General features: G+C 41.2%; 1 protein-coding gene across 1 annotated transcript; it reads left to right on the plus strand.

Moving 5' to 3' along the window:
* Positions 1-1,306: 1,306 nt before the first annotated feature.
* LOC134337226 (RNA-binding protein MEX3B-like) lies at positions 1,307-33,721 on the plus strand. Its single transcript, XM_063032062.1, has 2 exons — positions 1,307-2,011; positions 31,858-33,721. The coding sequence occupies exons 1-2, from the start codon at positions 1,516-1,518 to the stop codon at positions 33,117-33,119; spliced, it is 1,758 nt and encodes a 585-aa protein (XP_062888132.1). The 5' UTR covers positions 1,307-1,515; the 3' UTR covers positions 33,120-33,721.
* Positions 33,722-67,720: the final 33,999 nt, after the last annotated feature.

Consider the following 67,720-nt stretch of genomic DNA (forward strand, 5'->3'; position numbering starts at 1 on the left):
GTATCCTGCATCTGCAGTCTCTTGTGTCTCCTCTCTGATGAAACATGAACTTGGGTCTCACTTCAAGACGCCGCATGACCTGTTGAGTCACAACCAGCATGTTTTTGATTTTACCTCAGGCTTCCATTATCTGCAGTTTCTGCTCACTGATGAAACAGGAGCTTTGTTCTTTCTCCACAGATGTGGCCCAATCTTCTGACTCTTCCCAGCAAGTTTCCGATTTTATCTCAGACTTTCAGTATTTACAGTTTCTTGCGGAAATAGGAGCTGGGCTCTCCATCCCTAGATGCTGACCATGCTACTAAGTCCTTCCAGCAATATTTCAGGCCTTCAGCACCTGTGGTCTCTTATATCCCTTCTGATGAAACATGACTTAGTTCTCTCACCAGACACTGCCCCCCTAATGAAACATGAAGTTGGTTCTACCTCCCCAGATACTGTCCAAGCTACTAAGAACTTCTAGCAAGACTCTCTGATTATATCTCATACCTTAAGTTCTACATTTTTTTGTGTCCCCACGTGTTAACTTGGTTCTCTCTTGGCAGACAAAGCAATGAAACTGATTTTTATCTCAAACACTGCCAAGGCTACTGTGTCGTTCCAGCAAGAACCTGATTTTATCTCAAACCCTCATAATCTGTGGTTCCTTGTCTGACAAAACATTAACTTGGTTCTTTCTCCACGGACCCTTTGTGATCTGTTGTCTCTCCAGCAATTCTCCTGATTTTATCTCAGGCCTTTAGCTTCTTTGTGTGTACTCTTTCTGACCAAACTTTAATTTGGTTCTCTCTCACAGGCACTGCCCGACCTGCCGTCTCTACCGTAATGCGTCTGATTTTATCTCAGACTTCCAGCATCTGCAGAGTTTTGCAATCTGCCTTCCCCAAAATCCCGACTCATCCCTCAGCACCACATGGATTACTCCGGTTTCATCGGAAGCCCCGCTCCTCCGAGATGTGGCGGCGGGGTAGAGAGAAGTTCCACCGTTCCCGGGCTCGGGGTTAGTGGTAGTGCGGACACCGGGTGGCTCCAGTTCTCCTCGGTGTTGGACTCCGTGTGTGCGCCTCCGCCCTGACCCCTGACCCGGCGGCGGATGGCCGGTTCCCATTGTTGTGCGGGCGGCGACGTCACTGAGCGCCTCTCCCGGTCTGACGGAGGGAGTGAGGCGAGGGAGCGTGTGTGAGTGAGTGAGGGAGGGAGAGAGAGTGTGTGTGTGTGAGAGAGAGAGAGAGAGAGAAAGAGAGGGAGCGGCCGGTGTGAGGGGAAAGGAAGCGAGGGAGGGGCGGGGGGAGGAGGAGAGCGCGAGAGCCCGCCTGCCCGGCCGGCCGGCCGCGCACGCGCGCGTGGAAGAGGGAGAGAAGAAGCGCGGCCGAGACAAAGGAAAGGCGGCGGGCGCGTGAAGAGGGGGAGGAGCAGCGGCGGCGGTGGCGCCGGCGCGAGTCGAACCTCGGGCACTCTGAGACCGAACGCGCGCGGCAGGAGGAGGAGGAGGAGGGCGGCAGTGGCGGCCGCGGCATGCCCGGCTCGATGTTCGCGGAGATGGAGTCTGTCAGTGACTCTGGTGGCAACGAGGGCGAAGGAGAAGGAGGAGGAGGGGGCACAGTGTCGGGCGTGAGCGGCGGCGGTGGTGGTGGTGGAGCCCCCGATGCCGCTGCCGGCACGGAAGAGGATCAGAAATCGCTGCGGCTCGCCTTGGATCACCTCTCCATCTTGGGTCTGGGAGAGGAAGGAGATGGTCTGCTGGGCGAGGGAGGAGGAGGTGGTGGTAGTGGAGGAGCAGGAGTCGGCGGTGTCGTGATGGTCGGGGAAGAGAACGACGAGGATGAGGCGGAGGATGAAGGCGGCGTGAACGGGCTGGCCGTCTCGCTGTTCCACCCGCCGCTGGTGCCGCCGCCGCCCACGCCGCTCTTCACCGTGCCCGGGGACCCCGGGCGCAGGAAGAGTGTGAACATGACCGAGTGTGTGCCGGTGCCCAGCTCCGAACATGTGGCTGAGATCGTGGGGAGGCAAGGTAACCACAGCCGGATGAGGAAGCGGCGCCTCTTCCTCTTTTAAATTCTTTTTTTTAAGTTTATTCCCCCCCCCCCACCAGCCTCCTCCATCAAGTCCTTTCAAAGTGTGAAATAATTTCGCCAGCAAATCATAGCTGGATATGTGCGGGGATTGGAAAAATTAAAATTCATTCAAATTCTCAAACAGGCAGATCAGAGGTTAAACAAAAAGTAATGCAAATATGAAGCACTTTCTAATTCATTGGATATTGTATGTGTGTGTGTTTATGGGTAATTAGAGTGGGAAGAGCAAAATAGTCGTTTTCTTTAACCAAATCATTGCTCCAAAAAAATTACTTATTTTGTGAATCCTAAATCTTTCAGATTGCTGAGATCCTGTGACTATTATGCATCAGGATTGACAGATTGTTTATGGTAACGCTTTCTGCATCATTGGAAGATGTTGAGTGTCTAGTTTGGATTTAATGCAGTTGCTTTGTGTGTGGGTGGGGTGGTGCGAAGGGGCAAAAATAACTTATTTGTGCATAACAGAAATGGATGAAATACTGTGGTTGACAGGATTGGATTGTCTCAATAATTTAATTTTCATTGGGCCTGTCTGTCTTTGCTGTTTCAGTTTGTTAACAAAATACGATTTATTTAAAATATTCAGAGGAAAATTGGTTTGGAAGAGGGTAGTTGCTTGATTCTTTTATATACCTGAAAAACATATAGGCATACACACAGGATATCCTGAATTCAGCCCACTGTGATTGTCATGTAACACGGCTGAAAAATTTTCAAACTCTCAATTTTTTTCCTTGTTTTATAATAAAAGGAGAAGTAGAAAGTGCTCATGTTGTATTTAAAGGTGACAATTTCTTTTCTATTAGGTAATTTGGGCAAATTCTTTAGTGTTTCATTGTTCTCTTTGTTAAGGAATCAAACCATGCTCTGATTTATATGCTGACATCATAGGCTGTCGGGTTTGGTCTTGGGAGTCTGGGATTGATTTCTGCTTTTGTTTCCAGAACACCAGATATTGCCATATTTGAGATAGATTTTATTCCAAAATTCTGCCAGATAGAAAATTTTTTGATTAAAGCACTTAGCGTGTACTTGATTTTTAAACCAAAACCAGTACCTTCAAAGAAAGGAATCCTGCTGAATTCATGTTCAGTTTTGAATATCTCAAATGTGCATGCATTCATTTGTACTTGAATGCATGTTTTAGTATAGTATCTTTCAGTTTGTAGGGATAAATCAAATCCATTTGGTACTGTGGGTAGTGAAAACCTTCGTTAATATTTTAAAACTTCATTAAAATAATTTAGGGGTGGACTTTGCTTTCAATGTAGGAATAGCTAAGGCATCTAAACTAGATTTTGTGGAAAATATTTGATTAAACAAAAGTTCTTATGACTTTACATTTCTGAGGAATGATGCACATCTTGTTTGTGATCTATGCAAGTTTTAAAAACAGCACTCAGAATTATAATTTCTATATATTCAGTTTTAAGTGCAATTTAATTGGTTGCTTTCTTGTACACGCTAATTTTTTTCTCTTTTAAAATTCTTTTTTAATATGGTTGAAATGTATGCAGGAAAATAAATTGATGTTCATTGTTGATCCTCTATTGTGAGGGTTGCAGTCTGTCTGATTGTGGAGTGCAGTCATATCCAAACAGGGACACCAAAAGGTTCACGGTGATTATCAAAAGTGGGAACCATAAATAATATTGGCCCTTGGGCTTACAGGTTATGTATGCCATGTAAATGGTTGATTTCTGGGTAAAATATGTTAAAATACTTTAAGATGGCATGTATTTGTACACTGAGTTATTCACAGAGCCTGGATTTTTGACTTCAGTTCATTGTCACTTTGAACTTTAAATTGAAGTGTGGAAGTTACTCTTTCTTGCACCTCCAGCTGTGACTAAAGTTAGATGAAATGGTTCGTGCCTTTCTCCCAGATTATACATCTCTGAGTATTGCCTTTATTTTAGCACTGATGTAATGGAATTGGCTGAGCAGATATATTCAGCTATATTAAAGAGATCTGGGTATGTCTGTAATGTACCACTTTTCTGCTGATACTTCAGGAAACTGCTCATAAAGCTATGCATTAGAAACTATATGCACCACATGTTTTCATTGCCCCTGTAGCCGCGCGCGCACACACTCCCAACCATGTCTGTTCCTGTTATTTTCTAATACTTTTTCAACCTTTCAGCTTGTTACATTTTATTAAGCAGTAACTTCAGCTAGCGGTTGTTTGGCATGGAGTCAACAAGGTTAGGACTTCATAATAGGAATGGAGCTATACAAACACTTCCAGGCAGTGATAGTGTTATTCGTACAATTTTGGTATCAGCTAGACCGCAGTTGATTTCTAAGCAAAGAGAGCCTTGGAAGAAGGAGAGAGCTTGCCAACCGAGGCAAAACTTTTGGTATATTGTTGGGTTATGAATTTAAAAGTTCTCCTCTTACAGAAAGTACTGTTGAGTGGAGTATGGTTTTGAGCTTCCTAAATACAGCTGCAGTTGGTTCTACATTTGCATGCACTTTCAGCAGAGGAGAAAATGACCACAAATACTTTCCTAAATACTTCTGGCCTCTCTTTTAGTTTTTATTTCTTCCTCTGAAAGTGACACCATGTTCGTGTATACCATCTGAAGAAGCCTAATCCATATGCAAGTCAAACAGTGAATTGATATTAGAAGCCATTTTATGAGGGGCAGAACAAAGATGATAGTGAGAGTTGATTCCATCTTGTCCAATTGCCTGTATACATGCCTTTTCTATCGATGTTCAGTGACCAGCAATAACCTGGTATTTTCTACCTTTAATCCAGGGATGATGCTTACAGAAGCCAGTGCTTTTCTTTCCTCCCCACAAAGTGAAGGAATAATGACATTAAGCATCTGTTATTTTGTTGAAATGTCAATGTTGACTATTGCAACAAGAATGGATAGTAAACTATTCAGGTGAAGCAACCAGCTTTGATTTTATTTGTAGGGGTTCCCAACCTGGGGTCCATGAACCCCCTGCTTAATGGTATTGGTCCGTGGCATAAAATAGGTTGGGAACCCCTGAACTAAAGTATAATTGTCTGCCTTAGTATTATGAATTAAAATTAGTAACAAGCAATAATGAAGCACTAAGTTAATCTCTTCATAAATCTTTGGATTAAACTTGCTCCGTCTTTGGGAAATAAAACTATTAGAAGTAGGAGCGGAATTGGTCCATTTGGCCCATTGAATCTGCTCTGCCATTCTATCATGGCTGATTTATTATCCCTCTCAACCTGCCTTCTCCCTGTAACATTTGACACCCATTTTTTGTAATCAAAAACCTGTCAACCTCCACTTGAGTGTACCCAATGACTTGGCCTCCACAGCTGCCTGTGACAAATTCCACAGAACCGCCACCCTCTGGCTAAAGAAATTCTTCCTCATCTCTGCTCTAAAAGGTGGATAGAATTAAGTGCCCGAAGATGTGAATGAAATTAAAGGTTGGTGCAGTGATTCATCAATTATCCAGTTTCCCCTCAGTTCCTGGTTCGATCCTGACCCCGGGTGCTTTCAGTATGGAGTTTACAGATTCTTCCCTTGATTATGTGGGCTTCTACCAAGTGCTATGATTTTCTTTCAAGGCCCAAAATGTGCTGGTAGATTAATCAACTGTTGTAAATTGCCCCTCTAATGTAGGGAACTCACAAATGAACCAAAGGAGATTTGATAGACTGAGTAAGTTGTAGAGTAAGGGGTAATCAGATTGTTCTACTATTAACCAGATTGGATTTAGTGAGCTGCACATCACTTACCCTGGGAGAGGCAATCCATATTTACAATTGTACAAAATTGAAAATGCTGGACATATTCAAATGGTTCAGCAGCATTTGTGCTAAGACAAATTGAGTTCTATTACAACTTGCAGCTTATTTTAGACTTCCAGCATTTGCAATTTTTTTGATTTTTCAATTTGCACATGTAGGCCAGTCTAGAGTGAGGCTGCGTGTTGAAATCGTGACAAACTGTAACATTGAAAATAGAAATCTGTTTGCTGTAATTCTACTCATAACTTAAAATCTTTTTCTTGTTGATACTACACGGCATCGGCATTGATATTGTAATATAGTAATAGAGATCAAGTTGTCTAATTAACTTGTGAAGTACCAGCTTTGACTAAATTAAACTAAGCAGCTTTTCCCTAAAATTAGCAGCAAACATATTTAGGTTTTAAGGAGTTCAACATCGCTGCATCTAAGCACACAAGCTAATTAAATTACTAACTTAAGGGTACTGACTTTGCAGAAGATATTAATGTTTGGAGGGCAAGGGTCTGTTGTATTCATAGATCCTTGGGTTAATTGTACCAAAACTATGTATTATAGTTCACAATGACTTGGGATAGAATACTGTTCTTCCATGTCAATTTAACCTAAAGTGAGCAAGTTGTGTTAAGTGTCCACCTGAGCTTTAGGTGATTTAAAATCACTTAAAGCATGAAACAGAATTATGTACTCTATAAATGAATTGACAGTCAGGCTTGTATTTTACGTTTTAGTTCAGGCAGTTTCTAGAATGAGTTCCATTTTTTTTATGGACACCCATAAGTCGGTTCTTTATATAAATTGGTAAAAAATTCTCTATGGTAACTATGCCTCCACAATATTGTCATGAATGACATTCAGATTCATTTATTTGTCACATGTATATCGAAACATTGTGAAATGCATCATTTGCATTAACAACCAACACTGGCATAATGCAAAACAGCCACACTGGGATGAGAAAGAATTACTACTAGGGATGGACAGCTGTTTGAAGGAAATAATGCATGTGTGTATGTGGGATTTTTGAATTTTTCATTTGTCTGTAGGGATGTCCATATATCATGCGTTTTTAACCCGGGAACAGCTTGTGAGTTTAGGAGGGAAAATTGGGCATTAAACATGTGTTGAGTCTACTCTGCACAGCCCTCTACTACATCTGATATTTTGTTTGCTTGAATTCCAATATCTAATTGCAATTTAATATTTTTGGTAGTTTTCTAATTAAATTTATAAAGGATTTTGTTATTGTAATATTTAATTGTTTAAAGTTTCATGTCTTGATGTATTCAAGATTGTTTTATGTGATTTCCAGTGCACGTGTATAGGAGAACAAAATAATTGTTTCTCTGGATCTGATGCAGCCCCGTCTCACCAATATAAAAACTAATGTCAATATAATTTATTTTACTTTTCAGATGGGTTAGAGGAAATTCCTTTTTTTAGAAAGCTTGATTTGTATGAGGTGTTGGTGGGGTGGGAGGTACCTTTTGCAATCATCCAAATTAACAGGCAGGTTATGTTTCTAATTCCATTTTGATTGTTGCAGTAGACAATAAATTGTCAAAATTATGTACTAGAGAAATAACAGCTATTGCCACTTTCTTCCAATGTTCCAAGTAGTCATCAATATTTATTTAGTTTCTCTGTTAATGTGTCCTGGTTTTGTTAAGTACGCAAACTCTATTTAAGTAGGCTGTTGAACCTTGAGGATCCTTATTGTCAACTCCAGTTCTGTCATTCAAATTCAATTAACAAAACCATAAGCTGTTAACAAAATCCTTCCATTCATTGACATCATCCTTTCAACACTGCCTGGTATCCTTTGGTTTATATTTGACATCATTAAACTTTTTCATGTCCCAACTACAATTAAGACAATTGTTTAATTAAAATGAACATTTTTTTCTCTAAAGCATGGTAATTAAAAAAAATTGTGAAACAGTGGCTGTCAGAAAAATACAGTGAAAAAGTGTACTTAATGTAAGCTGACATTTTAAAGTTCTGTTGTAGCAATATCCTGCCTTGATTTTGCTGGTAAGAGTGAACATTTAGGGCACATTGTAGAAACCTTATTCTTGCTAACCAAATTTCGACAACTATTTCCCAGCACCAGCTTTTATGCAGTTGCACTGGCACAGGAGCTTATTGAGATTTCCCTGTAGTGATGCTAGAATCTGCAATTGGATCCTGCACCATGATGTAATTTCATTAAAGATGAATCTCTTCACAAGTTCTGCAAGCAAATAACTGAGTTTTGAAACTGTAACTTGCAAAGCATAGCGGTTAGTGCGATGCTATTACAACTCAGGGTTAGAGTTTGGCGTTCAATCCTGGCGTCCTCTGTGAGAAGTTTGTACTTCCTCCTCATGGAATGCATGGGGTTCCTCAGGTGCTCAATCTCCTTCCACAGTCCAAAGACATTAGTAGCTTAATTGGTTGTGTAAATGTCCTGTGATTAGGCTAGTGTTTTAAAAAGAAATTGTGGTTGCTGGTAATGCACTTGAAGGGCTGGAATGGCCTGTATTTCTAAATTAAAATAAACATTTTATATCACTGTAAATATTATAAAATAATTTTCTCAAGATATTAAAAGGCATGAGACAAAAGCTTTTATGGTTAAATTGGGAAACTAAAGTAAAGCTAATTTAGAGGTTAAGACCAAATTGAGGGGGAAATAAAGCTGGCAGGAAATATTTGAAGTCATATTTGTGTAAATATATCCCACCAACAAAAGAAAACCAAACCAAACCTAACTGAAATGAGTAAATATAAGGAAGTATAGAACTTTGCAAGTGTCGTGAATAAAGCTCACAGAACTTGGAATGAGCGTAATGAGAGAATACAAAGGTACCAGAAAAATAGATTTTAAAATGACAAAGTAGAGCTGGAAAATCATTATGGAATGTGTATAGTTACAGAGTTGGAAAGGTCAGTTGGAGTTAGCATGTACATTCAGGATAAATTCAGAGGAATCACTTGTGAGGAGGCAATAGTATCAAGTTTCAATATTTGGTGTGGAGATTGATCACATGGACATGACACATAGGTGAAATTAGGAAGATTATAACATTTGGTATTGAGTTTGTGGTTTGTATGCGTTGCCTCCACTCATTTAAACATATCTTTGGATGAGTCAGTTGAGGTAGCATTATCTATTTAATAATAAGAAAATGTTGAACAGTCTATCAGTTGGCTAATAGTAAGCAATTACAGATGCTGTAAATATGAAATAGAATAAAATGCTAGAAATGCTCACATGGCTAGGTAACATCTGTAGAAAGTAAAACAGTTAATATTTTGAGTTGATTACATTTCATCAGATGACAGTGAGTCAGGCAGTAACTGTCTGATTAAACCAGGCCTCATAGGTCTTCTGTGTACTGTAATCATTCATATTCCAGTGAACATCTACAAGAAGTAACGTTCCTTCAGCATTTTGTATGTTAATCTAGAAGGGGCATCCTGATATGTATTGCAAAATGTTGCATGCCACTGCACGTGACTTGTATCTTCTTTCTGTAATCCCTCAGATGCATGGAGGGTCCTGGAATTAAAACTGTAGACTTGCCCATGTTAATCCATCGAAATCGCTTGGTATGTACACCATACATTTCAATCTGAGCAATTGTGTGTTTTATGAGATGGAAAAGGCAAAACTGGGGAGAGCCAGTAAAAGACAGTTGCCGATAAACAGCTCCTACTACTGGTAAAGTTCAAGGGCTAGTCATATAAGATAGAGTTTTAAGAAGCTACAGAAACGTGAGAGTGGTTTCGGTAATGAATGAAAAGAAGCAGGAAGGGTGGGTAATGATGCCATGAGCTAATTGGGCCAAATGATTTTGATTTTTGTATTGTGTAATCTATACACTTTTCCAAACTCAAAAAAAATTACTCAGACCAGTGCATTTTGGCCCAAATTAGCCAAGGTTTCATGGAAATAGTTAAAAAGGTTTTTTTTTAAAAAAAGGAGAAACTACTGTTTAACTAAGTAAAAAATTATGTATTTAAATGAAATACAGAATAAATAGAACATTAATAAAACTGCTACAGTACTATAAACTAGTTAATAGTTATCAAGAGGAATTCATTTAGCATAATGTTGATGTGTTCTTTTGACTGTAAATGAACAAAATCAATGCAGACACTTAGTACAGATACTGGACTTCCTTCAAACAGTGTTTTCGATGATTGCTGATGCCTTAAAAGTCTTTGTAGTTTCTAACTGCGTAGTGAAATCACTCTTGGCGGTTTTTGGCATTTCCAAATCTGAATGCAGCAAGCAAAACAGTTCTGAATTGTCTTGCTGTTTATTACTCGCCAACTTTCAGTGACAAAAATCATTGCTTTTTTGACCACAAACACACAAGTGATGCTATTTAAAAACTGTTCATTCTAAGCACAGTGTCGTATATAACATCCACACGGTGTGCATGCGGCTGACACAAGTTAGAAAATGTTTGGCAACAAATGTCTGCCCCAGTTAAGTGGCGTAATGTCCCAAATAAACTAAGGGAATACTGCTATTTTCTTGATTGATTTTTGTTCATTAAAAGTCAAATGAGTAAATTAATTTGTGTACAATATATTTATTATTGGAGATAAAGGTATAATGTCATTTAAAAGTGCTTGATGTATTTATTGAGTATTAACAAGTTAATCTGCTAAATTCTGTAAAGTGGTTTATTATTATCACATGTACTGAGGTACAGTGCAAAACTTGTCTTCTAATAGTGGTGTGGAAATTGTCCTTGAGCCTGGTGGTATGTGCTTTTAGGCTTCTGTATCTTCATCCTGATGGGGGGGCTGGGTGGGGAGGAGGGGGAGAAGAGAGAATGTCAGGGTGAATTGGGTCTTTGATTATGTTCACTGCTTTACCAAGGCAGCGAGAAGTATAGACATGCAGTTATGGTGGTATCATCTGTAAACTTGTAGATGGAGTTTGATCAGAATCTGGCCTTGCCGTGTGATTGTATAGGGAGTAGAGTAGGGGGCTGAGGGTGCAGCCTTGTGGGGCGTAAGTGTTGAGAATAATAGTGGTAGAGGTGTTGGTCAGAAAGTAAAGGATCCAGTTGCAAAGGGGGGTGTTTGAGTTTGGAGATGCTTGCTTGCAATTATAGTATTGTTATCAATGCCGCTGCCTGACTTCATCCCATAGCCCGTCAGAGCACGTTAACCCACCACCCACAGCAATCGGTCTGGGACTTTTGAATGTGTCACTTGGCCCTGATGGCTTTATGAAGGTGGTATCTTGATTTCTTGTAAATATCAATGTTAACTAATTGAAATGCCACAGTAGAGGGTGGATTTCCTAGTTCATCTATGGATTCTAGTTTGGATTGACTCCTTTACGATACAGTCTTCAACACTCTTGTTGATAAAGTCCATGATGGTGGTGATACGACACTCATTCAGGCTCAGTGCTGAGTCTTTGAACACGAACCAGTCTATTGACTCAAAGCAATTGCATAGAAGCTCCTCTGTTTCCTTAGACCAGCACAGTATAGCATTCCATACCAGATCCTCGCACTTCAGCTTTTGTTCAGAGAAGGAACTCGCCCTGGTGATGTGATCTACCTAAATGTGGGTGGGGTTGGCTCATTGGGCATGTATGATCAAGGGTGTTTGGGTTGTTGGTGAGGCAGGATACATGCTGCTTGTATTTATATAATGCAGTCTTGAAGTTAGCCTGATTGAAGTCTCTGGCAGTGATGAAGAGGGCCTCAGTATCCCATTTCATGGCTGTAGACCAGGGCATGTAGCTCATTGAGTGTAGGTGTGAAGCCTTGGGTTGGTATGTAGACTGCCATCAGGATGCCGAAGTGAACTCCTGTGGCAGCTATTAAGGACATCATTCCACCATTGGATATTTCATGCTGAGGTGCGCAGGAACACACCTGGGCTGTCATGTCTGAGCACTGTGTGGTGCTAGGAAGCAGGCCCCTTCACCTCTGACTTTGCCCGAGGATGCTGTATAGTCCATCTGATAGTTTAAGAAGCCCTTAGGTTGTATGCAACGGTCAAGTGGAGTAGATACAAGCCACAGTTCAGTGAGGCATAGCACACAGTAGTCCTTTAGTTCACTTTGTTAGGTTGTTCTCAGTCTTAGTTCATCAGCATTCTCAATGGTCTGGAGGTTAACTCGTATGCTAGGAGAGGGGACTTGAATTCAGATTGTTTCAGTCTCACCTGCATTCCAGCCCTCTTGCCACACTACTGAGGTAAGTGCTTATGTCTGGTCAGTCCTGGAGTGGAACCACCTGTACTAGATGATGACTACAGGTGTCCCCCGCTTTTTGAATGTTCGATTTACGAAACCCAGCTGTTACAAAAGACCTACATTAGTTCCCTGTTTTCACTAACAGAAGGTGTTTTCACTGTTAGGAAAAAGGCAGCACGTGCCCCGAGCAGCCGCTCCTCCCCCAGATTCAGAACGGCATTCTCGCTGGCATTGCTTAAACACGTGCCTGTGAGCAGTCGTTAGCAAGATGAGTTCTGAGGTATCGGGAAAGCCTAAAAGAGCTCGTAAGTGTGTTACACTTAGCATAAAACTAGACATAATTAAGCATTTCGATCGTGGTAAATGAAGTAAGGACGAAGTGAGTTTGGCTTGTGGAAGTTGATGAAGATAATGTTGAGGTTTTGGCATCCCATGACAAAGAACTGATAGATGAAGAGCTGATGCAGTTGGAAGAGGAAAGGATAACAACCGAAACCTCAGTGCCCCACCACCCCAAACCCTGGGCCGCGGACAGATACCGATTCGCGGAGAATGCAGCGGTAGCCGGGAGGCACCCAGCACACCTTTAAGAAAAGAGCCGAAATAAACAAGCTAATTAATTAGGTGCCGCCCGGCATGTAAATGTCGGCCCAGATCAGAAGTGATTGCCAATTTCAATTGCTCTATGTAATTGACAATTGCCTCTGACCTGGGCTGACATTTACGTGTCGGGTGGCACCTAACTAATTAGCTTGTTTATTTCAGCTTTTTTCTTAAAGATGTGCTGGATGCATCCTGGCTACCACTGTACCCTTGTGTGCTTCGCGGATCGGTATCGGTTCGCTGCCCGGAGGGTGGGGGCCACGGCACCACCCAAACTCCGACTCAGCCTAACTCACCATCATCAGTGTGCTCGGCGCTGTCCCAATTCCGGTAAGTGAAACTACACTGTACATACATTATTTCTACTTTATATAGGCTTTGTGTATTTTTATGTTATTTGGTATGATTTGGCATCCGTTAGTCTTGAGAGACCATGGATCTGCACCTGGAAAGTTTTCACTCTCCAGGGCACAGGCCTGGGCAAGGTTGTATGGAAGACCAGCAGTTGCCCATGCTGCAAGTCTCCCCTCTCCATGGCACCAACGTTGTCCAAGGGAAGGGTATTAGGACCCATACAGCTTGGCACCAGTGTTGTCGCAGAGCAATGTGTGATTAAGTGCCTTGTTCAAGGACACAACACGTTCCCTCGGCTGGGGCTCAAACTCACGACGTTCAGGTCGCTAGTCCAATGCCTTAACCACTTGGCCATGTGCCCACACTATGATTTGGCAGCTTCATAGTTTAAAGGTTACTGGAGAGTGCTTGCGTGAGATTTTCTGCCGACGGCGCTTGCGTGAGATTTTTGCTACGGAGAACAGTGCAGGCAATCATAGAGAAGTATTTCTAATTTATATAGGCTGTGTATTTATCATATCATTCCTGCTTTTACTATATGTAACTGTTATTTTATGTCATGTGTTATTTGGCATGATTTGGTAGGTTATTTTGGGTCTGCGAGCGCTCACAAATTTTTCCCATATAAATAAATGGTCATTGCTTCTTCGCTTTACGACATTCCGGCTTACAAACTGTTTCATAGGAACGCTCTACCTTCGGGTGGCGGGGGAAATCTGTATATAACACGTGGAGTAGAATGCATTCTTCTGGCCTGTAAGGTAAATTGTCCTTCACATACAGTTGTGAAAGTCCTGGAAAGAGGTCCAGTAAAATCACCTTTGACTAAATCAAAAGAACTCTACTGAATGTAAGAGTGATAATGCTCCAGATTAAATATACTTCAAACTGTGGTTACATTTTTCTTGTAATGGAAGTTAATTGTTTTGGGATTCTTTTGTCACCCTCCTGTCTCCCAATTCATTTAACCTGAAAGATACTCCGGTAACTAGAAATAGTGAACAAAATGTTTCCAAGTGGCAGGATATTTTTGAGATGATTACTGCACTTTTAAAATGTGGAATGCATTTAAAGTTCACGAGGGCCAACAGCTACAAATAAATGGCACTTGATCATATGAAAACAATTAAGTTTTGTCATCTTAAGATCTAAGTTTATCAACATTTCTTGTGTATTTGAGGAAAAAGTACATTTGGATTCAACATCAAGAAGGCACAAAATTGATGTAGTTTTGGAAAATGTGGAATTGTGATGTTTCACCCTTTTGCTTAGTTTTGTTCTGATACTTATAATAAATTTTTGACCAGAGACATTAATTCTTTTCTCTTTCACAGAAGCTACCTGATCTGCTCAATGTTTCCAACATTTTCTTTTTTTCTTATTTCCAGCATCTTTCACTTTAAAATTCATAACTATTCTGAACAGGGAAGGTAGTAACATTTGAATATTGTTGCCTAAACTTATTTTCTTGTGCTGCCCTTAATCTTTCATTTAATACAAGCTCAACCAAGAAATGTTTGCATAAGTTGTAAAAAATCTTTTAAGAAAACCTGTTTCGGAGGGGGACTTCCGGGTCATCAAGGGAATGGCGGCGTAAGGAAAAGGTCTCTCGACAAAAAAGAAGGTAAACTGCCCCAAAATCGAATTTAGACAAATACTTAATATTGCATAACTATATTAATAAAAGGGGCAAGGATGATGTCTAAGAGCAAAAATAAAAAGTCCGCTTCGAAGGCTGATAAACATAAAGAGATGCAGCAAGGCGAAGGGCCTAGCTCTCCCACGGCAAGCCAGGACGGAGATAATGAGGGGGAATCGGTGACTCTGTCTTTGATTCTCGGAGAGATTCGCGAGTTCCGACAAGATAACAGCAAACAGCTGGAAGATATTAAAGGAGAAATAGTAAAAACTAACTCGCGGATAGATGAAGCCGAAGCGAGGATTGTTGGAATTGAAGAGAAGCTACAAAATGCAGAGGAGGTGATAACAGAAATGCTGAAGCTACAAGACCAACTCCAGTGGAAACTAATAGATCAAGAAGGCCGCTCGAGAAGGGAAAATGTGAGGATCTACGGAGTTCCCGAAGGAACCGAAGGTAAACCCGGATTGATGATTCCCTTTGTGGAGAAGCTGCTTAGAGAGAACCTTGATATACCGGCCGCAAAAGACCTACAGATAGAAAGGGCTCACCGCGCGTTGGCACCACAGCCTCCGGCAGGCGCCCAGCCCAGATCGATTCTGATCAGATTTCTCAGTTACAGAACGAAGGAAGAGGTGCTTAAAAGAGCATGGCAAAAGAAAGGTTTCATGTGGAACAACTGTAAAATCAGTTTAGACCACGACTACGCACCGGGGATTCTTGCCAGACGGAAGGAATATACGGAAACACGGAAAGTCCTGAAGGAAAACAACATCAGATTCCAGACCCTGTATCCAGCTCGGCTGAGAGTCTTTTACGACGAAGGGACAAAAACTTACACTACGGTGGAGGAGGCAACGTCGGACCTGGCGGACCGGGGACTACCTATTAAAGTTATCACCCAACCGGAGTCGCTACTGGAGAGGATTCGGCAGAAGTCGTGGCAGTTAGTGGGGCGAGGACGCTCCACTCGAAACAGAGTGTCAAACTACAAGGAAAAGCTGCAAATATTCAGACGCGAATGTACAGAGAATACAGATTAATTAAGAGAAATGACTGAAAAGAGTAAATCGGACTTAAAAGTAAAATGAAAACTGGTAATTGAAAATAATCTAGGCGGAATAACTTGAATGATAGCAATATGGTCGAGACATAAATAGGAGAAAATTCTGTATGATTATTCAAACTGCCGAGGGCCCTCTAACACAGGGTGAAGATAGAGGTTATCCCTCTGAACTGAGGCGGGTCGGTGCTCAGGCCTCACTGTGGGAAGTCGGGGAAAATTTTCAAATGTTATACGTTCAGAAATGTCTAGGGTGTGGTTATATGTCTTGGTTTACTGTTGAGAAGGGATTGCTTACTGTTTGGTTAGAAAAGGAGAGTGCTTTTTTTCTACTAGAGAAAAATGCAAACTGAATTGGTAAAAATAATTTCCTATAATGTTAATGGGGTTTTGAATCCAATTAAAAGAAATAAGATTATGTCTAAATTGAAAAAAGAGAGGGCACAAATAGCTTTCCTCCAGGAAACACATATGAGCCAATCTGAACATGGAAAATTAAAAAGAATGGGCTTTAAGCATGTATTTTATTCATCATATAAATTGAGTCACAAAAGAGGGGTAGCTACTTTAATATCAAGTACTCTTAATTATGAACATATTTCAGAGACTAGAGACAAAGAAGGACGGTTTGTAAAAATCACAGGAAGAATAGAAGGTACAGAAATAACATTGCTGAATGTTTATGCTCCTCCAGGTAGTGAATGGTCATTTTATAGACACATTTTTGACCTAATGGTCAGTTCTCGAGGGGTAGTAATTTGTGGAGGGGATTTTAATATTAGATTAAATCCTATATTAGATTCTTCAAGAATAGTTACTCAGAGTAAACCTCTGACTCGGAAAGTGAATTCATTGATGGAGGAGTTGGGAATTATAGATGTCTGGAGGGAATTACACCCTACTAGTAAAGATTATACATATTACTCTTTCCCTCATTCAGCCTATTCAAGGATAGACTATTTCTTTATCTTTAATACAGATAGACTCAGGATAAAAAACTGTAATATTGCAACAATTGATCTGTCGGATCATAGCCCAGTCTCTATGTCTCTAATCCTGGAAAGGAAAATGAGGAAAACACTATGGAGGCTAAACTCACATATACTTAATAACCCAAAAGTAATGGAGAGATTAAGGGGAGAAATCAAAGAATATCTAGACCTTAATGACACGGGAGAAACATCACCAGTGATTTTATGGGATACATTGAAAGCTGTACTGAGAGGGAAAATTATTTCCATTACTACTCACATGAAAAAAATCAATGCACAAAAATTAGCAGACCTTCAAGGAAAATTAAAACAACTTCAAGTTGGAGATAGCAACAAAAGTAATTCAAATCGAAAACAGGAAATTAGGAAATTGCAAAGTGAAATTGATGATATTTATACGTTGGAAACTCAAAGAAATTTTCTTTACCTGAGACAAAAGAATTATGAAGTAGGAGGTAAATCAGCTAGATTATTAGCATATAAATTACGAAAACAACAAGCAGACAATACAATTCATAAAATAAAGAATCCAAAGACAAAGCTTGTGGAGAGTACAATAGGGAAAATTCAAGAGAGTTTTGAAACATATTATCGAGAGCTGTACTCCCAACCCCGGGCCCCCAATGAGCCCTATATAGACAGTGTACTGAATTTTTTAGATCTACCTAAACTTACGGATTTACAAAATGAAAGTTTATTAGAACCAGTAACTGTCAAAGAACTGAACGTGGCCATCTCTAGGTTAAAGGCTGGAAAGTCCCCGGGTTCTGATGGGTTTACCTCAGAGTGGTACAAGTCCCTGAAGACACAGTTAGCCCCATTACTACTTAACACCTTTAATTGGATCTTGCAGAGAGGAGAAACTCCACCTTCCTGGAGAGAAGCGATTATTTCAGTTATTCCTAAAGAGGGTAAAGATAAACTAGAATGTGGCAATTATCGGCCAGTTAGTGTGCTTAATTTAGATTACAAACTATTTACATCTATATTAGCGCGCAGACTGGAAAAGCTTTTACCTGGCCTAATCCATTTAGACCAGACTGGATTTATTCAACAAAGACAAACACAGGACAACATAAGGAGAACTCTGCACATATTAGAACAGGTTAATAAGAACGAGACAGAGACAATGGTAGTAGGATTGGACGCTGAGAAAGCTTTTGATTCGGTTAGTTGGGCATTCCTATACAGAGTGTTAGGAAGATTCGGCTTTCAAGAAAGGTTTATTAAAGTAATTCAGACTCTGTATGACAGCCCAACAGCCCGAAGTAAGATAAATGGGGACCTCTCTGACTCCTTCATTTTAGAGAGAGGCACTAGACAGGGATGCCCAATTTCTCCTCTCCTTTTTGCGCTATATATTGAACCACTTGCCCAACTAATAAGACAGAGCGAAATCGTAAAAGGTATCAAGGTGGCAGGGATTGAACAGAAAGTGGCGTTATTCGCAGATGATGTTTTGGTCTATCTGAGTGAACCAGAAAAATCATTTGTAGGATTGTTTACACTGTTGGATGACTTTGGGAAAATATCAGGTTATAAAATAAATGTAAAGAAAACGCAGGTTATGTCCCTAAATTATCCACCATCCAAAAAATTGCAGGATACATACGATCTTAAGTGGGAAGCTAAATCATTAAAATATTTAGGAATAACCCTGCCGAAGGATCTTTCAACACTGTCACAGGTAAATTATGGGCCATTAATCTCAGAGATAAAAGCAGATATGCATAGATGGAATCTTATCCCCTTTTTAAGTTTAAATTCAAGGATAAATACTATAAAAATGAATATTCTTCCTCGGTTATTATATCTTTTCCGTTCTTTACCAGTGGAGGTGGATGATAATCAATTCAGGGAATGGGACAAATGGATTTCCCGCTTCATTTGGCAAGGAAGGAAGCCTAGAATTCGATATAACACCTTACAGTTAGGGAAGGAAAGAGGAGGTATGATTCTTCCTTGCCTGAGAAATTATTTTTATGCCTACAGATAACCCCTCTGTTATATTGGTGTAATAGGGAATATAAGGCTAGATGGAAGGAAATAGAATTTGGATTAGTTGACAGTTTTCCTCTTCAGGCCTCAATAGCTGACAAAGGATTGATGGCCCAGTTGGAAAAATTTAATAATGCTTGGATAAATCTTACATTAAAAGTATGGCAGAAGGTGGTTAATTCATGTGGAATTAATAACATGCTAAAACTCTTTAGATGGTGTGCATATGATACCGAATTCCTTCCCAACAGAGGAGATAAAAGATTTGAGCTATGGATAAAGAAAGGTCTTACAACCTACCTCTCATTTATAGATAAAAGAGAATTACAAAGTTTCCAAATCCTGCAGGACAAACATGGCCTAGAACATAATGACTTTTTTAGGTACCTTCAAATACGAAACTATGTTAACCAGAGTTGTAGATATACAGACCTATCAACAGTAGAATTAGAATTTTTCAAGATTCTGAATTCGGCTTGCAGTTCAATACCTAGTAAATCAGTTTCTCGCCTATATAATGCACTCTCCCATGCTAAAAATGTAAATACACTGTATATTAAAGAGAAGTGGGAGAAAGAAGCGGGGTTGGTACTTTCAGAGGAGGCTTGGGGGAAAATCTGCAGCTTTCAATGGTCCTCGACTAATTCTTTGACTTGGAGAGAACATTGTTGGAAAAACATTATAAGATACTTCAAGACCCCATATCAGGAAAAATATGAAGATACAAATGTGATGTGTTGGAGAAGGTGCGGCTCTAAGGAGGCAAATCATTTTCATATTTTCTGGGATTGCCCTAAATTAAGTCTATTTTGGGAAGGTATTCATAGAACATTAGTTAAGGTACTTAGGTCCCAGATACCTCTGAACTTTGAGATGCTCTATTTGGGGCATGTATTGTTCCTTGAACAGAAGGAAGATATAAAGTTGCTGCAGGCCCTCTTAGCGGCAAGTAAGAAATCAATCACTAGAAAATGGCTAAATCCAATACCACCTACATTAGAAGATTGGTACGAAATTATCTTGGAAATATTTAAAATGGAAAAGTTGACCTACTCCCTGAGAACTCAAAAAGAAACATTTTATCGAATCTGGAATAAATGGATTGAATATATAACCCCAATGCGAGCAGACTTTAGATGACTCTCCTAATGATTTATATTGCTCTTCTCATCAACACAGTAATATTGCTAACGTAAGCACCCCTAGTCTAAATGTTTGTTGTTTTTTTTTGGAAAATAGAGAATTAACACAAGTAAAGGGAAAGATTTGGGAAAGGGATAAAAAAAAAATGAAAAAATTAAGTAAATAAGTACATAGGGATTGGATAATTATGTCTGCGGGCAGGAACAAGCACGAACAAATTGGGATATAAACACCTACAATGGTTGGTATATAGGCTTGTATGCAACATTTTGGACCAGTGGAAATGGTCCAGAAGGGTTGTATGGAAACTATTATTACCATTTTTCTTAACAACTAATTTCATTACTTAGCCTAATAGGTTAGATTTACCACAGTACATAATTATCTATTTAAATGTTTATTTTGCTTTTATATCATCTCAATGTGTACTTAAGAATGTATAAATAATTGTAGTTTTATACATATAAAAAAATGGAAAAGGTTATATGTGTGAAAAAAGTACATGATAATTGTGAACTCCTTATCCAAATAAAAATAAAATTAAAAAAAGAAAAAAAAAAGAAAACCTGTTTCTGGTCTAGTTTTAATCCAGCTGGTTTGTATATGAACTTTTAAATATGAAACAAATACGAGAGCTTCCCAGGTTACAAATAGCTTGACTTGCAGAAATCTGACTTTAGGCAGATTCTCCCGTACATTTTAAAGCATTTTTCAAGTCAATAATATTGTTTCGAAACATTCATTAATGATTGGATACTTTATATATTCCAATTAATTGTGGGTAATGTTATGGTGATTATTTAGTGCAACTGTATGTAGAGCAATGTGATATAGGTACTATAGAAAATAGATTTTTCTGAATTAGAGAAATTGGCTTACAGAAGCTTGTGTAACCCAGGGAATGCTTGCACTATCTCATTTAAATTATAGACATTTGGTATATGAGTTTTGCAGACTAAAACTGTTAGTAATAGATGCTGTACTTGCATTCAACAGAAACCTCATTAAATCTCTCATTGTGATTGAAATAATGAGCTCACTAATTTGGATATTTGAATGTTATTTTTCCCCCATATGAACTATTTTACTTGATGAAGCAAAATGTTTTTAATCATATAACCTCTAATAATATAGAAGGAGACTGTGTCTGTGGCTGTTGCTAGGAAAGAAATCCATTCTGCCACCTTTCCTTCTTAGTTCCTGTACTGTTTCACCGTATTTTCTGGAGAACAGAGAATTGTTTAAGGGCAATAGTGATAAACCAGGGAATTGTAAGCAGATAAACATTATGTCAGTAGTAGGGAAATAATTGGGGAAGATGCTTGGGATAGTCAGCATGGCTTTCCAAAGGGCAAGTCCAGTCTTACGAACTTTTTTTGAGAAGGTAATAAAAATGATGTGGGTAGGACGTAGTTTATCTATATGTGGACTCTAGTAAAGCATTGGATTCAAAATTGGCTTGGCCATAGAAGGCAGGGTATAGTGCTGGAGTGGTTATTACGATTGGAAGACTGTGACAAATGGTGTTCTGCTAGGGTCAGTGCTGACAACACTGTTAGTCATGTATATTAATGACTTCACTGAAAATATAGTTGGGATAATTAGTGAGTTTGTAGGTGACAACAATTGTCAGAGTTGTGTGTAGTCAGGAAAGTTGGCAAACAATTCAGCAGGATAGAAGGGTCGGTAGAGAAATGGAAGATGGAATTTAATCTGGATAGGTGTGAAGTCAAATGTAAGAGAAGTGTACAGTTCATTGGTCATTGTAAATTGTCCTGTGATTAGACTAGTGTTAAATTGGTGGGTTGCTGGACGGTGTAGATTGTTGGGCTGGGAGGGCCTGTTCCATGCTGTATCTCTAAATATAAATAAAATAAATGGCAGGACTCTTAAGAGCATTAATACCCAGTGGGATCTAGCAGCGCAAAATGCTGGAGGAAACTCAGAACGTCATGCAGTGTCTATGGAGAGGAACAAACAGTTGATGTTTCAGGCTGAGACTTGTCATTAAGAATCTCAGCCCGAACGAAGCATTGACTGTTTATTCCTGTCCCCAGCTGCCTGACCTGCTGAATTCCTCATGCATTTTGTGTGTGTTGCTAGGGGAGATGGTGTCTTTTCCCCGTGGAATGGAGGGTATAGCTTAATGGTGGAGGGGAATGTTAAAATTAGATTTGTAAGAGCAGTCTTCTTTGACGGGGTAAGAGGCTGAAATACTCAGACAAAGGAAGTGGTGGAAGCAGATACAATAGCAGTGTTTAACAGACATAAACAGGCATGGGAATGGAGGGAAATGGACCATGGCACTGAAACTGCATTGTGGCACATAGGAAGGTTCCACAATGGGTAGTAAACTGCCCAATGCATCACCAGTACCAGCCTACCCGCCATTAAGGACATGTATACAGAAAAGTGCTGGGAAAAAGGCCCATAATGTGAATGACTCCACTCACCCTGCTCATGGACCATTTGTCTCACTCCATCAGGGACGAGGCTTCATAGCATCCAAAACCAGGACCACCAGACTGAAAACCAGTTACTTTCCCCAAGCACTAAGTCTGATCAATTTCTCCACCCACTAACCCGTACCCCCCCCCAACTGCCACTACTTTATCACTTCCGGTCAGAGTTGCCTTATGTACAGACACTCCTGTACCTAACGTCACTTTATGGATATACAATCAGTCTACGTATACAGTACAAGCTATCCTGTGTATTTATATTTATTGTTTTTTAAATTGTGTTCTTTATATTGTGATTTTTGTTGCTGCATCAGATCTAGGCTAACAATTATTTTGTTTCCTTTACACTTGTGTACTGGAAAAGGCAGTTGTCAATCTTGAATGTATGTAGATGGGATTAACTTAATTTGGTATCATGATTGTCCCCCAAAATTCTGTTCCTGTGGTGTAACATTCTATGTTCATACCTGCCTCAATTCCCCTTTAATTCTTTTGACATTCACTACATTGAGGGGCAATTTACTGGAGCCAATTAACCAACAAACATTTTGGAATACAAAAGGAAACTCAAGCAATCAGAGAAAAAAACAGGTGGTCACAGAGAAAGCATGCAGTCTTTGCACAGTGCCTCAGATTGGGATTTAGCTCAGGACGATCAAGCTGTAGTGGAGCAGCACTAACAACTGTATCACCATGCCTTGTGTATGGGAAGAAATGTGATTAAGTTCATCATTCCAATATGCTGTATTGAAGGCAGCCCCAAAATGTTAAAGTTGGTTGCTTCACAGCTGCTATGTTTTCAGTTTTGTTCCTAACTCTATCTGTTGTTGATCTGTTTTTTTTCCTACATTTTGCTGGATCGTTTGAAAAGGTGGTAAGAGGATGCAATGTATAATGTTAATGTCTCATCTAATAAAGGCAACATTATAGGTTGCCTTTGCCATCTGTCAATATGTGCAGCCATTTTCAGGGAGCTGCCATTATCTGAGTATATTTCATCTCCCAATGTGCAACAACTCACACTTGGTTAAGTTAAACTCCATCTGCCATTTCTCTGCCAATGATATACACTCAGTGGTCACTTTATTAGGTGCACATGTACACCTATGGCAGCACCTCAACGCATGCAGACAAGATCAAGAGGTTCAGTAGTTGTCCAGCCCAAACATCAGAATGAGGAAGAAATGCGTTCTGAGCGATGTTGACTATTTCAGAAATTGGGATTTTCAGGTACAGCAGTCTAGAGTATACAGAGAATGGTGAAGAGAAACAAAAAAAGTGAGGATAAACACCTTGTTAATGACGGCTGTCAGAGGAGAATAGCCAGAATGGTTGAAGCTGACAGGAAGGCAACAATAACTCAAATAACCACGTGTTACAACAGTAGTGTGCAGAAGAGCATTTCTGAATGTATGACATGTCAAACTTTGAAATGGATAGGGTGCAGCAGTAGAGGGCCAGACTGTGTCCCACCAGGTACCTAGTAAAGTGGCCACTGAGTGTCATGAAATTTGTTGTTTTACAGTAGCAGTTCTGTGCAATACATAAATTACTATAAGATGTATAAAAATAAATAGTGCAAAAGCAAGTTTTGTTAACAGATTTATTAAAGATTCAGTTATTTTCAGATGCAGTAGAAATTCTAAAAGTTAACAAGCTGGATCTGTTTTCAGCAATGAAATAATATTGCATCAATATAGAAAATAATGTTGACTGAGTTGCGTAGATGTTAGGAAATTATTTGGTTAAAATGGCTAAAATGGGATATGATTGAGGACTAACTATTAAGAAACACCACTGAATTGTGCTAAAGATGTCTTTGTTTAATGTACTGTCTAAAGGGTAACAACAGGAGAGAAAGGAATTTCATTAGCACTGCACTGGAATGTGAACACATCATCAGTATACAAACACCATTGAAACCGAATTTGACTCCATAATTTTCACTTAAAGCATTATGGTATTAATTTAGCTTAAGCTATTCGTAATGAAATTGTTCATTGAAGTCTGTATCTTAGTGGGCAAGGGGGACAAAATTTGCACCATTTGACATTGTTAGCATTGGATGGGTGGCTTGCATAACAAATATGGAAAAAATGCAGTTAAGCATAGATTAGAAACTGCATGTTTTGATGTGCCACTTTAAGGAAATGTTTCATTCTTGGCCCTGATCACAATTTGATTGTTCTAATTGCATCAAATGTGGTGGGTGAAGGCATTATCAGAAACATATTTCTCAGTAAGTTTTTACTTTCTAATATGAAGTTAGTAAAATGGAGACCAATATAAAATTATGTATATTGGTTTCCATTTTCCATGTATGTGTTTACTTTCAGTATTGGAGAAAGTAAGCAGCTTGGCTCCGACAATCATTTATACTTTGGAATTATTTGTTGCAAGGCTGCATCTTTGTTATGTAACTGAATAAGTGAGAGAATACATTGAGGAAACAAGATCTCTCCCCATCTGTGGAGTCCAGAACAATTTTAATGAAAGGTCATCAGCCTGAAGTGTTATCTAATTTCTACCATAACAGGTGCAACTTTTGTGTTTCTAGCAGTCTCTGGTTTTATTTCATACTTCCTGTATTTATTAATTTTAGAGATACGAGGGGAGATTGCTAAGTTTGTGGCCTAAGGTAGAAGGAGTCAATTTTAGAAAACCTAGCACATTTATTTTTCAACATAGACCCCCTCCTACATGTACACACTTAGTCCAGCGAACGTGGAGCATACGGATCTCTTCTTTGTAGAAATGGTCCACAGCAGGGGTGATTGATAAGTTCGTGGCCTAAGGTAGAAGGAGATGAGTTATTAACTTCAAACTTTCTGCATTATCACTCAGAGTTGAACTGCACATGCATGTAACGAAACCGTCTTGGACCTCTAGGTGGTCCACAGCAGGGGTGATTGATAAGTTTGTGGCCTAAGGTAGAAGGAGATGAGTTGTACAGCTCTGGTTACATGCACGTGCAGTTCAACTCTTTGAGTGAAAATGCAGAAAGTTTGACGTTCGTCGTCATCTCTGTCTACTTTAGGCCACAAACTTATCAGTCACCCCTGCTATGGATCACTTCTGGAGGTCCAAGATGCCGACTTCTGCAAAGAAGGGATCCATATGCTCCATGACCGCTGGACTATGTGTGTAAATGTAGGAAAAATAAATGTGCCAGGTTTTCTAAAATTGCCCTTTCTACGTTAGGCCACGAACTTATCAATCACCCCTCGTACAGTGTGAAACAGGCCCTACCAGCCCTTCAAACTGTGTCGCCCAGCAGCCCACTGGTTTAACCCTAGCCAAACGATAGATTAATTGGTCATTGAAAATTATCCTATTAACTGGTACGCTTTTAGGCCGTGGGAAGAAACCGGAGCACCCAGAGGAAATCCACATGGGAAGGATTGTACGGACTTGCTTACAGAGGATGCTATAGTGCTCCTAATCTAGAATGCTGTTCAAAGATTGATCAGCTGTTTGCAGTCTAAATGCTATTAAAAATGGTGTTTTATTAAAAGTGGTCTCTGCTGAAAGTTAGGAAGCAAAGCATCCTAAATTGATTAAAATTAGTTATAATGCAGTTTCAACTGTGAGGTTTTTGAGAATACCTTTACAATAGATACTTGCATACCTTTATAGACTCACAGCTTAGGAGACAATATAGACATGGCTTAGTTGAAGGCTACATCACATTTATTGACTGTGATAGGCTTCTAAATTTTTTTTGCTTCAACATTTTGTATATTCACTTTCTTCTTAGATTGAGCTAGACAACTTTCAGTCTTGTTTCAGAAGTCTGTATCTTATCAGGCTTTCTTTGCAGTAGGGTGGAATGCGGTGATGTTATTAGACAAGTAGTCCTGCAGTAAGAATCCAGATAAAGAAATTGGGAGTCTCGTGAACAGATACAGAATTAATATTTAGTGAATTAAGCAAATTGGAATTAAAACCATACTTGTATTGATGACTAAAATACCAGATTGTTGTACAAAGTTGCAAATGATCATCTTCACAAATCTCCATTAGAGAAGGTTCCACTGTTCTTACCTGGTCTGGCATATGTCTCCAGGCCTACAGTAAAGTTTTTGAGTTTGACTTCCCACTTAAAATGGATTCAGATATTTCATTACAACCGCTAAGTAAATTAAGAATAAAATTAACTTCTCCATCAACATTAGCAACAGATAGTTTTAGATGCCATCTGATAATCTCAGCCTTGGAATATGATTTTGAAATTCTTGGAAGTTTTTAACATTTAGAGATACAGTGCGGAACAGGCCCTTCTGGTGCAATGAGCCGCAGCACCCAGCAACGCACCGATTTAACCCTAGCCTAATCACGGGACAATTTACAATGACCTATTAATCTATTGAGTAGTATATCTTTGGATTGTGAAAGGAAACCGGAGCACCTGGAGGAAATCTATGCAGTACTGGGTAGAACATACGAACTCATTGTAGATTGTGCAGGAACTGAATTCCAAACTCGGGAATGCCCCAAGGTGTAATAGCATTGCAGTAACAGACACCTTACCGTGGTGTTCCTAGGGTCCTGATCATGAACCATCTTCAGCCATTGCATGGTAACCTTTATCCTCAATATTGTCCCCACAGCTCCGAAAAAAGACACTTAAATAAGTGGCAGTAGGCGATGTTTGACAACTATGAAATATTAACCTCTGTAAGTTCTCCCGGATTCATGAGGAAGTACACACTAGTGTGCATCAGGACCTAGACAGTGTACAGGTTCAGGCTAAGAAATGGTAAAGTAAAGCAAGCAATGAAAGAGCTGAGCAGTGATTCTTAACAGGGAAGAGTTTAACCCCAGCATCTGCAGAATCTCAGACAGGAGAAAATGTACAGATGCTGGAAATCTGTGCAGTACACAAAACTCAGCACCTTTTTGTGTGTGTGTGAATCTCTTCTGCTTAGAGTTTAACCCCTCTGTGTCATTCAATGGCATCATCTTCACTGAATTTTGTAGATCACCATTGACTAGAAACCCAGTCAGAATACCCACCAGAGACATGGAAGTACCACTATTCTGCAGCAATCACACGTCCAGTGGGATCAAATTCTGACTGAGTACAGCTAAAGAAACTAGGCACCCTTCAAGCACCTTTTGACTGTTTAATCTCCTCCATAGAAGCTGCTTGACCTGCTGAGTTCCTGCAGCATTTGTGTGTGTTGCTCTGGACTTCCAGCACCTGCAGAATTTCTTGTTTAACTGTTTACCAGAGTTATTTTTACATACTACCTAAACCTCTGAACTCTAACACCTAAATTTACAAAGTTGACACTACCAGCAACACAGGTTCAATTCCTGCTGCTACCTGTAAGGGGTTTCTGCGTTCTCCCCATGACCATGTGTGTTTCCTCCTACAGTCCAAAGACCTACCATTTGGTAGGTTAAATTGTCCCGTGATAAGGCTAGGATTAAAATCGAGGTTGCTGGGCGGTGTGGCTCAATGGACCTATTCCACGCAGTATGTCAATAAAATTTTTTAAATGACAATTGTCAGAGGAATCGTGGGGTGAATTTTACTGGCTGCAGTCAGCGCTTCTCTGTAAATTTCATCTGCATTGTTGTATGCAGATGCCCAAGTCTTCTATAGTGACGGATGGTGCCACAGATGATTGCGTTTAGGTGACAGAGCCCAGTCTTGCTGGGATTCCCCAGCTTTATGTCAACCAATATCTTGTGTCAGGTCAGCCTTATGAACCCATTGATTTCAGTTGGATTCTAATTCTGTGGATTATGTGGCAAAGGGATCATGAGTTAAATATTTCAAAATAATTAAAACATCAAGGTATAATTTTTAAGTCTTTTCATTAATTTCATTTTTAAGATCTTGTAGTTGGTCTGTTGCTTCAGTTTGAATAGTGTTTAGAGATTGCTTAAAGTCATGCATTTAAAGATGGTTAAAATTCTGTTTTCTATTCTCAGTTTTGGCATCTGTTTTGGGGTTCCAACATTAAGTATTGCTGGGCATTAAGAATTTCAGATGTATGTATACACTTCTGATATTAAATGTACCTATTGAACCTTCAGTGATGCGCACATTGTGTGTATGGATAACAAAAGGATGCATTTGCGTAGAAACATAGAAAATAGGTGCAGGAGTAGGCCATTCGGCCCTTCGAGGATGCACTGCCATTCAGTATGAGCATGGCTGATCATCCAACTCAGAACCCGTACCTACCTTCTCTCCATACCCCCGATCCCTTTAGCCACAAGGGCCATATTTAACTCCCTCTTAAATATAGCCAATGAACTGGCCTCAACTGTTTTCTGTGGCAAAGAATTCCACAGATTCACCACTCTCTGTGTGAAGAAGTTTTTCCTAATCTCGGTCCTAAAAGGCTTCCCCTTTATCCTTAAACTGTGACCCCTCGTTCTGGACTTCCCCAACATCGGAAACAATCTTCCTGCATCTAGCCTGTCCAATCCCTTTAGAATTTTATACGTTTCAATAAGATCCCCCCTCAATCTTCTAAATTCCAGCGAGTATAAGCCTAGTCGATCCAGTCTTTCATCATATGAAAGTCCTGCCATCCCAGGAATCAATCTGGTGAACCTTCTTTGTACTCCCTCTATGGCAAGAATGTCTTTCCTCAGATTAGGGGACCAAAACTGCACACAATACTCCAGGTGTGGTCTCACCAAGGCCTTGTACAACTGCAGTAGTACCTCCCTGCTGCTGTACTCGAATCCTCTCGCTATAAATGCCAGCATACCATTCACCTTTTTCACCGCCTGCTGTACCTGCATGCCCACTTTCAATGACTGGTGTACAATGACACCCAGGTCTCGTTGCACCTCCCCTTTTCCTAATCGGCCACCATTCAGATAATAATCTGTTTTCCTGTTCTTGCCACCGAGGTGGATAACCTCACATTTATCCACATTAAATTGTATCTGCCATGAATTTGCCCACTCACCTAACCTATCCAAGTCACCCTGCATCCTCTTAGCATCCTCCTCACAGCTAACACTGCTGCCCAGCTTCGTGTCATCTGCAAACTTGGAGATGCTGTATTTAATTCCCTTATCTAAGTCATTAATATATATTGTAAACCACTGGGGTCCCAGCACTGAGCCTTGCGGTACCCCACTAGTCACTGCCTGCCATTCTGAAAAGGTCCCATTTATTCCCACTCTTTGCTTCCTGTCTGCCAACCAATTCTCTATCCACATCAATACCTTACCCCCAATACTGTGTGCTTTAAGTTTAAGTATTTGTTGATGCCTTTGGTATCTCCACATTCTACCCTTTTGCTCTTTTGCATGGTTGATAATTGCTTTGCCTACTGTTTGCAACCAGCCAGGTGTACAGTCAGCCCCCCTTATCCGCGAGTTCCGCATGCGCAAATTCAACCAACCGCAAATCAAGAAAACCCGTAAGTGCTCTTCCAGCACTTGTTGCTCGAACACGTACAGACTTTTTTTTGTCGTTATTCCCCAAACAATGCAGTATAACAACTATTTTACAAAGCACTTACATCATATTAGGTATTGTAAGTAGTCTAGAGATGATTTAAAGTATATGGGAGGATCTGCGTGTGTTATCGTGGATCAGGATCAAAAACAAAACCGGAAGTTCTCTTACTAAGCAAGTCGGAACAGGTACATCTGGTATTATTTAGCGTCAGTTAGTCAAACGTTTGTATTAGTATATAGTATATATTTTACCTTTCTATGCATTTAAAATACTTAAGAAACGTATGTTTCAGCGCTGGGCTCGGGAATGAAAATTCCCGAGTTCGATCCAGTGACAGACCACTCCCGAGCACACTGTCCATCCCTGCCGAGTTGATGTGGAGGATCAAAAACCCAAAACCCAATAATTAAACCACTGCGTTGCTTAGTAATAATTGTAGCTTTCATTGGGTCAGGGCTTTTCTCACTTTATCCTTTAATTGTTCCGATCGTTTACCGACTGTAGCCTAACGCTTTTCCAATGACCGATGGTGTTTCACCTCTTTCTGATCGCTTTATTATTTCCAATTTATTTTAAATCACGATCGTGATTATTTTCGTGAACAGAAGCACTGCGGATTCAAAGCTCTGCCGCCGGGTCCTAATGTCCACCGCACTGAGACGGGTTAAATAAGGTCCGGGGTTCTGCTGGGTCCTAAGATCCACCGCATTTAGACAGGTTGAATAAGGGACTTGAGCATCCGCGTTTTTTGGTATCCGCAAGGGGTCCCAGAACCAATCCCTTGCGGATAAGGAGGGCCGACTGTAATTCCTCATGTAAACCCCTTTTCCAATTCCCTTTCTTCCTTTCAGACTGTAATGAAAGTTGTTGACCTGAAAAGTTCATTTTAATTCTCTCTCCACAAATACTGCTTAATTTAATGGGTGTTTCCAGTACTTTTTTTTAATTTCTGCCCAACGCAAATGGTTTCATCAAGCTCACTTTCATTGGAGGTGTATTAATTAATGTTTAGCACTTTTATGTGTCTCAAATTATCACTTTAAAAATCCAAGTTATTTGATGTTTGGGTGAAGGCTTGATGGTAGAGGTATAGTGTAACTGATTATTTTGGGCCATAGGCCTCTGAGGCTCTCTGGCCTTAAATGCTTCACTCGGAAAGTTTCTGTCTGAAAAGTGTGAAGACTGGTATCAGTTAAACTTGCCTTAAACACACACAAGAGAAAATGGTGCTGGAAATCCGAGCAATGCACACAAAATGCTGGAGGAACTCAGCAGGCCAGGTAGCATCTGGGAAAAGAGTACAACTGACGAAGGCAGAGCTACCAAAGGGTTTCGGCCTGAAATGTCGACTGTACTCTTTTCCTAGATGCTGCCTGGCCTGCTGAGTTCCTCCGGCTTTTTGCGTGTGTTGCTCAGTTCTCTATATATGGTTTCAAGCAATTGTTTCTTCCTCAGTGTTGCTTTGGGCAATTTAATCCCATGATGAGTTCCTATTGCAAGAGTTGCATCTCTTTGCTGATTTAAAATGCATCAGAAAACAAATAGGACTGAAGTTTTGTCCAATCACTTTTTTTAAAAAAAAACATACTGTACTTGTTGGAACTAGTATAAACAATTTATGTAACAATATTTCTTCAGTTTTCTAATTGCTACTGTTGAACAAATTCCTGGACTTTTCTACCCTGTTCACCTTTCTTAATTCCTGCCACCCTTATTGATTTATTTTTATTTTATTTAGAGTACATACAGCCAGGTGACCAATTAACCTACTAAACTGTACATCTTTGCAATGTACAAGAGAAGCTGGAGGAAACCCACGTGGTCATAGGGAAAACATACAACCTCCTTACAGGGAGCAGCAGGAACTGAACCTGGGTCACTGGCTCTGTAAAGCTAATTGCTACACTACCATGCTACCTATTCATAAATTTACCGGAAGAGGTGACAATATCCATGGCCTCTAATGATCACTTATTGTGAAGGCAGCAGTCAGTTGAAAAAATTTGCGTTGTTTTCAAAACCGTGAGACATTGTATTACGTCTGCATCTAGCTTTTTATACAATTCACGAAGGAAATTACTTAAATATTTATCTAACTGCAGTTTTCTTTTCTTCAAAGGTTGCAAAATTAAGGCTCTTCGTGCAAAGACAAACACTTATATAAAAACCCCTGTTCGAGGTGAAGAACCTGTATTCATTGTCACTGGGAGAAAGGAAGATGTAGCCATGGCCAAAAGGGAGATTCTGTCAGCAGCAGAACACTTCTCAATGATCCGAGCATCCCGCAACAAAACAAATGGACTGGCAGGAACTGTCACTGGATCTCCGAACCTGCCAGGACAGACGACAATCCAGGTGCGTGTGCCTTATCGTGTGGTGGGGCTTGTGGTAGGACCCAAAGGAGCTACCATTAAACGAATCCAACAAACAACACATACGTACATAGTCACTCCGAGCCGTGACAAAGAACCAGTCTTTGAGGTCACAGGTATGCCAGAAAATGTTGATCGAGCCAGAGAGGAAATTGAGGCTCATATCTCAATGAGGACGGGCGTTCTTATCGACTTAACTGCAGACAATGACTTTCACTCTAACGGAACTGATGTGAGCTTAGATGGCATCAGCACTACTGGGAGCCTGTGGTCCAAGGCTCCCAACCCAGCCCGCAGACCTGCTGCTAGCTTTCGTAATGACAGCTTAAGTTCTTTGGGAAGTACCTCCACTGATTCCTATTACAGCAACAGATTAGCAGATACCAGTCCTACAAGTCCGTTCAGTACAGGTAGTGGTGGCTTTACATTTGGGGAATCACTTAACTCTGTCAATTCAGATGAGCGTGAAATGGGCGTGGAATACCCGGCCATTGATTGTCTAACTGGTCCTCACAGCATGATCTGGTCTCCATTTGAACATGGCAATCCTATTCAAGCTTTTAATGGTGCTTCAGCTGTCCAGAGACGCACTAACAGCATTAGCGGCTCCTCCGCTCTTCGTGTGTCACCAACAGTTTCCGACGGTACTGCTCTCGACCATCCACTGGCTAGGCGTGTACAAAGTGATCCTTTGGCTAATTTAGCATGGCTACCTAACCAGACATCCCTGTCTGCCTTTTCTAACAGCCCAGGCTATTCATCGTCTTCACTACCTGGGAGTACCTCAGCAACATCTGGCTCTCCCACAGACTCGAGTGGTTCCGAAAGCAGGCAGAAAAGCAACCGTGACTGCGTCGTTTGCCGTGAGAGTGAAGTGATTGCAGCACTTGTTCCTTGTGGTCACAATTACTTTTGCATGGAGTGTGCCAACCGTATCTGTGAGAAAGCCGAGCCCAAGTGCCCTGTCTGCCAAAAACCTGCCTCACAGGCCATACGTATATTTTCTTAGCGGCAACGTGTCCTAGCAAGTACTGCTGGCAACACCAAGAACAGGGTAACCGCTGTACAATATACCCTAGACAAACCTTATTTTATTTCGACTGGAAGACTATATTTCCTAGAGGAGATGTTTACAAATTAGCTTTAATTTTAACCCAGTCATCATTGGCAATTTTGGAATAAGTTAGATAATGTTGAGCAGTTGTAACCACGTGCTGATTGTGTACTGCTTGTCAAAGTTACTATGACAGTATTGAGTTAGATTTAAATAAAGGAAAGGTCCGCCGCACTTTGCAAATATGAGTTTTTAAAATTTCTACCTAGCATTTTATTTTTTAATGCATAGAATATATCTTGTACACATAGCTGAGAAAAGCCAAGTGGTTGTATGTTTTATAACACCAGAGTTTAATTGTGACAGCACCAGAACAGATTACTAAATATCCAAGTTTTATCATTTGTTTACCTCTTACTATGTATATGTAGGGAATTTATAGGACTGAAAATGTACTTTATTTGAATAAATTTTAAAAACTAAATATATTTTATTTTAAGATAATGGACCTTTAACCTTACATGGCTAAAGTACTGATATATATTTGCTGAACTGACTTGACGGTATGAAATTGTATTAAGAGTTTTATTTTTTGACTTAAAAACATTCTTAATAAAAAAAAACTTTTTACAATAAGTGGTGTGTGTGTGGAAGGAAAAATATTTCTTAATGTGTGTGCAATTCGTAGAATGAATTACTAAAATGTCAGCTGAATATGTTTAATGCTTCTTGTAGCAGTGAAATACCACAAAGTTTTAGGAAAGTATATAGGAATGTGAAAGGATTGAAATCATGTTTAAGACTGAAGTGGACCTGATGGGTTCAGGCAAAAGATCTTTCAATAAGATCTCTTAAAATAGTCGCTTCTTGCTGTTTCTGAAAGCAAGGTACTCTATGACGGTATCGGATTGATTGCAAGAATGTGGCAATGCGCATGCAGCTAATTCACGGCACGATCAATTGGCTGCATGTGCACTTGCCTTATTCTCACAATCGATTCAATACAGTTCACTTCTTTTAACTACAGGGAATAAATAAGGGGGGACTGCTGTTGTTTATTAAGTACATTTGTATTGATGAATAAACACCAGATAACAAGGTGCAATTGACATATAAAGGCATTTCTCACTATTTATGCTGTTTCCCTGGACTGGGTGAAACAGACTGTGGGTAACTAAAACAGGTTCAGTTTTTACAATTTTTGTCCTAAGTTAGAAAATACACAAAGATAATTGGAATAGTAACCATACCTCAATGTTACTGTGTCGAATGACATTAAAAGTACAAGGCCAAAAAGAAGGAACAATTACTAAAAGTGGAGAGAGAGCTGAAACTAGTTCTGTAATTTGTGGGAACGAATATATGTATACTTCTGAATTTGATATTATGGGATCTATTTAATAAGTGGGAGTGTCCATATGTTTGTCCTTCATAAGCTTGGGGGGGGGCTATACTTGCAAGAACTGAAAATTTGTTCAAAATTAAATAATATTTTTTAACGAAGCATTCTGTGGTATAAGATTTAAGCTTTGGTATACTGAATATAAAGAAGACCATATTTGGCACAACTAGTACCGATATGCTGCTGATTCATCGTGCTATTTTTGCTTTTTGCCTGTTTTTTGTCTCACATTTTAAATGTTTCCCTGCCATTTGTATGAACCACTCCCATAGTGGTGAATTCCGTATTCTCACTGCTTTGTAGAAAATAGTTTATTCTTCTGAATGAATCTGTTTGAACTTTGACCATCTTCATGGCTTTTTATTTTGTTCTTCTCCATGTAGAACCTCTCTCGATTAGCAAAAGTTTTCATAATTTTAGACAAATAATTTGTACATTAATTTCAAAATCTGTATTAAATGTGTTAAATTGTTTGCTAAAGTAGGTTATGTTTGATTTTGGTGATGTGCATTATGATACTTAGAAGTTAAGATACAGTGATGCTAGAAAGTTTGTGAACCTTGTAGAATTTTCTCTTTCTGTATAAATGTGACCTAAAATGTGATCAGATTTTCACATAAGTCCTAAAACTAGATAAAGAGAACCCAATTAATTAAATAAATAACACAAACATACTTCATTCATTTATTGAGAAAAATGATCCAATATTACATGTATTTGTTGGGAAAAGTGTGTGAACATTTACTTTCAGTAACCGGTGTGATTTTCTCTTTCCCCCCCCCCCCCCCCAACCGTACAGTAAGAACTTCAACCAGAAGTTTCTGGTAACTGATCAATCCTGCACATCGGCTTGGAGGAACTTTAGGCCATTCCTCCTTACAAAGCTGCTTCAACTCTGGGATGTTGGTGGGCTTCCTTGAGTGAACTACTGGCTTCAAGTCCTTCCACAACGTTTCTATAGGAATAAAGTCAGGAGTTTGACTTGGCCATTCCAAAACATGAATTTTCTTCTTTTTAAAACGTTCTGTTGTTGATTTACTCTTGACTTTCAGATCATTGTCCTGTTGCATTATTCAACTTCTATTAAGCTTCAGGTGACGGACTGCTACCCTGACATTCTCCTGTAAAATGTCTTGATACAAATTTGAATTTATTATTCCTTCAACAATTGCAAGATGTCAGACCCCGAGGCACAAAGCAGTCACAAGCTATGATGCTCTTTCCACATGCTTCACAGTTGGTGTGCAGTGCCATTTTTCCTCCAAACATAGCAACGTACATTTCTGCCAAAAAAAGTTAAACTTTTGTCTCATCTGTCCACAGAACATTGTCCCAGAGGCGTTGTAGAACATCCAGGTTGTCTTTTGCAAACTTGAGATGTGCAGCAATGTGTGTGTTTTTTGGAGAGCAGTGATTTCCTCTGTGGTCTCCTTCTATGAACACCATTCTTGTTCAGTGTTTTTCTTATAGTGGATACATGAACAGAGACTTTAGCAAGTTCTAGTGATTTCTGTATGTCTGGGTGTGATCTTTACAGGGTGCCCATTCCTAAGGAGATTAGCAACAGTACTGAGTTTCCTCCATTTCCTCTCACTTTCAAATCTCTTACTATCTCTTCTTTCAGTTAGTCCCGACGAAGGGTCTCGGCCGGAAACGTGGACTGTACCTCTTCCTATAGATGCTACCTGGCCTGCTGCGTTCACCAGCAATTTGTGTGTTCCTCCATTTGTAGACGGTTACTGTTACTGTGAACTGAAGAACACTCCCTTCTTTGGAAATGCTTTTGTATCCTTTTCCAGATTGATGCATCTCTACAATTCTTCTAAGGTCCTCAGAAAATTGTTTTGATCAATGCATGGTGCACATAAACAGATCTTTCTTGAGAAGAGCAGGCTCTGTCAATAACCTGACTGTCTTTTTTTGTAGGGCAGGGCACCTCTACAACCCATCCCTCCAATCTCATATTGATTGGAGCACCTGACTCCAAATAGCTTTTGTAGAGGTTCACATACTTTTTCAAAATAAAACATAATATTGGATCATTTTTCTCAATGGACAAGTAAACTTGTGTTATTTATTCATTGGATTCTCTTTAATTTTAGGATTTCTGTGAAGATCTGATCAAACTTTAGGTGATATTTATGCAGAAACAGAAAATTCTATAGGGTTCACAGACTTTCTAGCACCAATGTAATTGCATTGTGACAATTTTTTTATTCCTTGTGCTTGTACAGATGTAACATACTGTATTTAACAGCTTTTATAATGTAAAGTAACACACAAAACACTGGAGGAACTGAGCAGGTCAGGTAACATCTATGGATTGGAATAAACAGCCAATGTTTTTGGCAGAGATCCTTCATCAGAGCTGGAAAGGACAAGGAAGAAGCCAGAATAAGAAGGTGGGGAGGAGGGGAAGGAGCACCAGCTTGAAGGTGATAGGTGAAGCCAGGTTGGTGGGGGAGAGGATGAAATAAGAAGCTGGGAGGTGATAGGTGGAAAAGGTAAAGGGCTAGAGAAGGAGCAATCTGATGGGTGGGGAGAATGACCATGAGAAAAGGAAGGAAGGATAGATATCTGCAAAAGAATCAGGTTTAATATCACTGACGTATGCTGTGAACTTTGTTAACTTTGCAGCAGCAGTACAATGCAATATATGATTATTAAAAAAACTGAGTTACAGTATATATGTTAAAATGAGTGCAAAAACAGAAATTAAAAAATAGGTACTGTTCATGGGTTCAATGTCCATTTATAAATTGGATGGCAAAGGGGAAGAAGTTGTTCCTGAATTAGTGTGTGCCTTCAGACTTCTGTACCTCCTTATGGTAATGAGAAGAGGGCACCTCCTGGGTGGTGGAGGGCCTTAATGATGGATGCCACCTTTCTGAGGCACTGCTCCTTGAAGAGGTCTTGAATGCTACCAAGGCTGGTACCCATGATGGAGCTGACTAATTTTACAACTTTCTGCAGCTACTTCGATCCTGTGCAGTAGCCCCTTGCCCCCTTTTCCAGACAGTGATGCAGCCAGATTGAATGTTGTCCATGGTACATTTGCAAAAGTTTACAAGTGTTTGGTGATGAACCAGATTTCCAGAAACTCCTAATAGCCGCTGAAGAAGTAAGAGTGGGGAATGGAATGAGGAGGGTGGGGGGTGGGGGTGGAGGAGAGAATTGCCGGAAGTTAGGCAAATGGATGTTTATACTGAGGTTGGAGACTTCCTTGTGGCAGTAGAGGAGGCCATGGATTTAAAATGCAAGTTGCTAAGTTAACTTGTGATAGGTTTCTGAGCAAGGTATATCAGAGAAAACACTTTTTTCTCAAATGTTTTTAATTTTATTGATTTCAGAAGTTATTTTTAAACAAATATTTGCATTGTACTGTCACCTTGCAGTTGCAAATTGGCTGTTCTTTTGAAGTCTAGCTATCTTGTACTGTTTTTTAATTACAATCAAGTTCTTATTGCTTTGCACAACAATCAATGGAGGTAGACAAGATGGATGCATAGCTGTTGGCAGTTAATGTCAAGTAAATGCAAGTTGGTTCAGTTTTATTCCAAGAAGCATGCCCCTTTTGTCTGTAGGAGATCACTGTGTTGCGAAGGCCCAATTATTTTTCACTAAGCAGCAATTATTTGAAACAATTTTGAAAGTAACATTTTCACTGTTTGTTGGCAAGGAAATTAAATTTAGAATGAGGGCTGCACGAGCAGACCCACATTTTATGGAGCTGAAGTTGCAGGCTTCAGGTTGCTGGTTAATTTTCTGAAGTTATAATTAGCTTCACGCTTTAGCGTGGCAGTGAAATGCACAGGTTAGCAAAGCTTCAGTGAAAGGTGGATCCAGTTGAATAATTGGCACCTAATGTTTCAATAATGGCACAAAGGATTGCTGTGAGTACTTTAATAGATTTTCCAAAACAAAAGCGTATAATGTTCCAATATATAATAGTGTGCACAAAACAAACACAACTGGATGCCAGTACTAAGAAGTGAGGTTGAAAGTTTTAGAGAAGCGTTAAAGGGGGGAAATGCAAACTTGAGAGCAAAGTGCTCAGATAGTGGTATGGATATAAGGGGTGGCCCTGTTTATTCTAATAATCTTGTTAGGAAGTCATTTACATAGTCAAAGCTGTGGGTAATTTAGGCATGGGTATTGCTAGCAGGTGGGTGGAGTTCAGTGGAAGTACCTTATATCATACGTCTCTGCCTCTTCTTGAAGTTCATGCCTATACTTTTTAGCTGTGCTTAACTTCAGTAACTACTTTGCAACAGGTGGTACAAGAGTTGAGAGCCACAGTTAGCCAAAATACCCTTGGAACCGTAAAAAGTAGTCATAGTCATAATTTCCCTTGGGATCAATAAATTATGACTATGACTACTTTTTACAGTTCCACAGGTATTTTGGCTAACTGTGGCTCTCAACTCTTGTACCACCTGTTGCAAAGTAATTACTGAAGTTAAGCACAGCTTCGATACAAAGAATAGCTAGTTCTTTAATTCTGGTTCCCAGCTTTAGGTTTGACTTAGACATGTGACCACTTTACAGAAAACAATGTTTAAAAACAAACATTCTATTTTTTGTTTAGCAAAAGCATCTTTGTACCATACTTACTGGTTAGCATAATGCTTTACAGTGCCAGTGACCTGGATTCAATTCCCTGCTGTCTACAAGGAGTTTGTATGTTCTCCCCATGGCTATGTGGGTTTGCTCTGGGTGCTCCAATTTCCTCCCACATTCCAAAGATGTATGGATTAATAGGTTAATTGGTCACATAGATGTAATTGGGTGGTGTGGGCTCGTTGGGCTGGAATGGCCTGTTAAATTGTATCTCTTAAAAAAAAGACAGTATGTTTTGAGCTGAGACTCTTCATCAGGACTTGGGAAGGACTCATTTGCCCCCCCCCCCCACCCACTCACTCACCTGATTTCACCTATCACCTTCTAGCTTGTCCACCTTTCCTTCCACCCCCCCCCACCCCCCATTCCTTTCCATAGATGCTGCCTGACCTGCTGTGTTCCTCCAGCACTTTGTGTTTCTCTGGATTTCCTGCATCTGTTGTTTATAATACTGGCATACCTGCATGATTCATTGACTAGTCACACACCTACTGGACAACGTGAAATGCGTTTTAGTGCCAATATAAATCCACTAGCAAGCTTCATCTACAAGGAAATGATTTTTTGCAGTCTGATATCCTGCCTTGCTGGCATCAGACTTAGTTCCTATCTTTTTTTTTTAGCTTGCATGCTTCCTCTGGTTGTAGATAATACAGAACTTGCAGTTCTACACATTATACCAGGCTGTTACAGTCATATCTCCCTGCATTCTGACAAGATTGTGCTTTCAGTTTTAGTCAAGAAATGGGATCTGCATGCATTTTATAGAGATAAATCTATAAATCCCATTTCCAAATAGCAGTTTCCTCCATATAAGCATTGGTAAGATGATGAAATGTTGTAATCTGTTGGAATAAAAAGAGCCAATTTATTTAACTATTTATTTATCAAGCACAGCCTTGGAATAGATGCTCCTTTAGAACAAATTTGAGAAATTTCTTTAGCCAGATGGTGGTGAATCTGTGGATTTCATTACAAGACACTGGGTATATTTAAAGTGGAAGTTGATAGGTTCTTGATTAATCAGGGCACCAAAGATTATAGGAAGAAGGCAGGAGAATGAGGTCTTCAATTATGTGAAGAACAAAAGGATGACAGGAATGAAGGTAGGACTGATTAGAGATAAAGGTGGGAAGATGTGCCTGGAGGCTGTGGAAGTGAGCAAGGTCCTCAATGAATACTTCTCTTCAGTATTCACCAATCAGAGGGAACTTGATGGTGAGGACAATATGAGTGAGGTTGATGTTCTGGAGCATGTTGATACTGAGGGAGAGGAGGTGTTGGAGTTGTTAAAATACATTAGGACGGATAAGTGCCTGGGGCCTGATGGAATATTCCCCAGGCTGCTCCATGAGGCGAGGGAAGAGATTGCTGAGCCTCTGGTTAGGATCTTTATGTCCTCGTCCACGGAATGGTACCGGAGGACTGGAGGGAGGCGAATGTTGTCCCCTTGTTCAAAAAAGGTAGTAGGGATAGTCTGGGTAATTATAGACCAGTGAGCCTTACGTCTGTGGTGGGAAAGCTGTTCGAAAAGATTCTTAGAGATAGGATCTATGGGTATTTAGAGAATCATGGTCTGATCAGGGATAGTCAGCATGGCTTTGTGAAGGGCAGATCGTGTCTAACAAGACTGATAGTTCTTTGAGGAGGTGACCAGGCATATAGATGAGGGTAATGCAATGGATGTGATCTATATGGATTTTAGTAAGGCATTTGACAAGGTTCCACACGATAGGCTTATTCAGAAAGTCAGAAGGCATGGGATCCAGGGAATTCTGGCCAGGTGGGTTCAGAATTGGCTTGCCTGCAGAAGGCAAAGGGTCATGGTAGAGGGAGTACATTCAGATTGGAGGGTTGTGACTAGTGGTGTCCCACAAGGATCTGTTCTGGGACCTCTACTTTTTGTGATTTTTATTAACGACCTGGATGTGGGAGTAGATGGGTGGGTTGGCAAGTTTGCAGATGACACAAAGGTTGGTGGTGTAGATAGCATTGAGGATTGTTGAAGATTGCAGAGAGACATTGATAGGATGCAGAAGTGGGCTGAGAAGTGGCAGATGGAGTTCAACCTGGAGAGGTGTGAGGTTGTACACTTTGGAAGGACAAACTCCAAGGCAGAGTACAAAGTAAATGGCAGGATACTTGGTAGTGTGGAGGAGCAGAGGGATCTCGGGGTACATGTCCACAGATCCCTGAAAGTTACCTCACAGGTAGATAGGGTAGTTAAGAAAGCTTATGGGGTGTTAGCTTTCCTAAGTTGAGGGATAGAGTTTAAGAGTCGCGATGCAGCTCTATAAAACTCTGGTTAGGCCACATTTGGAGTACTGTGTCCAGTTCTGGTCGCCTCACTATAGGAAGGATGTGGAAGCATTGGAAAGGGTACAGAGGAGATTTATCAGGATGCTGCCTGGTTTAGAGAGTATGCATTATGATCAGAGATTAAGGGAGCTAGGGCTTTACTCTTTGGAGAGAAGGAGGATGAGAGGAGACATGATAGAGGTATACAAGATAATAAGAGGAATAGATAGAGTGGATAACCAGCGCCTCTTCCCCAGGGCACCACTGCTCAATACAAGAGGACATGGCTTTAAGGTAAGGGGTGGGAAGTTCAAGGGGGATATTAGAGGAAGGTTTTTTACTCAGGGAGTGGTTGGTGCGTGGAATGCACTGCCTGAGTCAGTGGTGGAGGCAGATACACTAGTGAAGTTTAAGAGACTACTAGACAGGTATATGTAGGAATTTAAGGTGGGGAGGTTATATGGGAGGCAGGGTTTGAGGGTCGGCACAACTTTGTGGGCGGAAGGACCTGTAATGTGCTGTACTATTCTATGTTTGAGAGGGTTAATAAATTAGCCATGATGGAATGGTGAAGCGGGTGGGCTGAATGGCCTAATTCTGCTCCTATGTCTTATGGTCATCTTATTAAAGGTTACTCTGGTTATACAGTGAACCAACTCAGTAGTGTCCATTCTACCTTTAATTTTAACCTTGCAAACATTTTAGAACCCTAGTAAGTGGAATTGGGTCGCTACTGGAGAAATTCAGCGAGTTAGGCAGCATCTATGGAGAGGAATAAACAGTAGAAATGTTGGGTTGAGATCCTTCATGGGACTGTAAATAAAGAGGCAGAAGCCAGAATGAGAAGGTGGAAGAATGCAAGCTGGCAGCTGATAGGTGAGACCAGGTGGGGGATGGTGCTGCATCCTAATCCAAGAGTCGGAAACACAAGAGGTTTGGCAGATGCTTGAAATCCACAGCAACACACTCAAAATGCTGGAGGAATTTAACAGGCCAGGCAGCATTTATGGAGGGGAATAAGCAGTCAATGTTTCAGGCTGAGACCCTTCAATTTTTTAAAAATTCCTGGCAGCAACCATTTTTTTCCAGTGGTTAGCGCAGCACTATTGCAGTGTGGGGTGTTGGAGTTCAATTTCGACATAATCTGTGAGGAGTTTGTATATTCCTGTGAGCACTTGTGTTTCCTCCTACATTGCAAAGACAAATTAGTAGGTTAATTGGTCATTGTAAATTGTCGTTAAATAGGTGGGTTGTTGGGCAGTGTAGCTCATTGGGCTGGAAAGGCCTGTTCCGTGCAGTATCTCTAAATATGTCAATAAAATAAGTATGGTAATCTTTGGTAAAATAAGTATGGTAATCTTCGGTTTATAAATCATATGGTAATCTTTGGTTTATAAATAATATTTTCTGAATACATTTGTTTTTGTTTGACATAAAGCTCCAGAAGATTGACATTGATCATTCAGAAATGCATTTAGGTAGGATGAGCCACTACTTTGGTGTTGTATTCTTGTCAGCACACTGCTGCCAGATGTTAAGCATCTTAAGAATGAAAATAAGGCAAAAAAAAAAGCCCATCAGGACAGTGAAACAATGGAAAGATCAACTAAATTATTCATTATCCAAAGAATATTCACAGTCTGTTATGTATATGATGGTTTATTGCTGTCAAATTCTTTGCGGTTGCTCTTGTTTAATAGTCAAAGGAAAATGTATTATCGAAGCAAGAATTTACAGAAAATAAAATACAGTAGAATTTATGAACAGCTATACATAGCTACTGACAAACAACCAATGTTCAGGTTCAAAATAAATTTGTTATCAAAGTGCATATATGTCATCATATACTACCCTGAGATTCATTTTCCTGCGTGTGTTCACAGTAAATACAAGAAACACAGTAGAATCAATGGAAAGCTGCACCTAACAGGATTGGACAAACAATCAGTGTGCAAAAAACCCAACAAGCTGTGAAAAGTAAATGTCAAGAGCCAATGTGCTAAGAAGGCAAATTGTGCAAATAATAATAAAAATAAATAATACTGAGAACATGAGTTGTGTAGAGACCTTGAAAGTGAGTCTGTAGGTTGTGGAATCAGTTCAGAGTGGAGGATCAATAGTTCCACAAAATCAGAAGTGTCCCAAAGAATGAGTGACAGTAAGATAGGTAGATAGACAGATAAATATACTTTATTGATTCCCGAGGGAAATTGGGTTTCGTTACAGCCGCACCAACCAAGAATAGAGCATAAATATAGCCATACAAAAACCACAAACAATCAAACAACAAAATGCAAACTATGCCAGATGGAAATAAGTCCAGGACCAGCCTATTGGCTCAGGGTGTCTGACTCTCCATGGGAGGAGCTGCAAAGTTCAAAGTAAAAGTATTAGAACCCCAAAGCCCCCGTACTCCTTCGTCCTACGCACAAGCAGCAGCAAAGCAAGGACCCTCCTCCTCTTCCCCCCACCCACTTATTTCAGCAAGAAAAAGCATCAGCACCCTTCACCTACTAAGAAAGCAATAGCAAAGCCCACAAGAAAGACCATGATCTGCAGTACAACAAAAACTAGTCATTCACCTGACAATTTGACATACCAGTCTGTCCCTCCCCTTCCAAAGGGACAGAGGGCTGTCACCCTTTCACAGTGAGAGGGGAGACATAAACAAATATCTCACTGATTTACCTGTTAAAGTCTGCCACATCGCTGCTTCCCCCCCCCCCCCCCCGACGTTCTCTGACTTGAGAATCAGCAACAAACTCTCCCTTACTAGAGGGTGGTGAATCTATGGAATTTGTTGCCATGGGCGGCAGTAGAGGCCAAGTCATTGGGTGTATTTAAGGCAGAGATTGATAGGTATCTGAGTAGCCAGGGCATCAAAGGTTATGGTGAGAAGGCAGAGTGGGACTAAATTGGAGAATGGATCAGCTTGTAATAAAATGGCAGAGCAGACTTGATGGGCCGAATGGCCAAGTTCTGCTCCTTTGTCTTATGGTCTTAAGAGAGGGAGAGAGAGAGAACACAATTCACTGAGTACACAGCTGATACACTATCTCTGATACATTTTCTCCTGTGATGCTTCAGTCAGTGGTACTGACATAGAATCGGCTTGTCCCCAGGACTTCAAAGCTTTGGAACTCCGAAGGCATGCTTGTCTTCTAGCCCGCGTCTTTGGGATATGGAAAAATGGCTGCAAAGAACCGAAGTTAGAGTGCAGTACTATGTCAGAACCCCATCCACCTTGAAAAGGAAAAAGAGAGACATTAAAGGTAGAAATTAAGCTGTTTTCGCAGATGACCTTGAAGAAGTCACTGTCGAGCGCCAAGTCAGCTTTGCTACGTAAACCACATTGGTTCAGGAGCCAATGGTTGTAGGGTTATAACTGTTCTAATTGTCTTTCTTGTAAAATATATGTTTCATTCATACTTTTCTTGTGAATTCTGCTAATATGAGGCTATGTGTCTGTGATGCTGCTGCAAGTAAGTTTTTCATTGCACCTGAGCACACAAGTACTTGTTCAAACGACAATAAACTCGACTTTGACCATAACCTTGCTACTTGGTTATTTTAAAGGCAGCAACAGGTTTTCAGTAACTTGGTTGACATCATTCCTCAAAGTGAGCCCAATAAAATCAGAAATTTATTCGATCTCAGGAAACTCATGGCCATAATGGGAGTATTTCAAGTTCAAGTGTATTATCATCAGATTGTACGGATACATAACCAAATGAAACAATGTTCCTGGATCACAGTGCACCCACAAAACATATCACACACAACACATAAAACAAAACATTACAGTAAACAGCTCGCAATCCTAGTGATGAGACCTGGCAGAGTATTCGTTAGTCCCACAGCCTGAGGGAAGAAGCTGTCTAGCAGCCCTGGTCCTGATGCTCCTGTACCTCCTTCCAATCGGTAGTAGGTCAAAGAGATTGTGGGATGGGTGGTAGGGATCCTCAACAATGCTTCATGCTCTTTGTCTGCAACTCTCCTGGTAAAGTCACAAACAGGGATCCTCTGTAGGGTCTTTTGGCCCAATGCCTTACATCTGTACCACACAATGATGTAGCCAGACACGACATTCTTGGTTGTGCTCCCATAAAAAGCTGTTAGAATGGGGACAGAGAGCCCTGTGCAGCTACTGCTGTGCCTTCTTGACTAGTGACTACCTGTTGCGGGTCCAGGTTGGATCGTTAATCCATTTTACCCAAAGGAATTAATGAGTGTTCATGTTGCATCATCGTGTTATTTGATACAACTGTGCTGAGGAGTTAATCTTTGCTACTTTAAAAATATTTCATTTTATCCACCTTAGTTGAGTAAGTGTATATTTGTCTATTCGTATTCCATGAAACTAATTTCCAGAAACTCAATTAGAGCACTATTCTGAGGGTTGTAAACTCAACCAGCTCTATCATGGGCACCAGCCTCCCCAGCATCAAGGACATCTTCAAAAGGCGACCCTCACCAGCTGGGACATCCCCTCTTTTCACTCATTTGTTCATTATGTGCCATTGCCTTCTTCCTAGTCAGTGCCTTTACAAGACATATGACCCCAGCCATTATCAGTAATCTTCAGAGACAGTCTGCCTGGAGTTAGTGGTCACATAACCAAGACGTGTGATGTGCACCGGCTGCTCCTACGACCATCCACCACCTTTCATGGCTTCACGTGACCCTGATCAGGGGGCTAGACAGGTGCTACACCTTGCCCAAGGGTGATCTGCAAACTAGCAGCGAGAAGGAGCACCTTACACCTCCTTTGGTAGGGACGCACCTCCACCCCACCACCCCTCCCCCTTCTCACTACTACCATGAATGAGGAAGTACAGGAGCCTGAAGGCAGCACTCAATATTTTAGGAACAGCTTTTTCTCTTCCACAGTTAGATTGCTGAATGGTCCATGAACACTACTTCACTATTTTGCTATCTTTTGTGTACTATTTATAATTCTTTAGTATATTGGGGTCACAGAGTACTGCCGCACAGAAGCAGTCCCTTCGGCCCACGTAGTCTGTGCTGAACTATTATTCTGCCTATTACTCTTATTGTATTAGATAGTAATGTTTACGTATTACATTGTACTGCAGCTGCAAGGCGACACATTTCACAACACAGTTCAGTGATAATAAATCTGATTCTGTTGGTGTCACGTTGCAATTAATCTGAAGTTGACAACACTGCAGTCAAACTTATTTCATTGACACGGGTGGTGACTCATGCAATCTCTTATGGAGCAGTTAGGAGACATTCAGGTCTGGTGACCAAGTAAGATACAGGAGGTCCAGGTCCAGATACGATCTCTGGAAAGCACCTCATTTGTGAAGTGGCAATTCTGGACTAAACTAGAATCAGGGAAGGATGCTCAACAGAAATGACAGGGCTTGAATGCTATCACCTTTTACATAGTGAGATCAAGTGATATAGATGACAACAGGGCTCTGCTTCCAAATGAGCTCAATGCCTTCTATGCTCAGGTTGACTGTGAAAACATGGAGGAACCTTCACAAACTACCACAGCCCCTGAGGATCCTGTGATTTCAGTATCTGAGGTGGGCGTGAGAGCATCCTTCAGGAGGGTGAATCCATGGAAGGCATCCGGACCAGATGGGGTACCTAGCTGAGTACTAAAGACCTGTGCTGATCAGCTAGCTGGAGTGTTCACTGATATCTTTAACCTCTTACTTTGGCATTGTGAGGTACCCATCAGCTTCAAGAAGAACGAGGTAACCGGCCTCAATAGCTATCGTCCAGTAGCACTTACACCCACTGTGTTTTGAGAGGTTGGTGATGAAACACAGCTCCTACCTGAGAAGCAACTGGGATCCGCTCCAATTTGCCTACCGGCACAACAGGTCAACATCAGATGCCATTTCATTGGCTCTTCACTCAATGCTGGAAATTCTGGACGTCAAAGGTGCATACATCAGGATGCTCTTTATCAGCTACCGCTTGGCGTTCAATACTATCATCCCCTCAAAACTAATCAAAAAGCTTCAAGACCTTGGCTTTGATACCGCCTTGTACAATTGGATCCTCGATTTTCTCACTTACAGACGCCAGTCAGTTTAGATTAGCAATGATCCACAATCTCCATCAGCACAGGTGCACCACCAGGCTGTGTGCTTAGCCTCCCCCTCTGCTCTACTCTCTTCACACTTAAGGATGTGTGGCTAAGCATAACTGAAATGCCAGATTTAAGTTTGCTGACGACACCTTTGTTGTTGGCTAAACAGCATACAGTAGGGAGACTGGAAATCTGGCTGAGTGGTACCGTAACAACAACCTCTTACACAATGTCAGCAAGACCAAAGAGCTGATCATTGACTTCAGAGGAGGAAACCTGAGGTCCATGAGCCAGTCCTCACTGAGGGATGAAAGGTGGAGAGGGTCAGCAACCTCGGTGTTGTCATTTGAGAGGACCAGTCCTGGGCACAGCACGTAATGCATTTCGAAGAAAGCACAGCAGGTAGAAGTTTGTGAAGGTTCAGCATGACATTTAACACTTCGACAAAGTTCTATAATACATTGACTGATTGCTCACAGCCTGGAATGTAAACAGCAATGTCCTTGAATGGAAAATCCCACAAAAAGCAGTGGATATGGCCCAGTCCATCACGGGTAAAGCCCTCCCCCTCCATTGTACACATCTGTACCAGGCGTTGTTGCAGGAAAGCAGCATCCATCATCCGAGATCCCAACCACCCAGGCTAGGCTCTCTCCTCACTGCTGCCATCAGGAAGGAGGTACAGGAACCTCAGGACCCAGACTAACAGGTTCAGGAACAGTTATTACACCTCAACCATCAGGCTCTTTAAACAGTAGGAAAAACTTCACTTGCCCCTTTGCTGAATTATTCCCTAACCTATGGACTTACTTTCAAGGATTCTTCAGCTGATGTTCTCGATATTTAGTGTTTCCTTTTCTCTTTTGTCTCTGCACACTTTGTTGTCTCTTACACGTTGGTTGTTTGCACCCTGTTGGGTGTGGTCTTTCATTGATTCTATTATGGTATGCCCATAAGAAAACAAATCTCAGGGCTGTATATGGTGACGTATATGTTCTTTGATAATAAATTTAAATTGAACTTTGAACTTTTTGAGAACAACCTAATGTAAAAAGAAAAACTGCATTTCAGTTAATCTACACACATCAAAATTGCTGGTGAATGCAGCAGGCCAGGCAGCATCTCTAGGAAGAGGTACAGTCGACGTTTCAGGCCGAGACCCTTCATCAGGACTAACTGAAGGAAGAGCTAGTAAGAGATTTGAAAGTGGGAGGGGGAGGGGGAGATCCAAAATGAAAGGAGAAGACAGGAGGGGGAGGGATGGAGCCAAGAGCTGGACAGGTGATTGGCAAAAGGGATATGAGAGGATCATGGGACAGGAGGCCTAGGGAGAAAGAAGAGGGGGAGGGGGGGGAAAACCCAGAGGATGGGCAAGGGGTATAGTGAGAGGGACAGAGGGAGAAAAAGGAGAGAGAGAAAAAGAATGTCTGTATATAAATGAATAAATAAATAACGGATGGGGTACTCCCTTGTCCATTCGTCCCCCCATCCCTCCCCACCGATCTCCCTCCTGGCACTTATCCTTGTAAGCAGAACAAGTGCTACACATGCCCTTACACTTCCTCCCTCACTACCATTCAGGGCCCCAGACAGTCCTTCCAGGTGACGTGACACTTCACCTGTGAGTCAGCTGGTGTGATATACTGCGTCCGGTGCTCCCGATGTGGCCTTCTATATATTGGTGAGACCTGACGCAGACTGGGAGATCATTTCACTGAACACCTACGCTCTGTCCGCCAGAGAAAGTAGGATCTCCCAGTGGCCACACATTTTAATTCCACGTCCCATTCCCATTCTGATATGTCTATCCACGGCCTCCTCTACTGTAAAGATGAAGCCACACTCAGGTTGGAGGAACAACACCTTATATTCCATCTGGGTAACCTCCAACCTGATGGCATGAACATTGACTTCTCTAACTTCCGCTAATGCCCCACCTCCCCCTCGTACCCCATCCGTTATTTATATACACACTTTCTTTCTCTCTCTCTCCTTTTTCTCCTTCTGTCCCTCTCACTACACCCCATGCCCATCCTCTGGGCTTCCCCCCCCCTTTTCTTTCTCCCTGGGCCTCCTGTCCCATGATCCTCTCATATCCCTTTTGCCAATCACCTGTCCAGCTCTTGGCTCCATCCCTCCCCCTCCTGTCTTCTCCTATCATTTCGGATCTCCCCCTCCCCCTCCCACTTTCAAATCTCTTTCTAGCTCTTCTTTCAGTTAGTCCTGACGAAGGGTCTCGGCCCAAAACGTCGACTGTACATCTTCCTAGAGATGCTGCCTGGCCTGCTGCGTTCACCAGCAACTTTGATGTGTGTTGCTTGAAATTCCAGCATCTGCAGATTTCCTTGTGTTTGCATTTCAATTAATCTAGATAGGTTTCTCTTTGTGGAAATTTCTACATAAAGAAGCTTCAGAAAAAAACTTTGAGAATTCTTGTAGATTGTCTTTCACTATCGTGAAGTTTGTGTTTCTGGGTAAAGCATAGAAGTGATAGACTCTCCATGCATGGCTTAGGACATGGCAAAACGTGTAGAGCTGGTTATTGCTGACTGTTCAGAATGGAATTACTGGCATTTAGCCGTTTAATTACAGTATTTGGGCACTTTCACAGATTTGCTGTCAAACACAAGTCCCAAATTTGCCAGTGATTCACAATCTGTCAGTTTCCAGAGTTGAATTCCAGAGTCTAGTGGTGGAGCTCTAACTGATTCAATTATAATTTTTAAATCAGAAGCAGGTTTATTATCACTGGCATGTGACATGAAATTTGTTAACTTAGCAGCAGCAGTTCAATGCAATACAGAATATAGAAGAGAAACATAAAAATAAATATAATAATAATAAGTTAATCAATTACTGTATACGTATATTGAATAGATTAAAAATGAGCAAAAAACAGAAATACTGTATATTTTTTAAAAAGTGAGGTAGTATCCAAGGGTTCAATGTCCATTCAGGAATCAGATGGCAGAGGGGAAGAAGCTGTTCCTGAATCACTGAGTGTGTGCCTTCAGGTTTCTGTATCTCCTACCTGATGGTAACAGTGAGAAAAGGGCATGCCCTGGGTGCTGGGGGTCCTTAATAATGGATGGTGCCTTTCTGAAACACCGCTCCCTGAAGATGTCCTGGGTACTTTGTAGGCTGGTACCCAAGCTGACTCGATTTACAACTCCTTGCTGCTTCTTTTGGTCCTGTGTCATAGCCCCCCCCGCCCCAATACCAGACAGTGGTGTATTCTGTCAGAATGCTCTCCGTGGTATATTTGAGTGTATTTGTTGCTATGCCAAATCTCTTCAAACTCCTTATGAAGTATCGCCTTCTTTATCGCTACATTGATATGTTGGGATCAGGTTAGATCCTCAGAGATCTTGACACCCAGGAACTTGAAACTGCTCACTCTCTCTAGTTCTGATCCCTCTATGAGGATTGGTATGTGTTCCTTCATCTTACCCTTCCTGAAGTCCACAATCAGCTTTTTCGTCTTACTGACGTTGAGTGCCAGGTTGTTGCTGCGACACCACTCCACTAGTTGGCATATCTCACTCCTGTACCCCCTCTCGTCACCACCTGAGATTCTACCAACGATGGTTGTATTGTCAGCAAATTTATAGATAATATTTGAACTATGCCTAGCCACAGTCGTGGGTATACAGAGAGTAGAGCAGTGGGCTAAGCACACACCCCTGAGGTGTGCCAGTGTTGATCGTCAGCGAGGAGGAGATGTTATCACCAATCCGCACAGATTGTGGTCTTCTGGTTAGGAAGCCAAGGATCCAATTGCAGAGGGAGGTACAGAGGATGAACTATCCTAATGGGTTTAAAAGCCGGTGAAGCTGAAATTGGATTTTGATTGTAGTCAAATCTTTAGGGGAAATTTTAGGAGTGGAACTTCCTTTAATGAACATCTGATGGAACTGCTGCTCAGCAGATCACTGCTTAGGGCAGGCCCTCTTCTCCTTGCTATTGTCATCACCAATTAAATAACTTTGAAACTTACACTCTTTCCTCAATCACACGCTATTTATTTATTTCCATTTCTTTCTTCTTATATTTGCAGAGTTTGTTGTCTTCTGCACACTGGTTGTATGCCCAGTTGGTGTGATTTTTCATTGATTCTATTATGGTTATTATTCTATTGTGGATTTATTGAGTATGCCCACAAAAAATGAATCTCAGGGTTGTATATGGTGACATATATGTACTCTGATAAGAACTTTGAACCTTCTTTGGCTGTGCAGAGGGAGAACAGCATGACCCTTTAAACCACACTCTTCTGGAGTCTGAACAGAGAAATGCCATTTTTATATAGAATTGATGAGTAGTTACCGATATTGACCATTTTATAACCTGCGTATGGTTGAATTCCTTACTTGCAAGATGAATAACCTTTCACAATAGAGGTGTTAATGGGCAATAGAAATTACCAGCGCAAACACGAGGAAATCTGCAGCTGCTGGAATTTCAAGCAACACACGTAAAAATTGCTGGTGAACGCAGCAGGCCAGGCAGCATCTCTAGGAAGAGGTACAGTCGACGTTTCAGGCCTAGACCCTTCGTCAGGACTAACTGAAGGAAGAGCTAGTAAGAGATTTGAAAGTGGGAGGGGGAGGGAGAGATCCGAAATGATAGGAGAAGACAGGAGAGGGAGGGATGGAGCCAAGAACTGGACAGGTGATTGGCAAAAGGGATATGAGAGGATCATGGGACGGGAGGCCTAGGGAGAAAGAAAGGTGGAGGGGGGAAGCCCAGAGGATGGGCAAGGTGTATAGTGAGAGGGACAGAGGGAGAAAAAGGAGAGTGAGAGAAAGAATGTGTGTATAAAAATGAGTAACGGATGGGGTACGAGGGGGAGGTGGGGCATTAACGGAAGTTAGAGAAGTCAATGTTCATGCCATCAGATTGGAGGCTACCCAGACAGAATATAAGGTGTTGTTCCTCCAACCTGAATGTGGCTTCATCTTTACAGTAGAGGAGGCCATGGATAGACATGTCAGAATGGGAATGGGACGTGGAATTAAAATGTGTGGCCACTGGGAGATACTGCTTTCTCTGGCGGACAGAGCGTAGGTGTTCAGCGAAACGGTCTCCCAGAAATTACAAGCTGTAGCTTTGAAGTTAGTGAAGCGATTGTCCCATAGTTGGTGTCTGTGTTTCATATCCTGGTGTTAAGTTCTTCTCTTGTTTCCAGTAAGTGAAAATGGCTCTGGGAATCTGCTCTGTAAGAGGAAGCTCTGCTCTTCAACTCTATTTGCAGTCTGTCATTGCCTGGACCTTACATTAACCCTTGCTTAACACAACTTCCATACTACCATCATAGTTGGTGCTATCAGAGCCTGAAGATACACACTCAGCAGTTTAGGAAGAGCTTCTTCCCCTCCTCCATCAGATTTGTGAACAAACAATGAACCCGTGAGCAATGCCTCACTATTTATGTCTTTTGGTGTGAGCAGAATTATCTGCAGCCTAATGTGAAAAAGACTAAGGAGCTGGTGGTAGCCCTGAGGAGAGCTAAGGTACCGGTGACCCCTGTTTCCATCCAGGGGGTCAGTGTGGACGTGGTGGAGGATTACAAATACCTGGGGATACGAATTGACAATAAACTGGACTGGTCAAAGAACACTGAGGCTGTCTACAAGAAGGGGCAGAGCCGTCTCTATTTCCTGAGGAGACTGAGGTCCTTTAACATCTGCCAGACGACGCTGAGGATGTTCTATGAGTCTGTGGTGGCCAGTGCGATCATGTTTGCTGTTGTGTGCTGGGGCAGCAGGCTGGGGGTGGCAGACACCAACAGAATCAACAAACTCATTCGTAAGACCAGTGATGTTGTGGGGATGGAACTGGACTCTCTGACGGTGGTGTCTGAAAAGAGGATGCTGTCCAAGTTGCATGCCATCTTGGTCAATGTCTCCCATCCACTACATAATGTACTGGTTGGGCACAGGAGTACATTCAGCCAGAGACTCATTCCACCGAGATGCAACACAGAGTGTCATAGGAAGTCATTCCTGCCTGTGGCCATCAAACTTTACAACTCCTCCCTTGGAGGGTCGGACACCCTGAGCCAATAGGCTGGTCCTGGACTTATTTCCTGGCATAATTTACATATTATTATTTAGCTATTTATGGTTCTATTACTATTTATTATTTATGGTGCAACTGTAACAAAAACCAATTTCCCCCGGGATCAATAAAGTATGACTATGACTATGACTATGACTATTTTTTATTTAATATGTAATTCTTATTGTAATTTAGTATATTTTATGTATTGCACTGTACTGCTGCTGCTTAACAATAAATTTCATGACATTCGTTATTGATATTGAAACTGATTCAGATTCTGAAATTCAGTTCCTCCAAGTAATTGGCCCAGTGCTTAGTTAACACTGTGCTCATCCCCTCTAACTTTCATGTCACCTACCACGAGTGTCTTTTTATCGCCCTGAATTCAAAGGTGTTATCTGTAATTTACAAACACGAGAGATGCTGCAGATCCAGAGTAACACACACAAAATGCTGGAGGGGCTCAGCAGGTCAGGCGGCATCTATGGAGAGGAATCAACAGTCAACATTATTTAATGTCATTTCCATGCAAATGTGTAAAGAGAATAAAATAATAGTCACTCAAGATCAGATGCAGCACAAAAATAAGATAAAGAACACAATGATAAAGAACACAATAAATATAAATACGTAAGATAACCTATATACACAGGTTGATTGTATGTCCATAAAGTGACACAAGGCACAGGAGTGTCTGTACATAAGGTGGCTGACAGGAAGTGATAAGGTAGTGGTGGAGGGGTGGGTTGGTGGCTGGAGGTGTTGATCAGGCTTACTACTTGAGGAAAGTAACTGTTTTTGAGTCTGGTGGTCCTGGTGTGGATGCTGCGTAGCCTCCTTCCCTGATGGGAGTGGGACAAACAGTCCATCAGCAGGATGGTGGGATCCTTCACAATGCTACTGGCCCTTTTCCTGCACCTTTCTGTATATATGTCCTTGATGGCGTGTAGGCCTTTCATCAACGCTGGAGAGAAAGGGGGAAGGAACCAGAATAAAAAGGTGGGGGAAGCAGGGAGGGGGTCTTATTTTGGCTTCTTTCCGCTTTCCTTCCAGTCCTGATGAAGGGCTCGGCCCAGAATGTCATCTCTACATTCCTCTCCATAGATGCTGTCATTACCTGCTGAGTTTCTCGAGCATTCTGTGTGTGTTATTCTGTAATTTGTTCCTCTCCTTCACAAAGTTTTGAGATGGATCTATTGTACTTGAGGAAGATCAGTTGAACTAAAGAGAGCTGGAAATGCTTATGAATAGTTTCATGTTGTGCATTGGACATTGTGTGGGTGTATTTTGGATTTTGTATGAGCAGTAATTACTGCTTGGCAAGCTCTGGACACACCCGCATAAATCAATTTTATGCACATAAATTATATTTCAAAATGATGAGAATTACAGTGGATGTTCAAATAAAAATATAACTCTTTCAAAGAGTTTTAACTTCTACCTTAATTATATGTCTATGCTTCAGTCTTTAAAATGATTAAAGCACTAATTTTAACTTGTGGTTTTCTCTCTACTGTTTTGGTATTTGAGAATTATTTAAAATGATTAGGCCTGATGACATTCACAGTCATGAAACAGCAGGAATCCATGTGAACCTCTGTTGACAGCAACTGGTGTCAGTAAAAGGACAGTTCATGCCACAGATGCGAGATTCAAGATCATTTAATGTAATTTCCAATACATGTGTAAAGAAGAACAAAATACTTGTTACTCCAAATCCGAAGAAAACACACTAAGATAAAGAGCACCGTAAATAAGATAGCTTATATGCAATGGTGGTTGTCCATCGTGTCCAACGATGGCAGAAATACTGTGTGGGAAAGTTCTTCAAGTGGAAAAGCACTTGCACTGGGGCAGTTCCACTCTCAGTCTCAGAAGACCGGGTCCTGTGGTACGAGTAGTCACCACAAACTGGGGTCTTCTTTGGTTGCAGTGGATGAGCACGACTTCTTCGGTGCTTTGTCATGCTCTCCAGTCTCCATGAAGCGTTCCAAACCCGCCTTCCTGGCCGTTGGATCTCACTATAGATCTCGTCTGCCCAGTCCGCCAGAGCTGACTTCACATGCCAGGACAGGCATGTCTCTATCTCATCAGAGTATGAGGCTCTTTGGCTACCCTCACCTGGTTTAGTCAAGTCAAGTCACTTTTTATTGTCATTTCGACCATAACTGCTGGTACAGTACACAGTAAAAATGAGACAACGTTTTTCAGGACTATGGTGCTACATGAATGATATAAAAACTGTACTGAACTACGTAAAAAAACAACACAAAAACTACACTATAGACCTACCCAGGACTGCATAAAGTGCACAAAACAGTGCAGGCATTACAATAAATAATAAACAAGACAATAGGCACAGTAGAGGGCAGTAGGTTGGTGTCAGTCCGGGCTCTGGGTATTGAGGAGTCTGATGACTTGGGGGAGAAAACTGTTACGTAGTCTGGTCATGAGAGCTCAAATGCTTCGGTGCCTGTTGCCAGATGGCAGGAGAGAGAAGAGTTTGTATGAGGGTGTGTGCGGTCCTTCATAATGCTGTTTGCTTTACGGATGCAGCATGTGGTGTAAATGTCTGTAATGGCGGGAAGAGAGACCCCGATGATCTTCTCAGCTGACCTCACTATCCACTGCAGGGTCTTGCGATCCGAGATGGTGCAATTTCTGAACCAGGCAGTGATGTAGCTGCTCAGGATGCTCTCAATACAACCTCTGTAGAACGTGGTGAGGATGGGGGGTGGGAGATGGACTTTTCTCAACCTTCACAGAAAGTAGAGACACTGCTGGGCTTTCTTTGCTATGGAGCTGGTGTTGAGGGACCAGGTGAGATTCTCCGCCAGGTGAACACCAAGAAATTTGGTGTTCTTAACGATCTCTACAGAGGAGGCGATGTTCAGTGGAGAGTGGTCACTCCATGTCCTCCTGCAGTCAACAACCATCTCTGTTTTGTTCACGTTCAGAGACAGGTTGTTGGCTCTGCTCCAGTCCGTTAGCCGCTGCACCTCCTCTCTGTATGCTGACTCATCGTTCTTGCTGATGAGACCCACCATGGTCGTGTCATCGGCGAACTTGATGATGTGGTTCGAGCTGTGTATTGCAGCACAGTCGTGGGTCAGCAGAGTGAACAGCAGTGGACTGAGCACACAACCCTGGGGGGCCCCCGTGCTCAGTGTGATGGTGTTGGAGATGCTGCTTCCAATCCAGACTGACTGAGGTCTCCCAGTCAGGAAGTCTAGAATCCAGTTGCAGAGGGAGGTGTTCAGGCCCAGTAGGCTCAGCTTTCCAATCAGTTTCTGAGGAATGATTGTGTTGAACACTGAACTGAAGTCTATGAACAGCATTCAAACATACGTGTCTTTTTTGTCCAGGTGGGTTAGGGCCAGGTGGAGGGTGATGGCAATGGCGTAGTCTGTTGAACGGTAGCCCCTCCGTTGAAGCAATATACCGGGGTCTGGGTGCTGTCACATGCCAATAGCTACTAGAAGCCACAGCTGAGAGCTGTGTGTCTGGTGGGGACCGAAGGAGAGTGATCTACCCCAGAATGGACATGACAAGCCTCTTTACCAGAGGTGCTACCCCTCCCTGGACACCCCATATGCATGGATTGATTATAAAGTAATGCTGGGCTCAGGTGTGCCTGTGCATAAGGTGACTGACAGGAAATGATAAAGTAGTGGTGGTTGGGGGTTTAGGGGTGTGGAGGGGTGGGTTAGTGAGGGAAGGTATTGATCAGCCTTACTGCTTGGGGAAAGTAACTGTTTTAGTTACTGATCTTTCATACAATTCTCTTTCAGAGTATTTGACTCCAAACACCAGTCCCCTATTTCTGTGTTTTAACATGTTTAAAAATAGGAACTTATGTCATTATTTTTGCTGGATATTTGGTCCGTAGTTATGGAAACAAGATCATTGGTAGTGAATAACAATTTTCTGCCTGCACAGAAGTATCTTTTTAATTTATTTAGAGATACAGCGTGGAATAGGTTCTTCCGCCCCAACGAGCTACACCACCCAGTGACCCACTGATCTAACTCTAGCCTAATCACAATGACCAATTAACCCACTAACTCCGACGTCTTTGGAATGTGGGAGGAGACCCATGCGATCACGGTGAGAGCATAAACTCCTTACAGACACGGCTCCAGAACTGAACTCTGAACTCCGATGCCCCAAGCTGTAATAGCGTTGTGCTAACTGCTACACTGCCGTGGCACCATTGTGTGCGTTGTGTAACTTTTATTATGTGCAGCCAGACTGTAACTGTATCATTTGTACTAATACACTTATTATTTACTATGTTGGAGAAAATTAAATTGCTCAATTAATCATTCTAAGTTAAGCAGTTCACTTTGTTACCTTTAATGAAACACTTTAGATTTGTCCTTTGTTGCTTTAATCACCACATCCTCAATATTGACTCAACATCAGAGTCCTCCCTCTTCATAACACCCCCAGTATCGAGGCCGTAGTTGCATTCTACAGATGCACAGTAAAAAGCATCCGACAAACTGCATCACTGCATGCTGTGGAAACTGCACTGCAGCAAACAGGGAGGCTGTACAACGGGTGGTGGAAACAGCCCAACGCATCACCGGTACCAGTCTACCTGCCATCAAGGATATATACAGAAAGGTGCAGTAACATCACGATGGATCCCACCATCCTGCCCTTAGACTGTTTGTCTCCACCCGTCAGGGAGGAGACTACGTAACATCCAAGTACCAGACTCAAAAACAGTTCCTTTCCCCAAGCAGTAAGGCTGATCAACACCTCCACCCACTAACCCAACTCACCAACACTACTTTATCATTTCCTGTCAGTCTCATTATGTACAGACGCTCCTGTGCCCAGTGTCACTTTATAGACATACAATCAATCTATGTATATCAGCTATTTTAGTTATTTGTATTTATTGTGTTTTTTGAGTATTATTGTATTTCTTTTGTGCTGCATCAGAGCCGGAGTAACAATTTTATTGTGTACTGGGAATGACATTAGCAATCTTGAATCTTGAATCCATTCCGTATGGGCAACCCTTGCTGACATGCCTGGTACCTGAACGGAGATAATGTCCTGATCTCCATCATGTGAACAGATTATCAGGCGGTCAGCGGGAAAAAATATTCCAGGTTATGCTTAAAGTTTCTGTGAAGAAGTGAAATATCCTGCCTCACTCCTTTGACTCTCCATCCCTGAATTACTCGAAGTGGGAAAACAAGCCCTCAAGATGTGTCTCAGATTTGACTCGATGAGACAGAAAGATGCAATCACCAATTATCTACTTAGAACTACAAAACTACATTTATTAAGACAAAACAGAACAAGTATTAGCATACTTACCTAGGTGTGCACGGCCCCTCTCGCTGCAGCACAGCTCCCACTCTCCCGATCTGTGGCGCTGCGTACAAGCAGCCCATCGGCGAAGCCCTGAAAAACCATACTCAAACCCCCCCAAACACTCACTCTTATATCCCTTCTACTGATATGAAATGCTGCAGCAAGTGGACTTAATCAGAGTCAGAATCAGGTTTATTATCACTGGCTTGTGACATGAAATTTGTTAACAGCAGCAGCAGTTTGATGCAATACATAATTTAGCAGAGACAGAAAAAAAATTAATAGTACATAAAATAAAACATAATAAATAAGTAAATTGCACATATTGAATAGATTATTAAAAATGTGCAAAAACAGAGATACTGTATATTAAAAAGGTGAGGTAGTGTCCAAAGCTTCAAAGTCCATTCAGGAATCGGATGGCAGAGGGGAAGAAGCTGTTCCTGAATCACTGAGTGTGTGCCTTCAGGTTTCTGTATCTCCTACCTGATGGTAACAGTGAGAAAAGGGCATGCCCTGGGTGCTGGAGGTCCTTAATAATGGAAGCTGCCTTTCTGAGACACCGCTCCGTAAAGATGTCCTGGGTACTTTGTAGGCTAGTGCCGAAGATGGAGCTGACTAGATTTACAACCTTCTGCAGCTTCTTTCGGTCCTGTGCAGTAGCCCCTCCATAGCAGACAGTGATGCAGCCTGTCAAAATGCTCTCCAAGGTACAACTATAGAAGTTTTTGAGTGTATTTCTTGACATGCCAAATTGCTTCAAAATCCTAAAAAGTATAGCCGCTGTCTTGCCTTCTTTATGACTACATCAATGTGTTGGGATCAGGTTAGATCCTCAGAGATCTCGACACTCAGGAACTTGAAGCTGCTCACTCTCTCCACTTCTGATCCCTCTATGAGGATTGGTGTGTGTTCCTTCGTCTTACCCTTCCTGAAGTCCACAATCAGCTCTTTCATCTTACTGACGCTGAGTGCCAGGTTGTTGCTGTGGCACCATTCCACTAGTTGGCATATCTCACTCCTGTGTGCCCTCTCGTCACCACCTGAGATTCTACCAACAATGGAAGCTACGTGGCATTATCACAAGATTCAAGATTGTTTAATGTCATTTCCTGTGCACAGGTTTAAGGAGAACAAAGTAATTATTATTACAGATGCTTTGCAGCACAAAAAAACACAAAAGATAAAGAACCCAATAATAATAAAGATAGAAACACACAATAAATATAAATAACAAATTTCACGACATATGCTGGTGATATTAAGCATGATTCTGATTTTGATTCAGATTCTGAATACATAAGATGGTAAGGTGGAGATACGTCTCTACCAAAGGAGGTGTAAGGTGCTCCTTCCCTCTGTTACCCTTGGGCAAGGTGTTGCACCTGCATTGTCCCCTAATCAGGGTCACAGGGAGCCGGGGGAGCAGGTGGTGGATGGTTGTATAAGCAGCCGGTCCATATCACAAGTCCTGCTTATGTGACCACTGACGCCAGGCAGACAATCTCTGAAGAGCATTGATATTGGCTGGGGTCACCCATCTTGTAAAGACACTGCCCAGAAGAAGACAATGGCAAACTACTTGTGTAGAAAAATTTGCCAAGAACAATTAAAGTCACGGAAAGACCAAGATTGCCCATGTCATCCGACACGTCACATAACGAACACAGGAACATAATCTAAGATAGCTTACATACATAGGTTGGTTGTATGTTCTTAAAGTGACACTAGGCTATATATAAAGTAACTGACAGGAAATAATACAGTCGTGGTGGAGATAGTGGGTGGAGTGTTGATCAGCCTCACTGCGTAGGGAAAGGAACTGTTTTTGAGCCTGATGGTCCTGGTGTGGATGCTATAGAGCCACCTCCCTGATGGGAGTGGGACAAACAGTTGATAAGCAGGGTGGTTGGGATCCTGCATATTGCTACTGGCCCTTTTTTTGTATATATGTCCTTGATGGCAGGTAGGCTGGTGCCAGAGATGCAATGGGCAGGTTTGACTACCCATTGTAAAGCCTTCCTGTTTGCCGCAGTACATATGCAGCAGTGATGTAGCTTGTTAAGATGCTCTCCACTGCGCATCGGTGGAATGACGTGAGTATGGATTGGGACTATCGAATTAGAATCAATTATCACTTGTCACTACTCTTCGCAAGTCCCACCCCTGTGTTCAGCTAACTCATTCCCATGGCTGTTCCCACAGTATTGCATTGTCACGGTGTCCTTCCACAGTCGTAATCAAAGTTTCTGCAGCCAGCTCTGATACATTCAAGGCCACATCGGTGATAAGGCATTCAACAAGCATAAAGATACAATACAGGACAGTATTGATAACACCCAAGCCGTGCAGCAAGAACACAACAAGGACTTGTTACAGCAGCAGAAGAAATAGACCTCCTGACGTTCTCTACAAGAGTCTGTGTCAAAATCCAGTTTATTGTTAAACGCACAAGTACGTGTATGCATGGGTGCAAGGAAAAGCATACTTGCAGCACCATTGCAGGGACATAGCATCAGAGACACAGTTAAACCTAACTTGTACAAGAAATAAAAAAAACATAAATTAAACATATACAAAAAAGAACACAATAAGAATAAAAAAAACAAAGTTGATTGTAGTGTTGATATAGTTGACTGTAGCCTCCACTGAATCCAGGACATCTTCAAGGAGCGATGCCTCAGAAAGGCGGTGTCCATTACTAAGGACCGCTCATTGTCCAGGACGTGTCCTCTTCTCATTGCTACCATGAGGGAGGAGGGACAGGAGCCTGAAGACACAGACTCTGTGATTCAAAAACAGCTTCTTCCCCACTGCTATCAGATTTCCGAATGATCATTAAACCCATGAACACTACATCAATACTTTTTTATTTCCTATATTTGTACTATTTATTTAATTTAACTATTTAATTTTATATACTTCCTGTAATTCACAGTTGTTTTTCTCTCCATTGTTATGTATTGCATTGTACTGCTGCCGCAAAGATGCCAGATTTCATGACATATTCTGGTGATAGTAAACCTGATTCTGATTCTGAAAGTACATTGATCTGATGGACACCCACAGCTCCAGTCTGCTACTTAAATTTGCTGACGATACCACATTAATTGACCTTATCTCAAATAATAGCCTACAGAGAAGAAGTCATCACCCTGACACAGTTGTATCAAGAAAACAACCTCTCCCTCAATGTTGCAAAAACAAAGGAGCTGGTTGTGGATTACAGGAGGAATGGAGACAGGCTAACCCCAATTGACATCAATGGTTCTGGGGTTGAGAGGGTGAACAACTTTAAGTTCCTCGGCATACACGTCACCAAGGATTTTACATGATCTCACGGCTGTGTGGTGAAAAAGGCACAACAGCGCCCCTTTCACCTCAGATGGCTGAAGAAGTTTGGCATGTCCCCAGATCCTAAGGACTTTCTACAGGGGCACAATTGAGAGCATCCTGACTGGCTGCATCACGGCCTGGTGTGGGAACTGTACTTCCCTCAATCGCAGGACTCTGCAGAGAGTGGTGTGGACAGCCCAGCGCATCTGTAGATGTGAACTTCCCACTATTCAGGACAATTACAGAGACATGTGTGTAAAAAGGGCCCGAAGGATCATTGGGGACCCGAGTCACCCCAACTACAAGCTGTTCCAGCTGCTACCATCCGGGAAACTGTACTGCAGCATAAAAGCCAAGACCAACAGGCTCTGGGACAGCTTCTTCCACCAGGCAATCGGACTGATTAATTCATGCTGACACAACTGTATTTCTATGTTATATTGACTGTCCCGTTGTACATACTATTTATTATGAATTACTATAAATTGCACATTGCACATTCAGACGGAGATGTAACGTAAAGATTTTTACTCCTCATGTACTGTATATGAAGGATGTAAGACATAAAGTCAATTCAATTCAATTCTGGATATAGGTTCAAGGGGCCTGTTAGCTATCCCTTCTTTACAATTCCCCCTACAGTTATACATAGTTGGTGGCTTTCTTTAAGACAACAAGAAACTTTAAAATGTGGCCGAACATTTGAATTCCCATTCCCATTCTCATTCTGACATGTCAGAACATGGCCTCCTCTTATGACGTGATGAGGCTACCCTCAGGGTGGAGGAGTAACACCTTATTTTCCATCTGGGTAGCCCCAACCTGATGGCATGAATATCAATTTCTCCTTCCAGTTAAAAAATATTCCTTCTCCATCCCTTCTTCTTCTATTTCTCACACTGGCCTCTTACCTCTTCTCACCTGCCTATCACATCTCCCTGGGATCCCTCCTCCTTCCCTTTCTGTTATGGTCCACTCTCCTCTCCTATCAGATTCCCTCCGTTCCTGCCCTTTATCTTTCCTAACCGTTTGGCTTCACCTACCACCTTCTAGCTAGCTTCCTTCCTTTCCCCCCTCCTTTTTATTCTGGCATCTTTTTCCTTCCCTTCCAATCCTGATGACAGGTCTCAGTCTGAAATGTCGACTGTTTATTCCTTTCCATAGATGCTGCCTGACCTGCTGAGTTCCTCCAGCATTTTGTATGTGTTGCTTTAAAAGGTTTTTTCCTCCTAGTATCCCTGCCACATCACATTCCCTTTTTGAAAAGTCCTTTAAAGATTTGCCTTTAGTAGTCCCTCCCTCCTTTCAGACTAAAAAGGCTGAAGGTTAAAGGGGGCGAATGAGTCTATAGAGAAGGTATTGAGCGTTTAATGAACTAGTTTCTTTTTTGTGGATTTACCTAATATTGAAGTGTGTACAATTAAAACAGTCAATCAACCTATCTGATCAGTAAGTTGTATTGTGCACTTGCAGTATGTTCAAAGTTCAAAGTAAATTTATCATCAAACTATATATATGTCACCATATACAACCATCTTCATGCAGGTATTCACAGTAGAACAAAGAAATACATTAGAATCAATGACAATCTAAGCACAAAGACTGACGAGCAACCAATGTGCAAAGGAAGACAAATTGTGCAAATACAAAAAAACCCTAATAAATAAATAAATAAATGTTACTGAGAGCATAAAATGTAGAGTGCTTGAAAATGAGTCACTCCAGTAGGCTGTGGAGCCAGTTCACTGTTGAGGTGAGTGAAATTATCTGTGCTGTTTCAGAAGCCTGCTGGATGAGGGGTAATAACTGTTCCTGAACCTGGCTGTGTGGGTCCCAATAGCGGTAACAAGGTGGGAGACCTTGGTGATGGATCCTGCACTCCTGTGACAGAACGCCTTGTAGATGTCCTCTCTGGTGGAGAGAGCAGGCTGTATGCAACACTTTCTGTAGGCTTTTTCATTTTTATTAAGTTCAGATAGATCAAATATGCTTTTAAAGGTCAAGTTCAAGTTTATTGTCATTTCAACTGTATACATTTATACCGCCAAATGAAACAATGTTCCTCTGGACCAAGGTGCACAACATAGTACAAACACTATAAGAAATAATAACGTGCACTTACATCATAAGTTAAAAAACAAGCTTTCTCAGATACGTTACCCACAAAAACTGTTGTAGTCAGACCACTACTTTTGTCACTTTCACGTTTACTCTGAGCAGCAGGGTCCTCCTTTAGCCCAATAGGCTTTCCAACCAGAGGCACAGAGGTTGGCATCGACATCTGTTTGCCTTCTGCCATGGAAATATTAAATACACGACAGTTACCTTAACCAGACAACAAAAAGCTTCCAGGCTGTTAAAGCCACTGTAACATCCAACTGGTTAGCAGTGGCTGTCGACCTTCATGGGGACCAAATGCGGCCTGAACCACCATGTCAGCTTCCCATTGCTGTTTGTAAAGAGTTTTTATGTTTTCCCTGTGACGGTGTGGGTTTCCTCAGGGTGCTCCAGTTTCTGCCTACATTCCAAAGGTGTACAGATTCGGGTTAGTGAATTGTGGGCAAGTTATGTTGGCGCCAGAAGCATAAGAGCACTTTTGGTCTGCCCCCAGCACATCTTCGGACTATCTTGGTCATTGACGCAAACAATGCATTTTATGTACAGTACACGTGATAATAAAGCTAATCTTATAATCTCAATAAATACAAATTTAAGAGACTACTAGACAGGTATATGGAGGAATTTCAGTTGGGGGGTTATATGGGAGGCAGGGTTTAAGGGTCAGCACAATGTTGTGGACAGATAGGCCTGTACTGTGCTGTACTATTCTTTGTTCTTTGTTCTTTAAATACTTGTTTTGCTAACAATGTCCACCTTTCATATAGAAAAATAAAGGAAAAAATATAAAGTTATGCCATTTGACCAAACGCATATTGGCTGTTGCTTATGTGTTTTGTAATCTTTTAATTTAAATGCCCTTGTAGGAGAATGAGCAGAATTTCGAGTTTGGAGACATGAGGGACTTGGGACGCTGGAATCTCTAGCAACAAGCCAGTTACTGGAGGAACTCAGCAGGTAAGACATTTCTACAATCCCTCACACCGTTTCACACAGAATGAAGAGATTGTCTCCATTCTTTTATCTTCATGAGGAGGTGGAAATAGACGCTGGAAGTTTTGGGGATTTAGATTTTATTTCTTTACCTCCCGTCTGTGGAAATGTGAAACTAAAACAGAAGATGTGACAGCAAACTATTGATGAATCCATCAAAAATCGTGTGTGTTCTCTCCGTGTGTTCCAGTTTCCTCCCACATTCCAAATAAAGATGAATGGGTTAAGGTTTATAAATTGTGAACTCATCAAAAGCGAACTGTTGATGAATCAGCTATACAGTACATTATTCATGAAAGGAGCTCGACTGTCATAATTTGGAAGTGATATTGTAATATTCAGTTTTATATAATTTTATTTTAATGTATTTGTAAAGTTCTTGGCTCCCAAAAGAATAGGTAAAATAAATTATTAAAACACATATGATCAATATTTCAAGGTTTACATTCATTACTGCAAAGATAATATGCATTAAAATGAAGTTGAAAGAAATCTACCCAAGATGTTCTTGAATTGTTTTGCTGTAAATTTCCCCTGAAATCAGAATCAGGTTTAATATCACTGGCATAAGTTGTGAAATTTGTTGTTTTTGCGGCAGCGGTACATTGCAATACATAGTAATAAAAACTATAAATTACAGGAGATGTGTATAAAAGAGAAAGAATAAATTAAGTAAGTGGTGCAAAAAGAGAGGAAAAATACTACTGAGCTATTGTTCATAAGTTCAATGTTCAGAAATCTGATGGTGGAGGAGAAGAAGCTGTTCCCAAAACATTGGGCGTGTGTCTTCAGGTTCCTGTTTCTCCTCTTTGATGGTAGCAGTGAGAAGCGGGTGATGGGGATCCTTAATGATGGACGCTGCCTTTTTGAGGCATCACCTTTTCGAGGTGTCCTGGATGCTGGGGAGGCTGGTGCCCATGATGGAGCTGACTGAGTTTACAACTTCCTGCAGCTTATTCCGTCCGGTGTAGTGGTGCCTCCACGCCAGACGGTGAAGCAGTCAGTTAGAATGCTCTCCACTGTACATCTGTAGAAATCTGCAAGTGTCTTTGGTGACGTACCAATTCTCCTTAAACTCCTAATGAAATCTAGCAGCTGTCATGCCTTCTTTGTAATTGTATCAATATGTTGGGCTCAGGATAGATCCACAGAAATGTTGACACCAAGGAACTTGAAAATGCTCACCCTTTCCACTTCTGATCCCTTGTAAAGTCTGGTGTGTGCTCTCTTTTGACTTCTCCTTCCTGTTGTTGCTTTGTGGCCATTCTTCAAAACATGAGTGTAAAGGAGAACAAAATGATTGTTACTCTGGATTCGACGCAGCATAAAAAATGCAATAAGCACAATAAAAAACAATCAATATAAATATAAAACAATCCTATAACACAATGTACTCGTAACTATTTGAAATAGTGATTTTGATACATGTACAGTTCACTCTATGTTTCAGTGTACATATGATAAATAAATCTAAATCTGAATTTGATTGAACTAAGTAACAGTTTTGCTTTTTAAAATTCTGTTAATGGTGATCATTGCAAATATACATTCAGTGACCACTTTATTAGGTACACCTGCTTGTTAATGCAAATGTCTAATCAGCTATTCAGTGGCGGCAACTCAATGATAAAAGCATGCAGACATGGTCAAGAGGTTCAGTTGTTGCTCAGACCAAACATCAGAATGGGGAAGAAACACGATCAAAGTGACTTTGACCATGAAATGATTGTTGGTGGCAGACGGCGTGGTTTGAGTATCTCAGAACCTGCTGATCCCCTGGGATTTTTCACACACACAGGGTTTACAAAGAATGGTGTGAGAAATAAAAAAAACATCCACTGAGCAGCAGTTCTGTGAACGAAAAAGTCTTGTAATGAGAGAAGTCAGAGGAGAATGGCCAGACTGTTTCAAGCTGAAAGGAAGGCAACAAATAACCTCGTGTTACAACAGTGGTGTACCGAAGAGTATCCCTGAACACACAACACTTTGAGGCTTGAAGTGGGTGGGCTGCAGCAGCAGATGATCACAGTGCATTCTACTCTTGTACCTAATAAACAAGCGTAGATAAGGTCCCACTGATTCCTGTTTTATTATCTACGCAGGTTTCGTCCTGCTTGGAAAACAAATGAAGCTCAACATTTTCAGGACCTTCAAATCTCCAGAGTAATTTCAGTTCCCAATACCAATACTTTCATAATGAATCATCAACTCTGTTCTATTTGAGTTAGAACTGCTGTATTTATTGAAAGACTCTTGAAACAAAGGACACAATTCTAAGAAATCTAAATTTGGCAGAATTTTGGCATTAAGGGAGATTTA

The sequence above is a fragment of the Mobula hypostoma genome, chromosome 24, assembly GCF_963921235.1.
Source record: "Mobula hypostoma chromosome 24, sMobHyp1.1, whole genome shotgun sequence".
NCBI classification, from domain to species: domain Eukaryota; kingdom Metazoa; phylum Chordata; class Chondrichthyes; order Myliobatiformes; family Myliobatidae; genus Mobula; species Mobula hypostoma.

Excerpts from the sequence above, each read along its gene's own strand:
- LOC134337226 (XM_063032062.1), top strand. The coding sequence starts at position 1,516 with ATGCCCGGCTCGATGTTCGCGGAGATGGAGTCTGTCAGTGACTCTGGT. Across the intron at positions 2,012-31,857 it reads TGAGATCGTGGGGAGGCAAG|GTTGCAAAATTAAGGCTCTT; the intron begins GTAACCACAGCC and ends TTTTCTTCAAAG.